This window comes from Prunus persica, chromosome G4 (assembly GCF_000346465.2).
Source record: "Prunus persica cultivar Lovell chromosome G4, Prunus_persica_NCBIv2, whole genome shotgun sequence".
Classification (NCBI taxonomy): domain Eukaryota; kingdom Viridiplantae; phylum Streptophyta; class Magnoliopsida; order Rosales; family Rosaceae; genus Prunus; species Prunus persica.
In genome coordinates, this window is record NC_034012.1 from 22,104,663 (window position 1) to 22,176,751 (window position 72,089).

A 72,089-nucleotide genomic window follows, 5' to 3' on the forward strand; every position below is an offset into this window, starting at 1 on the left:
TCATCTTCTTCATTAACAACTTTGAAAGCAACACTTTTGTTCTTTTTAGGAGCTAGATGTTTGATCTCATAAGTTTGTATGGACCCTATGAGTTGTTGAACTTTCAAGGTGTTCAAGTCACAAATCTCTTCAATAGTCGTGATCTTTGGTGGAAACTGTTGGGGCAAGGATCTCAAAATCTTTTTCACAACCCAATCTTCTGGAATTTTTTCACCTAAACTTGAATATGCATTCACAATGACACAAAGTTTAACATAAAATTCAAAAAAATTTCATTCTCATCCATCATGAGTGTCTCAAACTGTAAAGTGTGCATTTGGAGCTTGGTGCCCCTTACGGTATCTGTTCCTTCATGAGTTACTTGCAAAATATCCCAAGCTTCCTTAGAAGTATCACAACCAGATATATATATATATATATATATCAGAAGAGATAGCAGTAAATAAAGCATTTAATCTTTTTGGTTATTAGTACTGTGTGTGACTTTTGCATTGGTCCATTCCTCTCTAGTTTTGAGGACAGCTTTTTCTTCGTCTCCTTTTTCAATTTTCTTTGTAGGTTCAGAAAATGGATGAACCACTATATGCCATACACATTCATCTAGAGACCAAGGGAATAACTTCATTTTAGCCTTCCAAGCACCATAGTTGTTGCCATCAACATATAGTGGTGTTGGGGTCTTTATCCGTCGGAAGGCTTGTCCGAGCTTGTTGATTCTTGGACCACTATAGAGTGATGAATCAAGCCATTATTGCCCCTTTTTCTTAGTTAGTGAGAACTAGACCCAAAGCATTCGAGGGAGAAGCAAGTCCCTGGAGAGTACTTTGTTCTTCTCCCAGCGGCTGCGTGTTTTGTGCTGATGTTTCCAGCAGCTAGACGAAGAGTTGGAGATGGTGCATTGATGTTGCACAGGCTTGGGATGAGAGTTTGCTTTGGTGAATTAAGATACTACTAGGCTTGGCATGAAAGGCTTGTGGCATATGAGCTAAGAGAAAATGAGTATAAAGAAAGGATTAAGGCTTGAGATTTTGGGTGTTTTTAACAGCTAGATGAAGAGCTTGCGATGTCTGCGTTTTCTTACCAAAAGGGTAATGACTATGGTTTCAACTTAGCTTGAAAGGATGGATGTTTCAGATTTGGGATAGAGCTTTTTGTGAGAGAGAGAGAGAGAGAGAGAGAGAGAGAGAGAGATGGAGATAAATGATGGGTGGGTTGAGTAGATTTCCAGTAGCTTGACGATGGCTTGGTCATGCTCTGGATGGTTGAAGATGACTTGCTAATGTTGATATGAGATTATATGAGCTTAGCATGAGAGCTTGGAGTGTGGGAGCTAAAGGCCCACAAGTTTAGCAAATGAGAATGCTTGTTCTTGGCTTGGTGTTTGATATGCTTGAGTTTGGCTGTGATGCTTGTTGGGATGCTTATAGCAATCAAATGAATGAGGTTTCAAAGAGCTTGGCTGAGGAAAAAAGCTTAAGACTTTGAAGGCTGTGGTGTTTGTGACTACGATTCTAGAGATATTTATGAGTTCTAGAGGTGACTACGATTCTAGAGATATTTATGAGTTCTAGAGGTGGGAGGATGGAAAGAAAAGGTTGAGGCTTGAATGCTATGGTGTTATAGCTTGGAAAGGTATGAGGAGGAAGGAAAAGCTTGGATATGCTTGGTGAGGCTTTATAGAGAACATGGATGATTTCAATGGTGAGAAAGTAGAAGAAATGGTTGTGATAGTTAAGGAATGGTTGCTAGAATGCTTGCAGCAGCCAAATGGAGGAAGGAAGGTGGCCTGTTGGTTGCTGGGGTGCTTGAGCAACCAAGAGATGTTGGTCGATAGTTGCTGGGATGGTTGCAGCAGCCAAAGGATGGAGGTTGATGGCTCAGGAATGATTGTGATGACTACTGGAATGCTTGCAGCAGCTGAAGAAAGGTGAGTTCTCATGGTTGCTGAGAGGCTTGCGGCAACCAAAAGGGATTCGTTTTGCCTGGGCAATGCCTCCCAATTTATAGAAGGTGAAGACTCTCTTTGGTTTCCAATTAGTAAAAGGAAGTGTTGGAGCTAGTCTATTTCCAACAGGTAAAATGGAGCATTGGAACATTCTTATTTCTAACAGGTAAAGCTAGGCATTGGAAAATGACCATTTCCTATGAGTAAAAGGAATTGTTGGAATTGGCTTGTTTCCAACGGGTAATAGGGAGCACTGGGACATTCTTATTTCCAACAGGTAAAACTAGGCATTGGAAGATGACTATTTCCTATGAGTAAAAGGAAGTGCTTGAAAAATATCTCATTTGCTCACCCACATTGGATAACTTCAAATAATAGGCTTGGACTTTGGTGCTCTCAAGTAGCTAGCCCAAAGTCTTTATTATCTAAGAGCTTCCGTGGGCCTTGTGGACCTCCGTAACCTTCCACACCACAATCCCTCGTGCAAGCCCCGTAAACCACATGACTTGGGTTCATATGAGCTTGGTAGGTGATTGGTATAGGAAAAAAGTATTATTGGTTTGGCATGACATGTGCACTATTTCTATATTTATTTAATAAATTAATTTCCAAAATACAGCTTGGATTAACACATGACCATCATTATATGTTATATTGGGCTTTAAATGTATTTGGGCTTCCCGTGACTTTTTTGGGCCTCAACAGGTGGATGTACAACTTAGCCCACGGCATGATCCATCTTAAGGCATGTCAAATCTTGCTGAGTGTGTTCAGCAACCAGCTCTAATGCCAATTGAAATTACATATAGGATGACTGAGAATGCCTAGAGGGGGTGAGTAAGCCAATTTAAAATTATAATCAATAAATAAAAATAAACTTCAGTAACAGGATTGATATGGCTTATTAATCCTGAAACGTGCAAAGCATAAAATAAAGGAACACGTAGAAAATTATTTTACGTGGTAAAACCCCACCTCTGGAGAAAATCCACAGGACTCCTTAGTTCAAAACAAATCCACTATAGAACAATGATTACAAGAAGTACTCACACACTTATCCTAGACACACTCTGGATAATGTTTATCGACTTCTTCGTAACTCAACTTCTATCACAAAATGATCTTTCGACTCTCGTTATGTCGAACGCAATACTGGTCACGATTGCTTCAAGCTTGTCGAAGGAAAACCGCCATTACGGTCTTGGTGCCATCAACCGTATGAGTTACCGAATATGCAAATGAATGCAATATGAATGATAAAAGTATTTGATAAATCTCCAAGTAAACATGGAACACTTGATGACTTATCTCAAAGATATACACAACAACTTTTCTTAGAAATTTTAGATGCAAAGACCAAATATATAAAAGCTGTGTGTGGAAAAGAGATGCACACAATATTTTATATAAACCCCGTTCTCCTCTTTGCAAGAGAAGTGCACACAGCCATGTGTTAATATCTTGCCATTTATTAGATTTGATACACCTAGACTCGTATTTGATTTCGTCAGTTTATGACTCACTCCATTCAATTGTTTATAGAAGGAAACAATATTAATCAATGAAACCAACTGGGTATTAATTAAAACATGCTCTCCACGTCAAAGATGGTGAAAACATAATATTTTAACTTAAAATCACAATAGGGTCCAATTAATAAAGAATCTCAAGAGATAAAATTTAATCTTATTAAAAATAAGATTAACATAAAAGTACTTGAGTGAAAATAACTCCAGCTAGGAATCCTATAATGAATGCATGATTATGTCATGAGTTACCTAAAATCAAGTTTCTCATATCGATCAAGTCATATTTTGAAAATCCGAAAATAAATGTGTTATGCCAAAACTTCCAGTAAAAGATATTTACACATTAATACCCGACCTATGCTAGAGTCTAGGAAATGCCAATATAATTTTCATACTAACAAATTATTTATCTAGAATAACACTAAACACCTTATAATATTATAGATAAACAATCAATACTCTCCAAAACAGATTAATATTATCTGACAGAAATTACAGTACAATCCCACATACCAAATAAGCCCTAACTCTTAAAAGAGCATTTAATGTTCTTCCTAAATTGTAGCCAAACCCATGTGAGACATGAAGGCTAAAAAACTCGAGAGCTTCTATAGTGAGTGGAAAGTTATAAGGGGTGTTTTTGAGGGGTATGTAAGAGCCGTTGGATTTCATCCAACGGTGAGTTTTTAAAAGAGGGTGCATGTAGAATCGTGTTGAAATCTAACCTGTTAGAAACCCAACTTCAGTTGAAGATCTTCCCCTCTTTCCCTCTCTGTGAAAAACTGAAGAACACAATCCCCTCTTTTTGAATGTAAAGCAAACCCACAATTAGAAGGATCCAAATCTCCCAAACCTTATAGTCACTCGATTGTCATTAGCTCCTTGGGAGGCCTGCGATCTATGGTATCCTTGGTATTACAAAGAATGGCTCTTACCTAGCTATTGCCCTGTTTTGATTCTATGGGTCAAGTGAAAACCCCTTCTCTTTTTCATTCAGCTGACAAGATTCCAGATGAAAGCAAAGTAGCATATCTCTTTTTGTAGCTAGACGCCGCAGCAGCAGTTGTTCCTCGATTTTGGTAGAGATGGAGTCTCAAATACCAAAGAGTCTTCTGTAATGTCCACTACATTCTCTCAAGCTGACTGACTTCAGAGCTCCCGATTGATTTTGAGAGGTAAGTTCACTTGCTCGATTGATTTTATTGGGTTTGGTTTATTTTTTGTGAGGGTGGGAAATTCGTCATTTGTGGCATCAATAATGCGTCATTTTTGGAATCAATAATGTGTCATTTCCTTATGAATATTCAATATACTTAGTTGATTGTTTTTGGTGGGGGTGGAAAATTATGAAATGTAGGTAAAAGATCCTAAACTTAGGCTGAATGACATTAGGAGTAAGCATTTGGAGAGGATATTGGATGAAGTTCTGTAATTGGTGGTTTGAATTACATTTGTGTTCTTAGTTGAACATGTTGGTTCTAATGTTATTTTTTCCAGATTATTTCACAAGAGATGACGTAACTATTGTTAAATTTTGCTTGCATTTTGTGTAATCGGAAGTTAGGCTATGCGTATTTTGTGTCAATTTGGGCAATGTTTTGTGTAAGTGGAATGCATTGATATGTTGTGATGCAGTAATGACTGATTAATGAATTAATATTTGCTATGCAGTAATATAGAAGTGGATCAATAATATACGTAGATAAAATGTCTGGGGGCTCAGAGAGTGATGAATGTGCAACAGCTAATGGGAGGGTTTATATTCCTAAAGTAAGAAATGAGGAAACACCAGCAGTTGGGATGAAGTTCGACTCGCTTGACCTCGTTTACAATTTCTATAATAGATATGCATTCTTGGCTGGCTTTGGTATTCGACTTCATTCCAGCTTTTGGGGGAAAAATAAGAAAGAGATTTTGAGGAAAGAATTTGTATGTTGCAAACAAGGTGCATACAGGAGAGATGAAACTCGGGAGAGAAAAAGACAATGGGGAATCAGTAGATGCAATTGCAAAGCTAAGATTGTGGTTGTGAAGACAAATGGGAGCAAGAAGTATACCATCTCTCTTTTTGCAGAGGGACACAATCATAAGATGACACCCTCAGAAAGAATGCATTTATTGAGATCACACCGTCATATTTCAGATTCTACAAAAGTACTCACAAAACAGTTGGGTTCAGTTAATATTCCCATTCATCAGAAGGTAAGTATTTTCGAGGTGCGATCCGGAGGAATGGATAAAATCGGTTTTATCAAAAAAGATATCTACAATCTTGAATGTAGTGTGAATGGGAAGCTGATGAACCACGATGTTGAACTAGTGACCGAGTATTTTATGGCTGAACAGAAAAAAAAATGAGGCTTTTTATTTCAAGATTGAGGGAGATGGCCATGACAAGTTTAGTCAATGTTTTTGGGCAGATGCAACTTCTAGACGGGCTTATGGGTTTTATGGAGATGTTGTTGTATTCGATACCACATTCAACACGAATCGATACGACTTGACATTTGCACCAATGTTGGAAGTTAATAACCATGGTCAGACAATTGTCTTAGCATGCGCATTTTTGAGCAAGGAAACGACTGAGTCGTTTGTTTGGATGTTTGAGGAGTTTAAGAAAGCCATGCCAGGTGGCGAACCTAAAACGATCATTACAGATCAAGATGCGGCAATGGCCATAGCGATTTCAATAGCCTTCCCGACTACATTTCATCGACTTTGCATATGGCATATCACATCAAAGTTCTCTGTTAAGTTACCACATTCTGCTTATAAGGAGTATTGGCGTGAATTTCAGAAAGCCATATGGGATACTGACAATAAGGATGAGTTTGATGCAAAATGGAATATTGTGGTTACAAAGGCTGGTTTGACTGACCATCCATGGCTAAGTTCAATGTTTGATTTAAGGGAATCTTGGGTTCCAGCCTACGCACGACAATTTTTTGCCGCTGGAATGTCAAGCAGCCAAAGAGCAGAAGGTTCTCATGGTTTTTTCAAGCAATACATATCAAGGAGAAATTCGTTGATGGATTTCATAATACGATTTGAGAGGGCACTTTCTCATCAACGTGAAAAAGAGTTAGTTGGTGATCACGTAGATCATTTGAAGTGGCTCAATGTATTCTACCGATGCCAATGAACAAACAAATGGCTACCTTGTACACAAGGACAATGTTTCAAAAGTTTGAGCAAGAACTAATACAAAGTACATCATGTTTCCTAGAGCTCAAAACAGAGGATGCTTCTAAAGTTGTCTTTAACGTGAGCGAAAGGAAAAATTGGGAAACAAGAGTGGCAGAAGTCGTATATGTCAAAGATTCTGATCACGCATCGTGTAGCTGCAAAAGATTTGAATTTGTTGGAATTATTTGCAAGCACATCCTAGCATTGTTCAGAAGGGACCAGATTGAATATATGCCCGATAAATATATTTTGAAGAGGTGGAAGAAAACTGCGAAATCTGGATTGGTGTGAAATGCAAATGGCAACGAAATTAAAGACTGTGCAGATCCTGGTCTTTTAATAAAGCGGTGTACAATGTCTCGACTTGCTTCAGATGTGGTTGAGGATGCATTAATGAGTGAAGAAGGATGTGAGCTACTGTCAGAGACTCTAAAAAGTTTGCAGGTGAAGTTGAAGTTGTTGAAGAATGGACCAAGTAATAACGAAGTTGGAGGGTCCAGCTCTCAAACACAATATATGAAAGACCCTAAGAGAGTGAGGTGCAAAGGAAGGTCGAAAGGAGTAACGGGAGCAAAGGAAAAGGCAATGAAGCGAGGGATTAGACACTGTCGAGAGTGTGGACACATTGGTCATGATAGAAGACAATGCCCAAGAAATTTGAACACACCGTAAGATGCTAACACTATTTATAATAACATCTAAAATTTGAATAGGGAAATTTTTTATGTGCTTGTGTTTGATGTTTATGCAGGACATCACCGTCGAACAATGACGAATCAACTCCAATAGATCGTAATGACCCATTATTCAACGAATTTGACAGGATGCACGGACCAACTGAATGATTTATGTTTCTATTAGACGAAATCTGGTTGTTATGAAGATTAATGATCAGGTGAAGTTTTATAGATTCAGTTTTTGATTATTATTGTTTTTTTGTTCATGTCCACCGATGAGGTCTTGCTATGTCCACTGGTAATTGAAATGAAAATTTGCTTGGTTTCATTCTTGCATGAAATTTGGACACATGTTAATTTTACGTCTTCTCCCTATTTAGAAATTTTCATAGACATTTGATAAAGTATGAAATTTTGAGTTATGTGAAGAAGCAATGACTTTTACCATGTAAAATGGGTAGTTTAGGGTGAATTATGTTTTAACAGAGATTCATTGATTATATCACAGGCTAATGCAGCATTTCCAGCAGCCAGCTGTTGTTTCCATTACCAGTAATGATTTCCAGCAGTACCCACTTTTTCCGACTGGTTATTAGGGGCACGATTTTGTAAACATTTGTAACTGAAGGATACTTGAAGCACTTTGTTGGAACAGAGCGAATAGAAAGCAGCGTGTAAAAAAGAAAAAGTACATTGCAGCTAATTACATTTCGAACGGTTGGAGAATATTAAAGGGTACACTAACTTACATAACTACTCTTAATTCCACACACAAAAGAAAATTTGATTGCAAAACATATTATGTGCTCCCTCTTAGCAATACCACGATCTCCCCAACCAACTGAACAACGGTAGCCACAATCACTCAGTCGTATTGGTCAGCTTTTTCTTAGCAGGTCTCACATGCTTATGGTCACTCATGTCCCTAGTGATATAGACGAAATAAATCTTCAGCAATATTTGGAATTTTATTATATATAAATAAACCATAAACCATTCACTAAACAATGTATAGCACATGTTATGTTACTTATGACTCACGTGTCAGTTTTTTTTTAGAAAAAGTACGCCAGCTCTTTAATGTGAATGGACATGATAATGAGACTTTACTGATTCCCAGCTTGCTGTGATATTCACTGCTTATTGAATAATTTTTCGATATTTGCAAAATATAATGTTAGACAGAAGGAACACATGATGACTTGCAATACATAGTCCCAATAATTATATATGAAGCAAATGAAACTGATATTTGTGTTTTATTGAAATGAAAATGACATTAAGGGAATATACTTCTAATTTGTGCAATACCACGATCACCCTCAACCAACTGAACAGCGGTAGCCGCAATCACTTAGTCGTATCGGTCGGCTTCTTCCGAGCAGCTATGACGTGCTTATGCTCATTCATGTCACCACCATCGTCTAGTATCTCTCTCACAGCATCAGGGGACACATAGTTCCAATCATAACTTGTATGAGTAGTTGCCGCAAATGCTCGAAATTTGTCGAATCCTTCGTTGAATGCCAACTTCAGTTCACTATGGTGCTCTTCGCATCGCATATGGTTCATCAAACAACCTTTAATTTCATCATTCATTACTGTATCCAACTCCTCAGCTTTCAGCTTCCTTTTATGACTCAGCTTCAAGTACTTGTTCTTTTGGGAGAACGCTTTGTTCACTCTAATGTTAAGATCAGCCAAAATTCCCTCGTCTTCAACACATTTCTCGTGCCATGAATTGATCAGTCTGGAATTATAATCCAGCTTGCCAGTGACTGCATGTATTGCCTCTAATGGATCATCGGAGTCCCCCTCACTCCCAAATGATGTTGAAAAAGGAAGGGGTCGGTGAGTACAATGTGGAAATAGAACCTGCGACTCCAATTTGTCATCTTCGATTGTGTTGTTGGCGCCTGAAGAGGTTGACATGCTTAAATAATCCTCTTTGTTTTGGGAGGATGAGGATTGCATATGCAATTTCGTTTGAGAAAGGGAACATAGGTTTATAGACCAACATACCAAAGCTTGTGTGTAGTCAACATATGTACTTTTTTTCAATTTTTAAAAAAAGAGGTGTCAGGTTTTGCTTTTCAAGCATGTCAACCTCACACTCTCCTTACACCACTGATAGTGGTTGAAAGAAACTCAATGGAAGTGACATCTAGTTAGTGAACTCAACCAAACTAGTTAGGATTAAACTTAGATTGTATCAGACCAAAAAATAATTTATACATTGTCAACCAAATATTTTTTGGCAGGAACCCTTTTATTGGTATTACTATCACCCCTTTCATAGAAATTCTCCTTCCACACAAGACTCACTCCTCCACCGAATCTGTCTCCATCTACTTAAACTCTCTCCTCCATAGAAACTCACTCCCCCCATAGAATGGATTTACTAACCAAGCTTGATGTGAGCATAATAAACACCCCTCCAAACAAAGACCGCCTTTGAAACGCAAGTGAGTCACCAGACAAGCAATGTCACATTCCTAGATAGAATGACCATTTTGTTGGAAGTTTTGAGTCTGAAAGAGTTCTTGCTTTTTGGAAGGAGAGGCATCTTCAACTTGGTGATGAAATCCAAAGGGCAAGGGCACGTTTGGAATTTGTTGAAGGCCAAATTGAAGATGACAAAAGGCAGGCCAATCTGGATAGGGCGAAGTTGCAGCGCATGAAGCGTAGACACAAACGACTTCGGAGTGTAGTTGTTCAAAAATACAAGAACTCATCTAATGCAGTGGAGTCAAAGAAGCGTGTGATGCAAGCTGGATTCGACTACTTCCGATCCTATGCAAAACTCGTCGTACCCGGGTTTGATTGGTCATCTATTACCGTTTCCGACGTTAACAAATATACTCAGCAAGGGAAGTAACCATTTTGGTTCTCGTGTTTGAGCAGAGGCAAATCAGTGGAATTGGAATTTTCGTTAAACTCTGCTTCAAACCTATTTTGATGCTTACTACTATGGAAGATTTCAACCTTAATATTTTGATGTCTTTAATTACGATAACACAAGATGCAAAGAGCCCATCTACTTCAGTCATATGTTGCTGCCATGTCCATTTTTTTTTTTTATCACGTATCAGATTTGGACATGGTTGCATCATATGCAATGTTGCCTTTATTTATTATATGTTAGGACAATGTTTATGGAAAAGCATTTGTGTGTGCGTTTGTGACAAGGTTATGGAATTATTATGAAAAAAATGCAGACTGAATATATAATCACTCATATAGACTAGGACAAATATTCACTAATATTTTAAAATTGCTTCACTTGTGTGAGGTTTTTCAGAAAAAGTATGGCATTATTTTATGTGATTGGACATGATAGAAAATATATTACTGATTCCCAATGCGGCGTCATATGGACAACTTATTGAATACCTCTGACGTGTTAAAAACTCTAGGTGCAGTTGCATGTGGACAACTTATTGAATACCTCTGATGTGTTCAAAACTCTAGGTGCAGTTGCATGCGGACAACTTATTGAATACTTCTGAGGTGTTGAAAGCTCTAGGCGTAGTTGCAATGATGGCTTCAAAGCATGTGCAACTATTATATATGTACATTATTATAAGCCACATATTATTTTATATAGGGAAACTAATTCTTGTATTATTACAAATTATATAACGAATATTAAGGAAATATACTTGTTAAAGTGAATTAGGGTTAATAGGAAAGTGAGTTATGTAAAAATAATTTGGATTTTTTAATTGCGAAACGGATGATTTATAGGTTCCCCTAGTTTTATAACGTCACAAGGAGGCCGGAGTAATTTTCGGGGCATTTTTAGGATTTTCCTACTATTTATTACCTATTTTCAAAGATTTTTGCACTAAAAAAGCAAAAATAATTGCCAGAGGACACCTGGCGCGATCTCAGCCCTTCACCTTTCACCACTTGCACAAGTGTACGTCAATCAACATGGCCACATCCTCGCCTTTTACCCTAAATTATTATTTTATTACTTTTCCTTAGAAAATTCATAACTAAATACACAAAAATTAGAGAAATGATCCGAAAATTGCTACGAACTCATTGACACTCCATCTCCCTTGCTGAATTCTCCGATTCATTGTTACGCATTTTAAAAAATTATTCCGAACATTAACGGGAGATGCTTGTTGAAGTAGGTTATTGAAGTTTAAGTTAACAAACATATATACTTAGGGTTAAGAGGAAAGTGAGTTATGTAAGAATAATTTGGATTTTTTCATTGCGAAACGGATGATTTATAGGTTCCCCTAGTTTTATAACGTCACAAGGAGGCCGGAGTAATTTTCGTGGCATTTTTAGGATTTTCCTACTATTTATTACCTATTTTCACAGATTTTGCACTCAAAAAGCCAAAATAATTGCAAGAGGACACCTGGCGCGATCTCAGCCTGTCACCTTTCACCACTTGCACAAGTGTACGTCAGTCAACATGGCCACCTCCTTGCATTTTACCCTAAATTATTATTTTATTACTTTTTCTTGGAAAATTCATAACTAAATACACAAAAATCCCAATAATGTTCCGAAAATTGCTACGAACTTATTGAGATTTCAACTTCCTACTGAATTCCCTGTTTCATGGTTATGCTACATTAGTATTTTATTATTATTTATCCTAAATTAATTGAATTATTATGATATTACTTTTTAGGCTGTCCATTTGTTAATTATATTTACTCCAACTTTTTTATTAATTTTTATTTTCCGTGCGAATAGGCCATTTCTGGTGCTAATCGGTTTCTCTCTTCTTCAATTTGTTAATTTTTTAATTTTTTAGGTTGAAGGGATGTTTTGAAAAATAAAATGGAAATATACAAGTCATCCATTGTACAACATCAGGAAAAAATTATTCAACGTCATTCACTCCATATAAGTTTTTCTTAAGAAACGTGTAACCAAATCAGTTGGGATATGCTAAGTGGGAAAATGTCATTCCCAAGCACTGGTGAAAAGACACCTATTTACTTCATGCATGACCTTTCGTTTACCAAATATGAAGATTGCAGTTGTGCAAAATATCTGTGTCAGTAAAATGTCATTCCTAGCCGTCTATGATGTCAGTAATAAATCCGCTATATAATATATATTATACATTTATATATAAAACGGTTTATGACAGCACAAACACCAGACAAAATAGATTAAAACCCAACATTTAGACAACATTTGTACAACGTAGCCAGCCAACCTAGAACTGAAGAGAAGCAAGTCCACAATGCATAAAAATCGTAAAAACATACTACAACTAATTAAAAGGGTATGGATTCACTCGCACAACATACGCACGCATCACCTTGAACCAAAAAATACTCTCACAGTGCCATTTGCATCGATTGCAACAAGTCCAGAAGGCAGGATTTATCTTTTCTTCACTAGGCCAGCCTTAAATAACAAAATACCATTCATTGTTGTTACAAGCGCTGCAGTGATTGAACTTAATCTTCCCATAGTCAAACATATTTATGATATGTCTTGCAACTATTGGTCCGCTTAATCTTCGTGTCAAAGCATCCCTGGTTCCTTTCATATCAATGTTGTTACGTTGATTTAAAGAACACAAGAATTCTAATGCATCCTCTTTTGACTGACCATTTCCGGACATACCAAGTAGTCCAACTACATATGCCGCTTCCATATGGCCTGCCGTGGCTGCAATGCGCATCCCATACAACGCTTCCACGTTACCCTGCCTGAAAAAAACTTGGAATGCTTCTCTAAATATCGACTCAGGGTTATCGCAAGCCTTGCATTGTTGCAAGAAATGCTGGACCGCAGGTCTGGCACGGTACCAGCTAGGATGGTCTGGGTACTTTGCCATTGAAATGGTGTTCCACACTTGTGGACTGTTTGCCAAAGTATGGAACAATGGGCACACAGATGCCATACGGAAGAGATCTTCTGATGATTGGGTTGCCACGTATAACATCACTTTAAACCAAGCTAACTCCGGGATGAAGGCTTGGGGCATATCCAAATGGAGATGCTTCCTTCTCTTTCCTCCGACTGTAGTGAAATGTTTCGAATTCATTGAAATGTTTTTGGAATGGAACGATTTGAGGAGTGGCAGAGGGGAGAAATGAGAATATTTGGGGTACACGTTTTGTTGTAGCCTCTGTTTATAGTGTTTTGAAAAGGTGTTTTCAGTTGGGGTTTTTCCAAGTTGACCGTTTTTAAAAGAAACTGAACCCAACACCCTAAAACTGAAGACAAAAGAAGGGAAAACGTCATAACATTGCATAGAGAGTCAGACAGTCAAAAAGTCAATTAATAACCTATTTGCATAGCCATTTTTGGGATTTTCCCGCTATCAAATTCATTGATACAAATGTGATGGATTACTGACTAGTGACAGAAGGTCCCATCATATACTTTTTCATTTTCCCACACCCAACTACCCCTAGTAATGTTATTAAAATGGAACCAATAATGATGGATTCTTATCCAACTAGTTGCCTTAATGAAATATAAATAAAATAATAAATTTGAAGCTGTGTCCCCTCAATTTTCAGATTAATATTTGGTAGTGAAATATTATATTGCTTTTCGGGGTAAAAGATGTCACAATTCTGACGGTACAGGTGTCCAGATCGTGACCAACCCACCCACACACAGAAAAGAAGGATATAATTCAATTTGGGCAGAGATGAGAGAGAGCTGAGTGAGAAGTTTAGGGTTATGAGTGAAGGGGTATGACTGAGAACTATGAGTGAGAAGGTATGAGTCCGAAGAGGTTTCAGTGAGAAGATCTGAGTGAGAAGAGGTACAACTGAGAAGATTCAACATGTCTTCGTCTTCATCTCCCGCTCAAACAAAGAGGTGTCAGTATTGTGGAGCTACAATGGTGCTTCGGGTTTCAAAATCAGACAAAAATCGAGGGAAGCCATTTTGGAAGTGTCTAACCTCCTATGTAAGTTTTCATTTCAAGAATATGTATGTGGGTCAAAAAAAACCTATGTCTAACTCTGACAGAATTATTTTGCATATATGATACCTGCAATTAGGGAGCCACCAGTTGCAATGGATTCGAATGGGTTGATGTAACCTCCGCTGAAGCAGAACATCAAGCTGACACGTATGATGCTACAGTGCTGCATATGCTGAAGTCCATTAAGGACTTGGTATTAGTTTTATTAGTCGTATCAATTGTCATATTATTTGTTCTTTTAATGATCAATTAAGTGCACGGTTTCAAAGATTGTGAAAGTTCTCCCAAAAAGACATGTTGCACGCACCACCAATGAGTTTTCAAACCCATTTTGTAATATTTGTTCTTGAAATAGGTGGATTGGCATTGAATTTAAACAAAATCATTTATTTGTTTGAAACCCAACAAAAACTTTCCAAGACTTACTTTAAAAAAAGAAAATCATACGAAGACGATAAAATCACAATACAGGGCCAATACGATGCAATAAGAAGACAATACAATTTTTTTGAAAATTGCATAATTATTTAGTGTATATAGATTGTTTATTTGCGTATACTTAAAGTTTATTGATTGTTTACTGCATATAAATCGCATGATATTGAATGTTTATTGAAGGTTTATTGAGTTTTTACTGCATGTATTTCACATGTTATTGCTCCGATATTGAATGTTTATTGAAAGTTTATTGATTGTTTACATGTTTATTGAAGGTTTATTGATTATTAAATCCATGTATTTCGCATGTTATTGAACCGATATTCAATGTTTATTGATTGTTTACATGTTTATTGATTGTTAACTGCATGTATTTCGCATGTTATTCAACCGATATTGAATGGTTATTGAAGGTTTATTGATTGTTTGCTGCATGTATATCGAATGTTATTGCTCCAATATTGGATGTTTATTGGGGGCACAAGTACCACTCAAGTAAGATTTAAGGGGGGAAACGGACCTTATTATTCCTTTTAGTAGGAAGAACAACTGTTAAGTTTAATTTCCTATTGAATACAACTTCCTTATGGTTGGTGTAATTGGGGACTGATGTATATTGCATGTCTATTGTGTGTATATTGCATGTCTATTGTGTGTATATTGCATATCTATTGTGTGTATATTGTTTGTCTGTTGTGTGTATATTGCTTGTGTGTTGCCTGTGTATTCTCGTTTATTTCCTTCGTAAGCAATAAACAATCAATACACATACAATAAATGTAAGATATACACGCAATAGAGAAGCAATATAGACGCACCAATATACATTACTTTTATGCTACTGAGCTGCCCAAAACCAATAAAAAAAAGAAAATCAACGAATTTATTAACCGATTATAAAGGAGAGAGGGATTCAAACCCGAGGGGCGGTACGGAACCAATAGGGAGTTTTTATAGCATTGCACCTGGAGATATTTTTTCATGTATTTCTATAAAGAGGGCATGGTTGAATAAAACATTGGAGGCGAGGCCATAGCCGCTGATTATGTACCTTATTAAGATGCAACCCATTGCGATTAATGGTGGCTTGCATAAACGATGACATATCACTTTGCAATGATGTAATACACTTAAAAAGCCATCTTCAAATCCCAATTCACATATGCAGTCTTTAAATCCCAATTCAATGCAGTTTGGTTAAGGTTATGTAAATGTCGTGAAGGAGTTAGGCTAATATTACACAGAAGTTTGTTTCATTAAATTAAAAAATACTTTACGGAACCATAGGCACATTCTATGTATGGGAATGACATGTGTCTAACTTCAAAAACTCATCTGCCTATCCATTTAGATTGCCTACGTGCAATAGATTTACAGATCCATTTACTTTTCTCCTCACCAAGCCTCAGCATCTCCATTTCAGTTTCTTCATTTTTCTGTCTATGCTCTGCATCCAACTCCATATACATTTAGGACAATATCAGAATAAACGTAGCGTAATATCACACTAATCAAAATGAAAGCATGCATCCGCTATAATATTTGCCACTATTTTGGTTCTAATTGTTATTGTCCAATAACTTAAACCTCAATTTATGTACAAAAATACACTAAGATTGAGAAAGACGAAGAAGAATAGAGGAGCAGAGGTAGAATTCAAAAAGGACCCGTAGGTCTCTATTGTGTATTTACATGAGTTTGAAATTGGACATTCCCAAAACCTATTTAATCATCATGTACCTAAACCAAGTTCAACCCATATCATGGCATGTAAGCATCTCCCCGTGTTATCTCTGCAGCCAATTTCAACCGAAAAAAGGGCATGTTCTGCGAGGTGCAAGTAGCTAACGGAATCTCAGCGCTCAAAAGCTCAATGTACTTCAACACGAACATGCCACAATCGCCTCTGAAGCAAAACAAGAACTCGATCAATTCAACTAATGACATTCTAACGTAATTGACAATTTAAAGTAATAAAATTAAATAACAAGTTGTGCTTACTGATTAGACTGTTGTGGAACATCCACATGCTCTATTGGCCACGGACACCACCAATCTCGGCTGCAATTGTTTACGTAAACACCTTCTTCATAAAAGTTGATGGTGTTGAGAAGATTTGGAATCGTAATTGAAAGCGGGGTGAGTTCTTCCTTTAAGATCTCATCTGGAATAAGGGAAACCTTTGAATTGTACACATTGATTTCACACAAAACCAGATCAATCATTACAGCCACCCAATGCTTGTACTTCGTCAACATACAAGGGACATACACCTTATATGCGTTCTGCCAATCCATCCCACACGCCAGAACCTTGCCATTTACAACGTTCAGTAAACTGTTTCTAATTTTCCACCCAACCTGCTCTTTTTTTTTTAATTATCCGCAAAGCAAGTACGAATGTGATTCTGTCAAATAGAAAACAATCAATGGTTAAACACCTCCACAAAGCAAGTATGGATAATTTGTAATTATTAACAGCACTTGGTGAAGGCCCATGACATACCATAAAAAATACATCGGTCGTTGTCCAGTCCGATATTTCTACTTCCTCCAACTCTTGTTGTCGCTTCCGGATGAGATACAACCCCAAATCAATGTGCTGCAACATGTTTTTCTTGTCAATCTCATAATCTATGTACATTAAAACAAATGCATAATCAATTAAACTTACATCTCCTTTCAGCCAACCATCAGCTTTGACGAGGGAAGCGAAGAATTCAATATCAGCTTCCACGTTGCCAAATTGCATCACCAAACTATGAATATAAAAAAGTTTTAGAACACAACAATTAAAAAATATATACACTCATGCCTTCTATCTCAAAAAACAAGGGACTTACTTTGGGTTATGGCGCCATTCCCAACAAAGTTTTAGCAATTTCACCAGATCATCATGTGGAATCGCCTTCATTGGGTCTAACGTCTGAAGTCCGGTTGTCTCTGCCAGAGTTTTTGGAACCAATTCACTACCTTCAATGATCTTCCACATAGGAATGATCCTCTTCCTCTTCCGTAATTGGACCCCTTGTTCCACACCTTTACCTTTATCATTCAACCAAACGTTCAACTGAGATAGCACAGCTGTAGGTTGATCCAAATCAATGTCCCCGACAGTAAACTCAACCTTTGTCCCCTCCGTGCTCTCGCCAATGTCATCGCCAAGCAACATAACTTCATTATCTTCTTTCTCACATTGGTTTCTTTGCACTTCCTTTTCCTCACTTATTTGTCTTTTCACTTCCTTGCCCTCCCTTCTTTTTCTTTGCGGATCCTCTCCCTCACTGCTTTTTCTTTGCAGTTCCTCTCCCTTACTGCTTTTTCTTTTCACTTCCTCTCCTTCACTGCTCTTTCTTTGCGCTTCTTCTCCCTTGCTGCTTTTTATTTTCACTTGCTCTCCTTCACTTCTTTTCCTTTGAGCTTCCTCTACCTCACTTGGTTTTCCTTGCACTTCACCCCCTTCAATCCCCTCCTCTTCCTTTTCCTCTCCCTCATTTCTATTACTTGGCCCTTCACCCCCTTCAATCCCTTCATCTTCCTTTTCCTCTCCCTCATTTCTGTTACTTGGCCCTTCATCCCATTGATGTGAGATGACACAACGATTCGTCCTCTCTTTCAGTAAAGCTAGGTCCCTCCTTACTTCCTTCTCAAACTGAGGACCTAAACAGTGGTCCAAAAGTTTTTCCATCCGTATGACCTTTAACTCAAGGACGTCTTTTTCCCGCTTTACTTGAAACAACTCGGACCTCAACAAGCTTACCACCTTGTTCAACTCATCAAGGTCAGCACATGAAGAAGGAATTGACTCTGCCGAGACAACAGCAAGGCGATCCTGTGGCCAACTCCAATATGGTTGTCTCATTTCCTCTTCACTCGGACAAAGCGCCCGCAACTGAACTGACTGTTTCAGAATACAGACAAGAGTCATATTCAATCATTCTACTTCATAATTTCATTGAATCTTATAAATAGTTCTAAGGGCTGCAAACCAAACCTCTTTGCTCTGGAAAAAATAATTGTTCAACTTTCTCATCTCGGGAACAGACGTAGTAGTTCTCCATCGCAAAATACGCGGGACAGCTGTCGGATCAACAACCTTGCAGTAATTCAGGTCCGCCATTCTAGGAATTAATTCATATACCCAAATCTACACAATTTACAGGACAAAAGTCATTATTTAAGTTTTAAAGTCCACAAAACATAATTGACATGAACATTATTACCATGTACCTGGAAAGCATACGTGAAACCTTTAAAACTCCATCCACCCCTTTGCGCTTCACCATGCTTATCCTTCTTGCCCTTCTCATTTCTCCGGCTTGTTCCCGTTACCTTACTTTTCCCCTTCCCTCTTCCCTCTTCATTTTCAGAGCTTTTCACATACTTTGTTGGTGCATAAAATAGACTGTCTTAGGTTTTGTCAAAGGACACCGAACCCCACGGATACCTGTTGAACGCATCCAAGTCCTCTACAAGGGTCAGGTAATTTAGATTGATGTTCAAATGTTTGTCCCTTCCCAAAACCACTAACTCAGCAAAGTAAACAAGAGCTAGCTTGTAGATGTCATCTTCCTCTGTGCACCTCAGAAATGTTTCTTCTAAGGCATTACATGTAATTCCTTCGTCTATAAAATATCTTTTCTGAAGTCTAATTTCATCACTCTCTCCACTGGAAACTTCAGGCACTTCCCCAAAACGAAGCCCTGTGATCAAACAGAAATCCTGACGAGTGAACTGAGCAACGTCACACCCTATTAAGAAACTCATTCCATCCAAGTCTTTCACACCCTGCCCCGCTACTCTACGCAACACAACCCCATGCACAATCTGCCCGCTAAATTGAATCTTATCTATATTCAGAAGATGGCTAAAGCATGATGTCTTGAATTGTTCTAATTGTTCCGCACTCAACTTCGCTCGAATTGCAGCTAGAGATGAATTTGCATGTGAGCAGTTGTTCACCCGTGACGAATATGCCTCTGACTCTGGCCATACCAGCTCCACGTTGGATCCCATTTCCTGAAATACAAGATGAAATAACGTGAACACATATACTACCACGTATTTGCACAATCACATTGGTATTTACACAACTAGTCAACCAGGCACATTACAAATTTTACAAAGTACATGAGCATAGGGATTACTGATCACAATCTTTAACATCATCAAAGCAATATGACAAATTTTGTGCAAATACCTGTTAATGCAATGATTATGTGAATTACAAACAATTTCATGTGTTTTATTTATGGATCCAAACTCTAATCAATGGTTGATGCATGAGTGAGTGTGAGTGCAATCTAGGCAAGTTCTGCACTTCACACACATGACAATTATTGTCATCTCATACATAACACAAAATAAATAAATCAGAAATATAGTGGAAGGAAGCAAAGCAAAGCATCTATTCTGCTATCTGCTTGCTAAGCAATTGCCACATCCTTCTTTCTTTCTAGCTTTTTCTTCAGTCAGCCACAATCGTCATAGATCAACCTTTATTTCAAATGCTTTGCACTTTTATTCATGAGTTTATTATTATCTGTTCTCATTTCTCATAGGCAAATTTAGTAACAAATGAAATAATATTTATTTCAAAAAATATATAAATTCTAGCGCCAGAGAGGTACTCTGCACTCTGCACTGCTTCAAATGTGGAAGGTTTTCAGGGCCTCCTCCAATTCAACACCATTATCTTATTCATATCATTACTAACATGTTATTGACATGTTATTGACATGTGATTCACTTGATTTTCATTCGTTTTTTAACTTATACCCAAGCAAAAATTAACATGCAAGACTAGGACAAAGAAGAGATGCCAAATCCAACAACATTGATGGTACAAATTGGGGAAAACCGTTACTCTAACCCTAAACTCAAATTCCATAAATTACTCATCAAATGCTTTGCACTTATATTCATGAGTTTATTATTATTATCTGTTCTCATGTTTCTCAGGCAAATTTAGTAACAAAGGAAATCATATTTATTTCAAAAAATATATATATTCTAGCGCCAGAGAGATAATCTGCACTATGCACTGCTTCAAATGTGGAAGGTTTTGAGGGCCTCCTCCAATTCAACACCATTATCTTATTCACATCATTATTGACATGTTATTCACTTGTTATTGACTTAATTTTCATTCTTTTTTTAACATATACCCAAGCAAAAATTAACATGCAACTGAAGCACAAAGAAGAGATGCCAAATCCAACAAAATTGATGGTACATATTGGGGAAAACCATTACTCTAACCCTAAACTCAAATTCCATAAATTACTCAGCAAATGCTGGTTATTGAACAATCTCAAGGTGTCTGTGCGGGGTCTTTGTGTTGCTTTGCTCCACAAATGGAACCTACCACTTCCAACGAATACGGCTTCTCTCCTTCCCCTTCCACTGCTTCGCCCCTTCACTGTTTCGGAATCCACACCTTGCCCCTTCTACTCAAAATAAATACTTTTTCAGGGTCTGGAGAACGGAGTGGCTTCAACCGTTGCCTTCAACCGTCGTTAACCGTTGCCTTCAACTGTTTCTCAGAGCTATGGGTTTTAGAGAGATGAGTTGTTTCTGTTCAAACTTCGAACTTGCCTCTTCTTCTTCTTTTTCGGACGTGCTTGCCTCTTCTTCTTTTTCGGACGTGCTGGATATTCAATTCGGGTTTGGGTTCCTCACCTACCCGATTTTAAAACTTTATCTCAATTCTCCCCAACCCTTGGATTGATCTGACGGCTATAAAGTGAACCCCTTATAACTTACCCTTTATAACTTTCCACTCATTATAGTCTGAGCGAAAAAACCCTTGGTGATTTTGGACCCACTCCCACATGGCCAATTTTTGGCTCTGTTGGGTGTTTAATTTCGTACAGCCCAACTCTTTTATTTTGAAGGTAATGCTTCAGGCCCAATTTGCTACGTGTTTCCTTTGAAGGCATGGATTTACCCAAAGTCCATTTTGGCCCAAACAATACCTACATGAAAAACATAGTGAAAATATGCAACTGTAAAAATACGAATACAATCATGTATTATTATGCAAATTATTTTAAAAAAAATATGTCAAGAAATACGGCCATTATAATATTTTAATATTATTTATCTGAAAATTTTAAGTCTTTTTATTCAATATAATAAGTTAATTTTTTATGTACTATTCAAGAATTCGTAAAAACAAACTAGTAAAAGTAAAATACATACATATGTGTATAATATACGTATAACACATTTGATTTGTTTTATTTAATACGCAAATTTAAGTAAGCTGACATATTACCACCTAGTCGTTAAAATTCATTTTTTCTTTTGGGTATTGCCAAAGACGCTCAATGTTTTTGGAGCCCCTTCAGAAGTCAAGCAAAGAGCTGCCTATTAAATAAATGTCCATGATGCTAAAAGTATTGAAGAGCATGCATATCATGCAGCCTGTCAAACAAATCAATGTTCAAGTAATTCTACTACTTCAAGCTTCAACAAAGTCCAAACCAAACTAAGAAAAGTGTATTACATGTTCTTCAATCAGAAAAATCTAAATCCATTTTAGCCTTCATCTTATTCTCAGAAGCTCCATGGTCATTTCAGGTGACAAGCACCCTTCAGTGTCCACCTTCCAGTTGACAGCTCAACCTACCTTCCATCTGTAACTGTAACAACCATATCTACATCCTTCTAGTTGGCTATTTCAAGTGGATTCCACCCTTGAAATAGGGGTGACTACCTTCAGAATTTCTATACTACATGCATTTTATACTCGGAAGGGTTCGATTCCCTCCATTGTAAACGTTAAAAAAAAATAAAAATTTAAAGATGGGGAAAAAAAAGTAGGCGTGGAAGGCAGAGAATACTCACTGCTATGGTTGAACTACCGTTGCAACTCTCAGTCATGTACATAGGGATTTCATGGTAGTTATACAGTTACCAGAAACAAGCATGTTTCTCTAATAACAATATTTAAATTTGCCGCTAGCAAGTATTACAAAACTATTGCACATAATACATGATACATTAGATGTAGATGGGACAGAGAAACCTTGTTCCAACAGCCAGAAGAAATGCGAAAAGCCGTCAGAGGAGTCTCGTCTCCCACATTTTTCAATTGTATCCAAAAGAAAAGACGGTTTTATCTGGTAATATTGACCCTAATACTCACAATGATTACAATTATCACTGTCGCCCATTTCCAGGCGTTGACCATTGAGGCAGCACTCTTCCACCAGCATTCTGATTAGTTTTCATATCCGAAGCATTCACTTCAAAGTCATAGCAATATAAGTCTAGTTCATCATCTATCAATTGGGGGTAATCTGGCTCCGCATAACTATAGGCCTCAATAGTTTTGTTCTGCCTCTTTGGTGCCTTTTTCTTTGACCGATCTGTGCTTTTGGTGAAGTCGTTGTCATCAAAATTTTCATTCCCATTGTTGTTGCCATCTCTTTTCCTCTTCATATCATTACTGTCATTGCTACTGGTGCTGTTTTTATCTGTTTTGTAGTATTCCTTTATGGCAGCTTCAATTGTTTCAAGTATCCGATCTCCATACTTGGCCAACTTACCCCTGAATTGAGCCAAAAATGTTGAGTATATTTTTTGTTAGGTAGGCAGAAAATAATCTTGTTACGGTATAACTTACTTGCCAATGCCATTTATTTCAAGGAGTTCCTCCTTGGTTCTAGGAATTCTGCTGCTCATGTTCTGCAGCGTGGTATTCCTGACTCAAAAAGAACAGCAACTTTTCAGAAGATATCATCTAAAGATCAAAGGACAAGTAGACACTTATAAAGACCCCTCGTTATAAAATTCCAACTCCGAATGATTAGCAACTTTTCCCAAGTAGTTTCCTTCCTCTCCTCCGGAAACAAATTGGTATTAAATAGAGTTATTCTATTAAGTCGCAAACAAAAATAAAAAAGAGTAAGAATCTTACGCAAATATGTGGTATGCCATGACCCCATCATCAGATTCTCTAACGAGATTAGTTCGAAGCATTTTCAAAGAAGTAAATATTTTGGTAGATAGATCCTGTTATGGAATTTAAAAGAAATTAATTAATTGATATAGCTCGATTCAGCCGTCATGGTAGTCAGATATTTCATCAAGCAGAATAGGGTACTGACAAAAGGAATAAATATACATGTACATAAGTGTCTTGCCAACGTACATACATATATATAAAACATATGTATACACGTATCCATGTATCATGTAACAGAGATCTGTTTTTGCTGGCTATAATGAATGATATTGACACATTATCAATTGCATATCAATAGTCCATTCTTTAATAAACAACGGACGTCCATTCCATAATCACACTATATATATATATATATATATATATATATATATATATATATAAAGAACAGATGTCATGCATAGAGAATTTATGTTTATATATAATATACATATATCTACTATCTATGAATATACCAAATTTGCTTTGGATTGAGGTTGTTCAGTGCCAATATGTGGAGGACTCTGCTTCCCAGATGTCAGTGAGCCTTTAGCTGAAATCACTTCAGAGTTTTTCTGTTTAGAAGCTTTTACGGAAGAAGGGAATCTACAATGTATTTAAGATGTCAGTCTCAATAGTGTTGTGTGCATTTTTGTACAGCAGAAAATAAACAAAATTAAAGACTCAGATTGAAATGCACAAGACTATAAACACTTCGGTCAAAAGAAGTGTTTCCCTCTTTGCAGACAACTAGGCTCAAACAAGAAGTATTTCGTAGCATGTGTAATAAGATTAAATAGAAAGAATATATTGACACGATGTTTCCAACATAATCATCTCTCTCTACTGAAACACTACACACAAGCAAGCAAAATTCCATGTATTATTGTGTGGCTGGCAAGAATGTAGCCGCATCAATGAATCAATGATGAATATCAAACCTATATAATATCATGCAACCTTACAAAAGCTTTCTAATAACATAGGATGAAAGCTAGGCTGATAATTAGTGGCTTCAAAATACCAAAGATGGCATGTGTAAAAGTCTTAGCTGACTAATAGATATTTTACAAATTCAGTATTAGTCCCATTAATAACTTACAAGTCGTAATACCATATAATTGACATTAAAACTAACTAAATATGACGCAAACAAGAATAAATTGGTCTTATGTGTTTCGTGAATGAAATGAAACTTACTTTTGTAAGCAGTACAAATTTTTTCAGTTATTTAAGATTAGCCAACACAAAAACTTAATCAAATAAGTTGTGCCCATGAAAGACATTTAGATAAGCCAGATCCTATCCAAGATGTTATTCATAGTTGTAAAAGACCTAATTATTCTACACAAGCAGGCATGTTCATCGCAGTCGTAGGGCCTATGGCAAACCTGACTAGAACCTAGCAACCAAAACACCACATAGAACACATCCAATGTCCCATCAGCTGCAAAGTGTATAATGATATTAGTATTGAAAAAACTACAAAACCTTCCCCAATATTGCATGCACCTCTACGAAATTGACCAACTTATGATATATAACCAACACTTGAGAAGGGTAAAAATTTAGTAAAAATGAAAGCAAAGAACGTGTCCTAACAGTTTTGCACTACACAGTTTAGGGGAGACCACTCAAGCTGAACAGGGAATGGGCCTTCTGAATAAGGTGGATCTACCACTAGGCTGTTCCTATTTGATAGTAATAGTATTGGACACTCCTGCACATGCATGGTTGATGGAGATTAAAAAAATTCCTTAACGATCTAATACAAAAATCCTTCACATATTAATACAATACTCACATGGAACAAGTAAACAGAATAGTGACAATACAACAGAAAGACGTATGTCCAAAAAGCCAAACCTTATTAGAATTGTCTTCCTGCCAGAGAAAAGTTCACACGCTTTCAATTCATTAACCTGAAAACAAATGAAAAATGACACATGTAATTTCTATAAATAAAAAGGAAAAACAGATGATGACAGCAAGTGGCAGTTTCTTGCATTTCGTTCTCTTTTCAAGCACGATCATCTTTAATGAAAAACTCAGCTTGAGTGATTTGAAGGAATCAGAGGTACCTTTAGTATTGATGATACAGATCCATAAACATCACTTTTCTTGACTTCCTCAGAAAGAAGGTCCTCGGTAACAAGATGACGTAATACACGTGAAGCTTCACCCTTGGCTAGATGTTTTCCCACTCCATGCAAGCTCACAGTCTGATGCCTGTGTTTCTTGACCTAACATTACAAACATAACATCAAAGAAGATAATGACAAAAAGTAGAAACGACAGTGCATGTCTTAAAGTTGAAGCATACAAATTGGCTAAAGGAGCCCCTGTAGACTTCAAGAATATGAGATGACGAAAACTGCTGCCCTGTTAACTTCACCAGTTCAACCTAAGCACAACATGCAGCAAACGTGACTACCCTTACAATGCAAGGATTGCAAAATTTTACAAGGAAATGATAGTCATAATATAAACTTTGACAAACATCTCCCAAAAATTATAAAAGTTTCAAACCAGTTGCTTTGCGATCCCTGTGACATCCTTCTCCACGAAACTTTTAATCTTCAAACAATTATCACATGTCTTTTTGCACGTTGTACAATCAAATTTTTCTCCAAGATGAATAAGCTGTAGAATTCGTCGGCAATCAACATCATTTTCACAATAACTGACCTGAGAAAGTTCAAGTCAATTAATTTAGTACATATTTGTTAAAGAACAAGAAATATATAATAATAGAAACCTCAAAAACTACACATGAAGCCTTAATCAAGTACCATGCGCAAAAGATTTTCAGTATTTGTTTCCAATACTCTCCCAGAATTAGCTGTATTGGTACGATTGTATCCAGATGCCAATGGGCTTTGCTCTATAACTCCTTGGCTAATCATATGTTTAACTCGAATCTGCAAAAGAATTGTAGAGACAGACAAGCAGAGACAAATGAAAAAGAATGAAAGAACACATTAATCTCTACTGTTTTAGCATGATCAAACTGTTGAATGCAAACTCTTCCTTTTTTTTCTTTCTGTTTTTTCATTTATTGCTTGACATATTGACTCAGCACCCCAAACAAGTCTTGAACTGGCCACATCACCCTCCCCCACATAACCATGGGGACAGGACATTATGAGAGGACATGTCATTTGACCTAGAGGCCATTCGGGTTCCAATGCATGCCCATTGTTCAAATACAGAACTGACAAGAACCAAGTAGACATTAGTTTTACTACTGCAACTTACATAGTCACTGTAACTGTAATACAACACACAAGATGAACGCTGACCATCTCTACCAGCTCGACCACACTCCTGAAACATAGTGACACAATGAGCTAAAAGAAATCAGTAATCTAAGCTTTCATGCATAAAACATTACAAAGAAATAAGCTCTCAGAACCATTAAGCTAAATTCCAAAATTTCACAGTTTCACGTCTAGATTTTGCAATCTTAAAGAAGCAATTTAATACAATCTGATACCTGATGGTAGCCTTCGATAGACTTCGGGAGAGAGTGATGAATTACAAAGCGTACATCTGGCTTGTTGATACCTGAATTCCAATTCCAATGTTGGTAATAGTGACCTTAATTAATCCAGACAGAAATCAGCAAAAATTTATGTACCCATTCCAAATGCCACTGTAGCACAGATAATGTTGATTTCATCTTTACTCCACTGCTTCTGGACAAAGGCACGCTGAGCAGGATCCATACTACCATGGTAAAATGCTGCTTTATGTCCACATTCCTGAACAGGTACACTCTCAAATGAAACTTAATTCTTAGAGAAATAAATCACAACATAATTTGTTTTTTTTTTAAATACTCATGATGATAACATTTCTTTTTATCTTTAGCACACAACATGCATGCAATAAGTTTTCCTATGAATTAAGAACTTTTTAAAATATTATGCATCGCCTTTTACATCAGGAATATCAAACATACATTTTTTAATGTTATTAATTAAGCAAATGACCAGTCTCCATGTCAAACTTGGAAAAATTGTTTGTATAATGAAAAAGGAAAAAGAAAATCTCTCCTCAAGAAAAAGAGGACAGTAAGGAACACAATTCCAAAATGCTATTCATGCCAAAGAGGAGCTGATTTAACTTTAATTGTTGAACTTTCCCAGACATCAAGGATTCTTAGACTATGTCCCCAAGTTTTCTGTACAGAACATAAATTTCTTAGACTATGGCCCGCTCCTCAAGCAATACAGATTTCTGTACAGAAATTTGGCCAGAACACCAAGTTGCTGAACAGAAAAATAAGCCCAAATTTTTCTCTGCAAAAGTTGCTAAAAGTTACATAAACAGAATGGATGCAAGAAATTGTATGGGCGGTTACATGCAAATCATAGAAGCCTGAAGTTTCTAACCAAGCTTTCATATATAAACTTGAGTTGCTAAACCCATAACGACAAAAGAAAGGTATATCTCCATGTCCCTTTGGCAACACGCATTTTAAACATCATTTTAGCAAAATAAGCAGAGAAAGTGAAAAAATATGTATATCAAAAGTCATAGATTACACAATTAACAAACAGTAGCTAAATTTTCATGAAGCTTAAAGCAATAACTGAATAAGCAACAATAAAGACTTTCTAGTATAAAATAAAGAAACAAAAAATAATAAGATAACAAGACTTCCATTCAACTACAAAGAGATCACGAAAAAATCAAACCTGCAATCTCTCAGCAACTTTTTCACAGTCCATTCTTGAGAGACAATAAATTATTCCACTTTCATCATGATGATTTTCTTTAATGAACTTATCGATGTCATCTAGACACTTCTTAGTCTTGGGAATGACAGAATACCTGTGACGAACAGAATGAATCATCATTTCAACTTTGTATGACAGTTTGGGAAAATTTATGACTTCAACATAGATCAAGAGTTTATCTTTGTCCAACACTTGCCATAAATTTGGGCGATTAAAACTTTGCCGGAAAACAATGCAGTTAACAAGACCAAGAGCTTGCACAACATCCTCTTTTACACTAGCAGTTGCAGTAGCTGTTAAAGCTAACACTGGAGTATTTGGGAACTTCTGTTTCAAGATACCAAGAGCCTGGACATTTTAAAGAATAGCTTGACATTAAATAGAAAACAATCAAGAAGAAAAATTCAATCATCACGAACTTGAAATTTTAATAAAGCCCCTACCTGATAATCTGGTCTGAAATCATGCCCCCACTGACTCACACAATGAGCTTCATCAATAACGATCCTAGCAAGCAACTGACGAGCATTTAAATTCTCCAACTGCCGTAAAAGAACATCACTTCTGCAGAAAAATAAAAATAAAAAAAAGATTGGTATCTTAAAAAGTTATGCAGGATTAATTACTTACTTAAACTATCTTTTAAAAAAAAAAGGTAATTACTGAAACTATGACATTCATTTCAATATGCAATTGCAACAGACAATATAATAAGGCTGGGAACAAATAACTGGATGGCCCAATTCGTTATTGCCATAAGTATTAACAGTAATAGAGTTGGGTCATAAAGGGGAGAGGGACAAATAATTCAAAACTCAAGGTTGGCAAATAATGAACTAGTTTTAAGGTTGACTTGCACACATACTATGTGCATAGAAAATTGTGAATTTGTGACTGAAATTATAGAAAATATAATTACTGAGAGGTAAGAATCACCTGAACTAACCAGTAAATATCACATTCACTGTGGACAAGAAGTAACAATCGTAATTTTTTAAAAGATAGTTGGGTAGGTGAATTACCTTTGTGCTCAAGATTTCCTTCCAAATTATAGGATGGCTGAGTTCGCAGAGTAGGTGAGGTCAAGTGGATTTGAATTTTCGATTTTGAAGAAACTTAGGAGAAGAGGAGATTGAGGAGCCTGCAGCTCTATTGACAGTTTTGGAGAATTTTCAGCTGTTAACATAGGCCAGATGGGAGGAAGCGGAAACTGGATTCATCAGGTCTTCTCTTGTAAGAGTTTGAAATTTTCTGTCTAATAAGCAATCGCTGCCTGTGTTCCAGCCTGTTAAAATGATTTGGAAATCTAATGTTCCTATTAAGGTTCATGTTTTGGGTTGGATCATAGCTTATGGAAGAGTAAGTACTTGCAATTTGGTACAAAGAAGAAGATTCAATGTTTGTATTTCTCCTCACAGCTGCATTTGTGCAAAAAAGAGGCAGAATCTGGAACTCAATTGTTTTTACATTGTCCATAATTTCATATGCATTGCAGCTGTGGTGGCGGTTAGTCAAGGAGGCAAGGGTTAATTGGTTTCAAACATGCTTTGTGAAAAGTATGTCTTTTGGTGGCGGAAGGAATGCAAGAATTCATGGAATTGCACTGTGTTAGCTGTCTTTTGGGTAATTTGGTTGGAGAGAATTAAAAGAAAATTCGAGAACTATAGTGGAGATATAGAAGAGAATTCTAGGGAAAGAGTCAGGCTTTGGGCATCCTTATGGGCTTCTGTTTCTCCAGCTTTTAGGGATCTTTCACTTTCTGTAATTTTTTTAGATTGGGGAGCTGCTGTACGATAGTTTTTAGAGTTCCTTTAAAATGTAGGTGTATTTTGTATTTGCTTGTTAGAACTGTATCATTTTGATGGCGGACTTCTGGTTCACTAAGTGTTGTATAGAGATTGTAGTCCTTTAATAAAATTGTCTCTCATAACTTTTTTTTATATTGTTAAACAAATTATGAGAGAGATAAACATTTTATTAATCTATGAAATACTAAGACTTCTAAAGAACTCCTAGTCTTTTGGTGAGTGCTGAATATAATACCAGAAAATCCCTGATTCACTCGAAAACCAATTCTAATATTCTACAGTGTGCTATGATAGGCATTCAACTTGAATTTTCAATCAAATCTTTCTTATAGGACATGATGATTTTCTTGAGAAAAGAGGCAGTTAAAAACATGGACGTTTAGTCCATCAAACAATTAAAGACACAACCTAAACAAGAAAGCTCAAAAACCGCTCAACGAAGCACTCCCCATGAATCAAGGAGAATTTTTCAATTGAACTGAAAAACATAAACATAAACACAGGCTCTATAGACCAGAAGAAATTTAGCTAAAGAAATGCCCATGATAATAACACCAATAATAATAATTCTATCAAACCTGCGAATTGCATAAGTATGATTTCCATTCTTGCACTCTTTTGATTAAAAGCTCAAGGAGGAATATCAACATCACAAAATATATCTGTTTAGCAGGACAGTCAGCATGTCATAAAACTCTCCCATAGAAGGTTTATCAAGAGCCTATTCTGGATTACCATAAGTTATCAATGACTCCATCATTTTAGTGCCAAGAAACTAAATGCTACTTCACACTGCCCTTATTAGCATACAACAACTTACTTACTTCAGTTGTATGATTATAATTATCATGTTCGACATACCTAAAGTGTTGCTGTTGAAGTAGCAGAGGACATACAAATAAAGTGTTTGCAAGTATTAGATAACAAAAACTCACTTCGCAACTTTCTCTGGGGTGACATATAAGAGCTTGTATTTACAATATTCAGAATTAAGCTCTCTAAAGATTTCCTGTTGTTCAGTCCACTCCATATTGGCACTTAGGTAAGCAGCAGGAATGTTTGCCTAGGGTATGCCAAAAGAGAGGACATAAGTACACACTGTTGGATAGCAGGAAGTAAAATAATCTAAACGAACTAAAGGCTGGAAAAAAAGAAAAAAAAATAACATTACCTGCAATAAATGCATTATTTGATCTTGAATAAGTGACACAAGGGGAGAAATTACCAATGTTACTCCTGGACAAATTAGGGCAGGGAGCTGCAAGATACAGAAACCAAAGTAAACCCTATAAACTGTTTAATGTCTGTCTAGTTTCCTACAAAAAGGGAACCAACTCTGTAGGAAACAAATAAAGAAGATGCAAGTACTTGGCCTATATATTGTGGGAAAGGTAGAAAAGCTCAAGAGCTTGTGGCCAAGAAACTGAACCGATAAACTAAGCATGCCCACACAGTCAAACTAATTACAAACTTAAGATGACCAAACCATAGAACTGCTCCTAGTGAACGGTATATGTGGTAGGCCTTAAAATGAAAGGAACATAATTGGTAACGGCTTTGAAAAAAATTCTTTTACCTGATATGTCAAGCTCTTACCCCCTCCAGTTGGCATTAAAACAAAAACATCATAGCCACTCATCGTAGCATTAATGACCTCTCTTTGGTTGAGGCGAAAAGAGTGATTTCCAAACACTTTCTTGTTATTGGCCTGAAAGTGATAGCAGTGAAACAACAATTACGAATTACAATGACAGGTAATGCCAATATGAAATATGAGAATGATTTAGATGAGCACCTCCAGCTTTTTGGTCCATGGGAAATTATTACTACTCCACTTGTTGTCATTAGAACCTTCAATGTAGTTAACTTCAACAAACTTTGGGATGTATGGTTCCCTCTCGACAGGACAAGATGAGAAACCAAACCCATCCACAGAAGAGAATGAAACTGATGATGAATTACATCTTTCATAATCTCCTGGAACATTATGTGATTGAACCTGTGAATCAAATATCATGGTATCAGTCCTGAATGCAGCTGCTTGAGGTGTTTCATATTGGAAAGGCCTGGGAGTTGCTGTGGATGCAGAAAAATGTGACTTCCGTCTTTCCTCATCCAATGAGTTGTTACAAAGATGTCTCTCGAGCTGCTGAATCTTCTTATTAAGCTGTAACCTAACAATTGGAATACACTGTTTTCCTTCATCTATTTGTAAAATATAAAAAAATTATAATGAATGTGAAACAACAAAACAACAAAAATATTCTGAAGCTTTGTGAGCTCTATATGACTTGTAGAGAGTCTAGAGACCCATAATTTTTTTTTTCTCCATCCCATTATTTTCCTTCACTGGTGTCTTTTTACGTACAATTCCCTCTGTATATCTAGCTTGACTCTCACAAAGAAATTCAAATAACAATGAAAGTGTGTAGTATACAAACCTGTCTTGGCGAAGCTTCTCTATTCGCGTTGGACTGAGATCATTAACATCGTCAAGCAGTTCATTGGATATGGTAATTAGCGTGTCCTTCATTTCCTGCAAATGACTTGCAGCTTCTGGGCAAAGTCCTATCTGTATTAGATTCAGGAATTAGGCATATCAAGCTGACCACAGAATTAGATAGAACCACAAAAAGAAAAATTCGAATGATAAACATACCTTCAACCCGTGAATGCAGTTTGAGCACAAATCTGGAGGCAAACTAGTCACCTCTTGTCTTGCAATGCTATCTTTATCTATAGATGGAGTAATGGGTGGAAGCTTGGAGATCAATGGTTGAGGTGTGCAGTTTGATTGGTACTGTTCCACTATCTGGTCAACATCAATATTCTGAAACCAGAGTAAATGCATGAGATAGATGAGTGCAAAGAAATCAGCACTTGCATAAATCAAGACACCATAAAATAAGACTTCAAGCAAATAGAAACATTAACACCTCATTCACCAACATCCACACAAGTAGGCTAAATGATATTGAACAAGTAACATGGATTCACTAGATGTACTTTAAGTCAATATCCAAAATAATGCATAATTAAAGGTGTAAGAACGACATACTGGTTCGAAACTTTTCATACTGATTTTTACAATAGTAGCCATTTTCAGCAGATATTTACAAAAACAGCCAACTTAATACACAACAATTAAACCACAATGATTTAAAATAGTTAAATGAAATTTATGAATTACCTCAAGTATTTCATCATCATCATCGATGTCATTAACCAAAACTTTTGCAGAGTGTTTTATTTGGCTGGTATGGACACTATTGTTGCTAAATGATCCTCCTGGAACCCGAGAATCAAAATTGTTGACCATTGATGCTCTGACCTGACTTTGCCCCCCAAAAAAATTTCCCACATCTGCAACATTAACATTACTCGACGGAAAACGATTACCCAAACAGGTTGCAGCTTCACTGTTCCTGGAATTGGTTCCATTAATGTATTGATGTGTTTGCATATGTGTGTGACTCTTATCAATGTCACATGAGCTTGGCGTAGCAGTTCTTCCAACATCACGACAATACCTGGAACTAGCATCCTTAACTAGAACAGTCTTTCCAGGTTTTGTGTAGTTCCTATGAGAAATCTGAAGATTGGAAAGGGCATGCCAAGCCTGCCGAAATTATCCCAACCAGAAGAAAAAAACTCAGGGTAAGGTGGTAACAAGAGTTTGTTAATACCAAAAAGATAACACAGTATAAGGAATGGAACTTAGAATTTTTAGAAAAAAATATATAAAGAAACACCTAAGAACCAAGTTAAAATGAAAATGGGATTACTCCTCATCCAACATGTTTACCTTTTGAACTTGTGCACTTGGTAATCTTCCAATATTCTGAATTCGACAAGCCATTGAGCTAAAAAGCATGAATAGAACCACTCTTAGAAAATCAAAGTCCAACTGAACTCTGGAGATGTATCAAGTTAAATGCCTTGAGATAATAGTACATTAATTATATAAGCATCCATGTGTATTGCAAGTAATCAATATTTCTAAGAGAAAAATCCACAAGCTCAAGGAATACCAAAAACGAGGGGAATCCAGAGTCATGAATTAGTAAAATCGAGGAAAGCAGAAGAGTGGGGACTAACTCAAAATTAGCTGAAATAAACAACAAATCCTGTAATTAACTGAAACGCATTAGTTTTTTTAATTTATTATTATACCCCAACCAAATACCACAATCACCAAGTAAAAAAATTGTTGTGCAGTTGTCACCAAATAACAAGTAATGCTGAATGTGATAACAGTAAAAAAAAAAAAAAAAACCTCATAGCCGTTGCCTCTTGCGCATGAGGTTTTTGTGTTGGTAAGGAGAAAAGGAAATTTGAGCTCAAAACATTAGGGCTTGAGAAATTATCAAGTGCTTTGACATGTTCCAACAAACTAACTTTAAACGGCGTCTGGGCAGAGTTGGAACCTTGACCCAATTCGGTACGACTGCATAGCACATACCCACAAACCAAAACCCACTCAGAATAATCAAAAAAAGGAATATAATGGCAAAGTAAATGGCTATTGTCTTGCTACTGTTACTCTTGCCTCATATGTGATTCCCTCCTATGCATTTGTTTTGGTCAACATATTTGCATCTTCAGGCGCAAAGCAGCGTCTTCATACAAAAATCTTTTATGCAAAAACCTCCTCAATCATTCATCTGAATTAAAGGAATGTTCTTCACACAAAAAATAAAAAATAAAAAAATTCAAGCGTAAGGAAAAATGTAGCAGATTTATGATGACAATTGAAGTTAGTGGAAGTGTTAATAAGAAGAAAGTTCATACCTTGAATTGCAATGAATCAAAGACGCCCTGATTACATGGATGAGTAAGAGTGCGATGTCAAATGGAACCCTAGAAATGATTCAAACAGGTCACCCTGATTTTGGGCGCGGGCGTGTGTTTGTGAAGGGAGGAAGAGGAAGGGGTTGAGAGAGAGTGAGCGCGGTTCAAAATAAAGCGCGGTGTGAGAGTAGCGGGATATTTTTTGCTTTTTTTTCAAGCCTTTTTTTTTTGGGGTAAAATGTGGGAACAAAGGGAGCCCTAGAGCATTTCCAGCAGTTTGTCTCTTGTCATGACAAGGGAGCCCTAAGGCAGCTACTATTCACATGAATAGTAGCTGTCCTAACCCCCCAGAAAAGTGTGTTTCTAGCAGTTACCTTTTGCCATGGCAAATACTTTTTATTTTTTTATTTTTTTCACAACTTTTTTTACTTAAATAATTAATTTGGATAATATTTTCGGATAAGATTTTTGGGTTTCTACATGTCAATACTATTCATATCGGATAATATTTTTGGATAAGATTTTATTTTATTAGTTGTATTGGTTGGTATTTATAAAAGAAAAAAAAAGTATGAGGATTTGGTGTTAAAAGTGAAGAGTATTGGTTGGTATTTAAACTGGCGGACCCATAATTTTTTTAGCAGAGGTGCAATATTGATTAAGTATGAAAAATGGTTTTTCGAAATAATCATTTTCTCAAGATAATTTTTGGCAGCTTTTATTCTTTACACATCAAATAAGAAAACTTGATTTTATGAGATTTTAATATGAAGTATATATTGACTTAATGAGCCATCATTTTTAGCCTAAATTGTATTTTGCACTAAAACCGATTTTTCATATTTTGATTTGGTGGGAATTTGATTTTCTAGTATTTTTATTTGAATCCAAATGGGGGGTACTTCCTTATTTACATTGTAAACTTAATTAAATGAAGTAATATAAAAATAAATGAAAGTAATAAAAGGACAAAGACATTTACTTAAATGTTGAAAATGGAAATAAGGTATAGAGAAAAAACAAATTCTGTAATTTTTTGGTTTTTTTTTTCATTTTTTAATTGCACAAAAATTGGATGCCGTTGGATTGCTGGAAAAAGTCTGATCAGAGAGCCCAGCGCTCGCCACGTGGAAGCTAGCCGTTGGGGGATTGTAGCGGGCGCGTCATTGTGACGTTAGCTCGCTGACGTCATCTCCAAAACGCGGGCTGGCGCTCGAGCTAGCCCAGTTCGCTGGGTCCCACTCCTTGTCCGGGCTACTTTTTGTTGCTGGAAACAGCATTTTGGGCTCCCTCCCCCCCCCCCCCCCCTTTCAGGCCTCCCCATGGTCCCCTTGCTGGAAATGCTCTTAGGGATGGGTGCAGTCCGGTCTGATTTGATTTTTATCTCATGCTGGAACATGTATCGGTACAATTCAATCGGTGTGATTCAGTCCAATTTTGGGGAAAAAAATTTATGAAACTGACCGGTCCGATCTAAACTAATTTTGATGTGATTTACGATTTTTACAATTTTGGACTGGATTTTTTTATATATATGTTTTACTAATTAGTTTTTTTTTTTTTTTTTTTTACAAATTCCAACAATTTTTTTTTTTTAGACTTACAAATTCACAAATGATCCAATTTCATGCAAAGAGAGATAATTGGGCCTACAAAATAGAGGTGCTTTGAAGTTGGGCTTGGGGAAATATTCATGCTGCTTAAATAATTTTTTAAAAAATAAAAAATAAAACACACCCGGTCCAGTTCAGTATCGGTTTGTTGACTTCTAGTCAACATAGTTTTTTCCCCTTTTTTCTGTCCGATGCAACTTGGTGTTTTGGTTTTCCGGTCTCGATGCCCACCCCTCTTGGTATCCTATACAAGTATGAAACTCAAAAACTGTGATTTTTCTTAAGAACAAGGAGTTCTCAAATTCATTTTTTAAGGTTCAAAAATTTGTTTGCAAGGTTTAAAATATTGGAAGTTTTGGAAATATCGATGTCAGTAAAAATTGAATAAAAACCACAGAAATTATAAAAAAGGCTTGGAAATTTTAATTCAAACTTTAGAGGATGTTTATTTAGTCAATTAACTATTGTTTTATCACCCAACAAAAAAAAAAAGGAAGGAAATGCATTGCATGGTGGGTTTGATTGATTTAAGTTGATTATATAGCGAGCTGACAAACATTGTGCGAGTGTAGAAAATATGTAGTAATTAATGAAAGAAGATTAAACACACCATATTCATTTATTTATAATGATTTACTACAATATTGTACACTATTAGATATATGCCCTATAAGCCAATATAAAATTGATAATTCTAAGAAAATAATATATAATAATCAAATGGGCAAGAACGTTGCTTTAGATACATACGTACATAAAGTAACAAGTTCATGGATTAAGATATAAATGGAAAGTGGTCCAAAAAAGTTAGATGCACGAGGCCTTTCCATACATATAAATATCGTATCCTAAAATGTTCCTGGTAATAGGATCACCAATTGGATAATGGTGACCCGCAAAGACTGATACATATTATGTCTGCTCAATTAGGAGGATGATTAGTCGCAAGTCATTCGTGTAGAGACACTGAGACAGATGTGTAGGTGCTCTATAGAAGATGGAGTCCACTGAACATGATCAACTCTAGAATTCTTGTATGGAAGTCTTACTCACAAGTGTCAAATAAAGAATTCTAAGTTGTGATAATACAAATTAATCCTTAGACTTGAGACATCACAGTTGTCTTGTGTATATGTTGTTTCTCTTTGAGAGCACTATACGGTCTTATCAAAATGATGTGACTTAAAGGTGTTCCTTAGGATTCTCAGCGTGTACGCAGAGACAAGTGAATGTACAACAAGGAATCTCTGCTCTTAGTAAGAAGAGAGAATATTCTAAAGATATGATTCGTGAATCTTTAGCCAAAGTATTGGATGGAAATTGAAACAAGAACATTTGCAATTTCATCAAATTGAATCATATAATCTAGAGATGTCATATTAGGGATTTTGACACAAGTTTACCATATCCCAAGAATATGACATAGAGTATTGAATTCGAGAATGATCGAATTGCATTGTAATCACAAACTAACTAGGTTCTCTAAATGAATTCTTTTTAGCTTGGGTAGCCATGACATACTGCTAGGTGTCATTCATGGCTTGTGGAAGCCCTGTAAGGACTAATTATAATTAGCCTTCGCCAATAGGGAGAATTATATGGAGGGATACAATTCACACTTGATTCAGAGTGAATCATTCATACCCACTACCTCGCTAATTAGAACCTATAAGATCGAATTATGAAGAGAATGAATGATTTTGTGACTTGGTCAAAGTCAATGTGAAAGTCAAAAGTCAAAGTCAAAAGTCAAAGGTTAAAGGTCAAACGGTTGACCCGACACTTGACACGGTCAACTAAGGATGACTGGGACCAACACTCGTTAGACAAGTGAGTGATTGAATTAGTCAAGTCACTAGAGTAATTAAATTGATAGATTAATTTAATTATTCAATTAAAGTTATGAAACTTTAATTAGAGGTCCCATATGACTTGGAAATTCAAAAGGGCTTTGACCATATGGACTTAGACACATATATGACACATTATAGGATTAATGTGTTGGACCAAGATAGCAAAACAAAAAAGGGAGGGGGGAAGAGAAGAATGTGGCTACACTAGGGTTTGAGGGCATTTTTGTCACTCTTGTGACATTTTTGATCTATAAGTGTGTAGCTATGGAATCCTATCATCCTAGGGTTTTTTAAGTTGTGAAATTGGAAGAGAGAAAACATCAAGCTCTCTCTCCCTAACCCCTTCAATCTATTACATCAAGTGAGGGTGCTAGTACCACTCTTCACTTGTTGTGTACCCATTCTCTCATCCCATTCAATCCTTGGTGAAGAGCTTTAGGGAGGTGCATATATTTGTACCTATTTGGAGAGCTATAAGGTGGAGAATCAACATCAAAGGCAGAGCCAACAATAAAGGGACCACTCCCTCTACTTGAACACCATTATTGGTTTCAAGATTCGCTCTAAGGATATGAACATCTTATCTTTCTCTCAAACATGATTTAAAAAGTCCTTGGTGCACACTTTCATAGACTTATAAAGATTGAGACCAAATGAGACTTGCATGAATCCCTAATTTACTTAATGCTTCCGCTCTAACTTTGATTTCATATTAGATATAGCTTGCTAGGTGATTTATACTCTCAAAGTTTGGTTATAGAGTTTTTAGAAATCTCTACACAACACCGTTCCCACAATATTCCCTTCAAGTTGCCAGCTCTATAAAATCTGACTTCTCAAAAATTACGGTTGTGTCACTACACTTGCGTAGATCATAACTTCTTCGTTAAAACTCCGATTTGAACATGTCGCATGTCTACGAACTCGTATCATTGAGCTCTACGCAACGGTGCCTCTCAATTTCCCAAATTTTTTTTCCGAACAAAAAGTTACTACGATGCCCCTACACCCAAGGGCAAAAATATAATTTCATAATAAATAATCAATTGAACAGTGATTTTTGGGACAGGATGTTACACGTAGGTACCCATCCATTTGTTTATAAATATTTACCTCCATATGCAACCTAATCAACCACACCGATGGAACCTAACAATTGAAGGGCGCATCATACATTTGATTGGGGATGCTCTCATCCTAGTTGCAATCCATCTCCACCTCCTGTAACAATCAAGAAATGCATTGAGCAAGTGTTCCTAGAGTCCGACTTCACTCAAAGTTCAGAAATCCGATGCCATAAGCTATATCCAAAGCCCAACACCAACATCATCAAAGGGAAATTTGTAGTTTGTAAGCGTGATAATGACACAATTCATTTAACGCCGGAAGAGTATAAAGAAAAAAATGAAAGGGAGTTATGGTGATGACTTCAATGAACGGTTCAAATTATTCTGAGCTTACGCAAAAGTAGTAGCTCCAAGGGCTATAGATTGGGCTGATGTAGATGATGTGACCGCATTGCAACTAACCAAATAAGTCATATTGTTGCATTTGTTTTTAATATAAGTCGTGTGGTACTTGTTTTTACTTCCAAGTCTATGGAATAAAATGTTGTCGTACTTCTTTTTATTTTTAAGTGAAATTATTTTTTGTTTTGGAATTTAGATTTTTTTTAGGTTAAAATATTCATAAAATTAAATCACAAATATTGAAACAAAAATTAATGACAAAAAAAATTAGGGATGAACTATTTTTAAACAATTTAATAAAGTTGCGGACTCACATTATGAGTCTGTGCAATAAATGAATAGTTGTATTTTGGAGGGTGAAATTTTGAGTTTAGCCCCAACATGGTTGGAGATGGTCTTAGAAGAGGAAAAAAGTTGCTCAAAATAACGTATTGCCCTAACACAGAAAATCGAGTACTTTATCTCTATTAAAATCAACAGCAGAAAGTCTCCAAAGACCACATGTCCGAGTATCTTGTATGAGTACTTCAATAAAATAAAAAAAATTATATTTTGAGAGAACCACAAACTGGGGATCTTTCCAAAGGAGACACTAACCCCCACTCAAGCCTTGTGCATCAACAGAGTGTATACTAGACATGCCCAACCCCTTTTTCAAAAGCTCCAATCTCTTCTCTTTATTTTTCGTTTCTAGCAAGACCACCACCTCAGGGGAATGGAGCTTAACTTGCTCCACAAGAGTAGGAACTATTAAAGATCCCCCAATCCCATTACAGTTTCAGGCTAGTGTTTTCATGGCGACCGTGAAAACCCCTCAAGACTGATCTCCTTCGCCTCAGTATGCATGATCATGCTACATTCTCCCAATTTTCTATGTACACCCCTTCTAGTAAAATCCTCACCATCGTCATTTGCACTTCTCTTTCGGTTGTTATTCCTCCATTGTTTTGCTCAATAAGTGGTCCTAGATTAAAGAGGTCAGAGTGTTGCATAACATCATTCTCAACCTCATTCTCTACCTCTGCTAGTGGGGCCACAATGTTCAAGTCAATTTCTGCACCATCTTCCATGGATAGTTGCACATCCATTCTATTTCTTTATTAATGATTGTCCTTCTGCTGATCATGTTAACATATATAGACCATTATCTTATATATTTATTCAATCATCAGTGTAATAAGGCTTATAGAAATGCAGAGAGATTGAGTAGAAGAAAGAGGAGAGAATTTCAGAGAGAGAGAGATTAGAGAAGAAGCTAGCTAAGAATGTATTAGCTCAGCTCCAATATGTCATGCATATATTGTGCTATGACAAAACCGTTAGGAATAGAATATTCCTTATTACATCATTCAATCCTAGCCACTCATTTAACTACCCTATGAGATAAAGACAAGTGGCACTAGACTATTACATTTTCTGTTGCATACTTGGACTGTGATCCAAAGCTGCCTTTTAAACTAAGAATAGAAACTTCTTTGTTCTAATTACATTTCAGCAATCACACTTATAAACCAACACTCCCTTCTAAGTGTTGTGCTGAAATGACTCCTAGAGCTTTCCTCAGATATTCAAAACGATCTATTGCCAAAGGCTTGGTAAAAATGTCAGCAAGTTGCTCTTCAGTTTTGCAGTATAGTAGATCAATCTCACCATCTTGAAGTGCATCTCGAATGAAATGAAACCTTCGATTGATATGTCTGGTTTTATGATGATGAACTGGATTCTTCGATATAGCAATAGCTGAAGTATTATCACATAGCAATTTAGTTGGTTCTACTTGCTCTTTCCCAAAATCTGATAATACAAACCTCAGCCAAATAGCTTGTGCAGTAGCTTCTGCTGCTCTCATATACTCAGACTCTGCAGTTGAAAGAGCAACACTGCTTTGCTTGATTGAAGCCTAAGAAAACACACCTGATCCCAAATTAAATGCATAGCCAGATGTGCTTCTCATGTCATCCTCACTGCCACTCCAATCACTATCACAGTAACCTATTAACACTGCCCCTTTTCCTTTTTCGTACGCAATTCCATAATTCATAGTACCTTGAATGTATCTCAGCACCCTCTTTGCGGTTCCCATGTGCTTCTTGGTTGGATTATGCATGAATCTAGCCAAGAGGCTTGCTGCAAACATGATATCTGGTCTGGTTGCAGTCAGGTAGAGCAGACTTCCCACCATTTGCCTATACAAAGTTTCATTTGCTAGATCACTTCCATCCATTTTTTACAATTTTTCATTCACAGCCAGTGGTGTTGCAACAGGCTTGCAATCCTTGAGTCCAAACTTGTCCAGCAAGGTCTTTGCATACTTCTTCTGGTGTAAGAAGATGCAGGTATCAGTTTGTAGAACTCCAAGGCCAAGGAAGTGATGAAGCAATCCTAGGTCAGTCATCTCATATTGCCTCATCATCTCATTCTTGAATTCAGCCATCATTTCTTTTGAACTCCCTGTGTAGATAATATCATCTACATATAGTGACACAATGAGAATACCACTTGTAGACATCTTTGTGTACAAAGTAGCTTCACTTGGACTCCTATAAAAACCAGCTTTAGTAAAGTAGGAATCTATCTCTTTATACCAAGCTCTTGGAGCTTGTTTCAAACCATATAAGGCCTTTTTGAGCCTATACACCTTATCTTCACTTCCTTGTATCACAAAACCAGATGGTTGATCCACATACACTTTTTCTTTTAGCACTCCATTAAGAAATGCCGACTTTACATCCAACTGAAATAGCCTCCAATTTCTCTATGCAGCCAAAGCCACCAAGGTTCTCACAGTATCAAGTCTTGCCACTGGTGCGAAGGTCTCATTGAAGTCTATTCCAGGCTTCTGAGAATATCCCTTTGCCACCGGCCGTGCCTTGTTCTTCTGCACAGATCCATCCAAGTTCAGTTTTGTCTTATAGACCTATTAACACCAATAATTGTTTTGTCAGATGGTCTATTCACAAGTTCCCAAGTGTTATTTTTGTTTATCATCAGAATTTCATCTTCCATAGCTTTCTTCCAGGAACCATCCTTTGCTGCTTCTTCAAAACTCTCTGGTTCTATGATGCACATATTGCATTTCTCATAGATTTCTGCAATGCTTTTGTACTTGCGAGGTGTGTGATCAAAATCCTGGGAGCTTGGCATTCTTTCTTGATCACTGGATTCAGTATTAATACCAAATATTTCACCTTCTTCACCTTGTACTTCAGGATTACTGTTGTTTTCTTCTTGTCCTTGCTTACTTGCAGGTATTTCAGCAATTGGAATCTTCACACTTCTTTCTTTCTGTGTATTCCAATCCCAACATGCATCTTCATTGAACACAACATCCCTAGACACAATTATCTTTTCAGTTTCAAGACTATAAAGTGTATACCCCTTTTCACAGCTTCCATAGCCTAAGAAAATACACCTCTTGCTTGTCAAATCCAGCTTCTGCCTTTGTTGACTTGGAATATGAGCATAGCACAATGAACCAAACACTTTCAGATGCTTAACTCCAGGCTTTCTTCCACTATAAGCTTCAAATGGTGTTCTCTTATTCAAAGCTTTGGTTGGACACCTATTCAAAATATACACTGATGTATTAACTGCTTCAGCCCAAAAATCAAGAGGGATCTTCTTCTCAAGTAACAAACACTTTGCCATTTCCACAATAGTTCTGTTCTTTCTCTCTGCTACACCATTTTGCTGTGGTGTATATGGAGTTGTTAGCTGCCTTTCTATGCCTATATCTGCACAGAACCTATCAAATTCCACTGAGGTGTATTCTCCTCCTCGATCACTTCTAAGCTTCTTTAATTTATAGCCACTCTGCAGTTCCACAGTAGCTTTGAATCTCTTGAATACACTCAGTGTCTCAGACTTTTGTCTTAAGAAATAAACCTAACACATTCTTGTGTTATCATCTATGAAAGTGAGAAAGTATCGATTTCCAGCTTTTGTAGTTGTTTGCATTGGACCACAGATATCACTGTGTACACTACTACAAAAAGTGAAAAAGACGACCAGAAAACAACGACGGTCTCAGTGAAAACCGTCGTGGTTTTTAAAACGACGACGGTTCTAAAAACACCGTCGTGTAATACCACCTTAGACAACTAAAAAGGGAGATTCAAATGGCTGTTCAAAAACAACGACGTACTTAATTAAACAACCGACGTCTATTTGAAACAGATTTCCGCAGTGTAAAATCAAAGCGAACAAAGAACGGCAGAAGTTATGAATCGACCGACGTAGAAAGTAAAGACGACGATTTCAATAAAAGCCGCCGTTTTAACTTATAAAATAACACGACGAGGTTTTCGTATAAGACGCTGTCTAATTACAAACAAATCCACGGCTGTAAAATACAAAATATCGCCGTATTAAATTAATTTACAACGACGACAAATATAAATATATCGACGTCATTATTGTATAGTTCTACGACGTTCTCTTTAAATCGTACTATAAAATCTAACGTCGTATTTATGCATTTTATACGTCGTACCTTTAATTTAAACCGTCGTCTTAATAAGAATTTTTGTTAACAATTTTTTTCTTTGATTTTCTTATCCTACGTCGGTAGATATACTTAATGACAAGAATTGAAATAACCACGACGGTTTATATAAAAAACCGCCGACATAATCAGATTTTTCTGAGATCCCAAGGGTTACGAAATCTTACCAGATGGAACTCTGTTCCACATCATAATCTTAACAGATGACACAGATTTGAAATCAGAGAGACAATTTTTTGGAAGTTGATGATGTGTGTGCGTTTGTTTATCTACAAATATTATACCTAACGTCGTTGCAAATTTGCAATCAGAGAAACAATTTCCAACGACGGTTATATTATACCTAACGACGTTTAAAACAAAAATCAACGTCCCTAAACAAATATATTACGTCGTCTTAGTCTTACTTAAGACGACGAAAAACGACGACAGTAATACAAAAACAGTCGTTGTTTTTATATTCTTATTTTATTTAAATTCCAGAACATTAATTTCCTTCATTTTAAATTTCCTCCGGAAAAAAAACTCTATTTATAACGCACTGTAATTGAAAAATAAACTGAAAGTTCAAGGGAAAAAAAATTCTATTCATAATTTAAAAATTAAAATCCACGTCGGTTATATTAAATATAACGACGTTAAATGAAATGAGTCCACGTCTAACTAAAAATATTGCGTCGTGTTAGTTAAAAACGACGTAGTTAAATGTCACCGCCGTATTTTTTTTTTGAAATGGTTTTATATGTAAGCAACTTTTCGACTTACACATGCACTGTTTCCAAACCCGATTAAAAATCTCAATCTCCCAGAGAAACCTTTTCGTCTTTTTTCCTTGTCAGAGCATTGTCAGAGTTTCTCATCGTCTTCCTCTCGTCTTCTTCGTCGTCTCTGAATTTAAACATCGATCATCTTCCTCTTGCTTTCATTGCACGCAAAAGGTAAGCTTTCATTTTCACTATTTTGGTTACTGTTTTGCATGCTCATACGTTTTTTGTTTGAAAAATCTTTTTACCTTTTTTCTGGCCAAAATCATTTTACTTCTTTCCAAGTTTGATAAAATATACAGACAAAGAGGGAAAGTTTCCAACTTTGAAGACAACTACCTCAACTAAATAAGACGACGGTAGACCACGACGGTTCGTCAGTTGTTCTAGCGTCGTCTGAAAATTGACAAAGTTGTTTTTAATATAATAGTCTTTTTTTATATGCTTGTTTAATTGCAGGTTTGATTTCTCTGAACAATGGTTTTTGTTTTTCCCTTATTTGATAAAATATAAAGAAAAAGAAACTAGGGTTGGTATCTAATATAGACGAAAAATATCTTATTGTTTTACGTCGTGTGAATGTTAATACCACGACGGTGTATTACTATTGACGTCGTATGAACATAAATACCACGACGTTATATAAATAATAGTTTTACCACGACGGTGTATTACTATTGACGTCGTGTGAACATATTTACCACGACGTTATATAAATAATGGTTTTAAACATTTATTACGTCTGAGATTATTTCATTGCGTCGTCTAAAATCATATCATACGTCGTATTTTTTTAATACCGTCGTTTGTGTTCTTAATGTTTTCCTGAAATATTTTCACTTGCAGTTTTGTCTGTTAAAATGGTTTCTCAACAACAAACTAAGGATTCTGGCTCCAAGAAGCTTGGAGTGGTAGCTCCCCAAGACAAGTCTTCGAAGGAGATGAAGTCTTCGAAGAAGATGAAGTTTGCTTCATCATCTGCTGAGACAGAACCAACCAGCCAGACAACAATCTCTGATGATTCAAAGACTGGTCGAGGTATGAGCACAATGCCTCGTGTTGTGAAGAGAAAGCTTCAGAAACTGAGGCCAATTGTTGAGTACAATAAAAGGGGGAAAGGTGTTGGCCAAGCACATATTGAGATGCAGTCGTATATTGGTGTCTTGGCACGCTCCAGGATCCCACTTGTGGACAAGAAATGGTCCCAAATCCCAAAGGATATAAAGGAGCAGATTTGGGAAGCAGTTGACATGGCTTTTGTCGTAGGCCAAGGGGGCAAGACCTCTGTTTTTATCTTCTGCTGCCAAAAAATGGAAGGATTTCAAGTCTACACTAACGAGGCATTATATCCTTCCATACACCAATGACAGGGAGAAATTAAGCCAACCCCCTGAAACATATAAATTCATAGAGAAAGCACAATGGGATGCCTTTGTAGCTTCAAGGCTATCCAAAGATTTTCAGTCTGTGCATTCTCAACATTCACAGATTAGGGAGAAACTCGAGTACAATCATCGATTGTCTCGAAAAGGATATGCTGGATTGGAGGATCAATTGGAGGAAACCATGCCTGGGGTAGAAATTGATCGATCTACCTTATGGAAGAGAGCTAGACAGGACAAACATGGTAACATCCCTGATCCAAAGGTGGCAGAGAAGGCAAAATTAATTGTAAGCCTACTCACTCTGTTTTAAATTTTTATTAAACTGTGAATTATTCTTATTACGTCGTATGTTATATTTTTCGTCGTGTGAATGATATTACCACGTCGAAAAGTTTTTAAAAACGTCGTTAACGGTCTAAATAGGAATCACTACTCTGTTTTCTGTTATTATAGCATACGACGTCGGTGGTTCATTCTCGCGTCGTGTGAATGATATTACCACGTCGAAACTTTTGTAAAAACGTCGTTAACGGTCTAAAAACGTCGTTTTATATGTTATTGCGTCGTGTGAAATTATATAATACGTCGTTTGTACATAAATAACCGTCGTGTGTTTTTTTGTTTATCTTTGTTTTAGGATGAATTGCAGAAACAAGTCTCGGAAGGCAAAGTCAGAGTAGATGGCAGCAATGATGTGCTGACCATGGCTTTGGGCCCCGAGCATCCAGGCAGGGTGAGGGGAGTTGGTGCTGGTGTTTCCCCAAGGCAATATTTCAATTTGCCCAAACCACAGAGGGTGAGCTTTGACGACCGTTTGAAGGAGAGTTTAAGAGTTCTCCTTCAAGAAGAGACTAAAAAGATTGAGGCTAAGGCAAGGGAAGAGGCCTTAAGGATGGAGGCTAGGACAAAACAATTGGTAGAGGCTGAGAGGGAGCATTTCCTGAGTCAGCTTTCCCAATTAATTCCCAATTTTGATCCAAGCATGCTTAAACCAAGAATTAGCCAAAGCCCCAAAAATCCAATGTCTGACAAAGCTAGCTGCTCTGGAGGTGATGTGAGATCCCTACATTTGGAGGATGATACTGCCAAAATGGGGAAACATCAGCCAGATGAAGAGAAGGAAGAAGAAAAGAGAGATGAAGAGAAGGAAGAAGAAAAAAGATATGAAGAGAAGGAAGAAGAAAAAAGAGATGAAGAGAAGGAAGAAGAAAAGGAGAAAGAAGATGAAGAAAAGCATGACGACAAGGTATGTTAACATAACTTTGCCTTTTGTTTACAACTTAGACGGCGGAATTTTTTTAAGACGTAATAAAATATTTAAACGACGGTTTTTTGACGGCGGAATTTTTTTAAGACGTAATAAAATATTTAAACGACGGTTTTTTCACCGTCGTTTAAATGACAATTTTTTCACCGTCGTTTAAATACTTTTAAAACGACGTTTTATTCCTTAAACCGTCGTCTTTATTGAATTACCACGTCATTTTTTTTATTTCTTTAAACAGGTTATTGAAGTTGGTGCTTATTCAAAAATGGAGGCGCCATCTTCTTTAAAAACCCTTTGTCGTTTTGTGGAAACGACACTCCTGCCTGAGGATAAGACAGTCCAATTTACAATTGATAAGGAGGTGTTTGGTGGTGAGCGCGATACCTTCCTCCTGCCTGAAGATATTACACAATTTGCAGGCATGGAAGAAATTGGAGCTACTGTATTGGCTGTATATATGAGGTTTGTACTTCTAAAATAATAACTCGTTGGTTTATATATTGCGTCGTCTTAACTAACTAACCACGTCGTCTTAACTAACAACCGTCGTGATAAATATATTATAACGTCCTCATCTATTTCAGTACGTCGTTTGAAATATTATAATACATCGTTTTTTTTATACATAACCGTCGTGTTTTGTGTGCTGACTTGTTTATATTATTTTATTTGTTTAGGTACTTACACGATGTTTTGAAAAAAGCCAATATGTGCAGTATGGTTGGCTTTATCGACCCTGCTACAGTTAGTGCCAACTCTGGCACAATAACTGCAAGATCACGACTGGTAGCAGCTCGACTTCAGAAGACAGACGGTGAACAGATTTTCATGATGCCTTACAATCCAGGGTTAGTCTCCTTAGGATTTTGTTTTTATGATTTTCAATAAATGACAGCTTATAAACTAACCACGTCGGTGTTTTATTTTATTTAGTCGTTTGAAACTACTAACCACGTCGGTATTTATTTATCGTCGTGATAAATATATAATGTCGTCGTTAGCTACTTTACTTCGTCGTGTGAAATACTATAATACGTCGTTTTTGTAAATAACCGTCGTTTTTATATAAATTTTGTGCAGCCGTCATTGGATCTTGCTGATTGTAAGTGCAAAGAAGGAGACCGTCTATTTTCTGGATCCTCTGCCAGGTCATCGTGTGGTCGACGAAGAGGCGAAAAACATCGTGAACAGTGCTTTAAAAATATATAATACCCACATAGCCCGAGCAGGACGTAAAAATGTAATTTGGAAAACTCTCTCAGGCACACCAAAGCAACCCAGCAATGTCGAATGCGGGTATTATGTAATGCGCTTCATGAGGGACATCATCATGGATCCTTCCTTGGGGTTTGAGAATAAGGTAAGAAGAAATTACCTTCATACATTTCACGTCGTTTTTTGTATTATCAACGACGGTCGTGTAAAATTAACGTCGTTGAATGGATATACTACGTCGGTTATGAAAAATATCGTCGTCTGTGATTGAATTTCTTTTTATTTATAAACCCTAATAGTCATTGTTTATGCAGTATGCCAAGGGAAACCAGGAAGCTTCATACCCCCAAGAAGCCATTGATGAAGTCCGGAATGAATGGGCAGAGTTTGTTTTCCAAATTATTAAACAGGGCAATTATTGAACACTTGATATTTATGTATAATGTACCAATTTTCTCTATAATATGTAATGTAAAAATTTGTTGAGGTTTTCTTAAATTAAAAAAAAAACAAACATACAAATTGCTTAACCGACGTGTAATACTTTTCCAACGACCTAATAAAGTCAATAACCGTCGTATTTTGTTGTTGCGTGTTTTAAACAAATACGACGTAAAAAAATAGTTAGACGACGTTCTTTGAACAATTGAGTCGTTAATGGTTTACAATATCTTCAATTTCTTAAGGGTTCAGGGTATAATCGACGACGTTTATGTAACGACTGCGGTTAAGTCGTAAAATATATATTTTACGTCGTATAGTTAAATAGCCGCCATGGTTTCTCATTTTAACGACGTCATTTTAACGACTTAGTAGTCTATTACAATTTACAACGTCTACAATTTATTAACCACGACGTGGTTTCTTGTTGTGGTAAGAATATTTTATTATTTTTATATCAAAATATTCAAAATAAATATAAAATAAATCAGAAAATTGAAAAGTCAACTCCTATGAAGTCATTGATATATTTTCTTCCACATAAACCTTGAAAAAATTCATTTTGAATAATAAAAATTTAAAATGACCATCCAAAACAAAATTGTTTTGATGAGTCATAAAATCACTTCTAGTTTTATGGTTTAGGGTTTAGAGTCTAGGGTTTAGAGATTAGGGTTGTTATTTATTGGGGTTTATTTTTAAAGTATAATTTTTGGGTAGTCTAGGGTATATGTTAGGCTTTAAAACCATAAAACCTTTTATAAACTTAATTTTTTAAATTGTATAATTTAGTTTTATGGGTTTAGGGTATTAATTTTTAACGACGGTGTTTGGGTCGTGGAATACATATTTTACGTCGTACAGTAAAACATACGACATGGTTTACGCTTTAAACGACGTCATTTTAATATGTAAGTCGGTTTATATAATTTACAACGTTTTTAATTTCTTAACACCGACGTGGTTTCTCATTTTAACGACGTCATTTTAACGACTTAGTAGTCTATTACAATTTACAACGTCTACAATTTATTTAACACCGACGTGGTTTGTTGTATGGTAAGAATATTTTATTATTTTTATATCAAAATATTCAAAATAAATATAAAATAAATCAGAAAATTGAAAAGTCAACTCCTATGAAGTCATTGATATATTTTCTTCCACATAAACCTTGAAAAAATTCATTTTGAATAACAAAAATTTAAAATGACCATCCCAAAACAAAATTGTTTTGATGAGTCATAAAATCACTTCTAGTTTTATGGTTTAGGGTTTAGAATCTAGGGTTTAGAGATTAGTGTTGTTATTTATTGGGGTTTATTTTTAAAGTATAATTTTTGGGTAGTCCTAGGGTATATGTTAGGCTTTAAAACCATAAAACCTTTTATAAACTTAATTTTTTAAATTGTATAATTTAGTTTTATGGGTTTAGGGTATTAATTTTTAACGACGGTGTTTGGGTCGTGGAATACATATTTTACGTCGTACAGTAAAACATACGACATGGTTTACGCTTTAAACGACGTCATTTTAATATGTAAGTCGGTTTATATAATTTACAACGTTTTTAATTTCTTAACACCGACGTGGTTTCTCATTTTAACGACGTCATTTTAACGACTTAGTAGTCTATTACAATTTACAACGTCTACAATTTATTTAACACCGACGTGGTTTGTTGTATGGTAAGAATATTTTATTATTTTTATATCAAAATATTCAAAATAAATATAAAATAAATCAGAAAATTGAAAAGTCAACTCCTATGAAGTCATTGATATATTTTCTTCCACATAAACCTTGAAAAAATTCATTTTGAATAACAAAAATTTAAAATGACCATCCAAAACAAAATTGTTTTGATGAGTCATAAAATCACTTCTAGTTTTATGGTTTAGGGTTTAGAGTCTAGGGTTTAGAGATTAGTGTTGTTATTTATTGGGGTTTATTTTTAAAGTATAATTTTTGGGTAGTCTATGTTATATGTTAGGCTTTAAAACCATAAAACCTTTTATAAACTTAATTTTTTAAATTGTATAATTTAATTTTATGGGTTTAGTGTATTAATTTTTAACGACGGTGGTTGGGTCGTGGAATACATATTTTACGTCGTACAGTAAAACATACGACATGGTTTACGCTTTAAACGACGTTATTTTAATATGTAAGTCGGTTTATATAATTTACAACGTCTTTAATTTCTTAACACCGACGTGGTTTTTCAGTCGTCGTTATATAAAAAATTCAAAATAAATTTAAAATTAATCCGAAAAATGAACGGCCTTACGTTCTTAATCCGAAAAATGAAGTTTCCGTCGTGGAATATTAAATTTACGTCGGTACTTGTAGAACTTTCGCCTTGGTTTTTCTTTCGACGTTTTATAACGCGCGCGCTCTAAAAATTTTCGCGCGACCTAAATTTTTTTAGATTTGGCTCTTAGTCTTATACTTCGATCCCTGAAACCTAAAATTTCAGATTTCACGCGACATAACATTTCGCTCTCTCACTTCTGCTCTAATTAAAAGTTGCACTCTCCAGGCTCGTCGAATCTGTGAGCTCGTCCAACCTGTAAGTACAAACCCTATCTTCCCCTTGTAAATTCATTGAATGATATTAGGTTGTTTTGTTAAAGGGTTTTAGGTATATGCTTTGCGATCTGTTAATAATGTGCTTATAGGTATGGGTTCATGGATTTTCTGTTTAATGGGTTCATGACAAGATCAAATAAAGGTGTACTTTTGCTGGAAATCAACACAAAAAGACACAGATCACCAACTTCCAAATGATTTCCAGCAAAAGGACACCTTTATTTGATCTTGTCATTTTCCGCTCTGGAGAAGGTGCAAAGTGCACCAATGCTTATAGGTATGGGTTCATGGATTTTCTGTTTAATGGGTTCATGGATTACATTATCTGTTATGTTGAATTGGGAATGGATTTAATTTTGTCGTATCTTTTAATCACCCTATGTTATGTTGAATTGGGAATGGATTTATTGTTTTCATGCTTGGTTTCATGTATATGTTGGTTTCTTGCTTGGTTTCATATATATGTTGTGTTCTTAATGGGTTTTGTGTTCTTGAAAATAAACTGAGACACGACGAATTTTAAGGCGTACGACGACGATTACACGACGGTTTTTTTAAACTACCGTCGTTGTATTACTTATACACGACGGTTTTTTCATAAACCGTCGTTTGTATTACTTATAATAGACGACGTCTGTTGAAAATCCGTCGTCTATATATGCCAAATACGTCTGTTTTTGATTAAAACCCGTCGTCTCTGTTGTTTATTACTTGCGATTAGATCATTGTATAATCTGCTATAGTGATGGTCATTGCTTGTATTTTCACATCAAGACTGCTTATCCAAAATTTAGAAAGAGAACAAAGTGGCTGCAGGATAAGCACAATAGCACTTTCATTCAATGGCTACGCTTCAAGGTATATGTTGTTGAATAACATATTTCTCTTTTAATTTTCTTCTTATTTATATGTTAGGATGAATTAAGATATGATTAATTTGCAGGTTCAAAGTGAACTTGAGGAAGACAATCATGGCGTATCAGAAAATTTAAGGTGGCTAGCAGCTGGTCCAAACATGTCAGTGCCATTATATAGGAGCTATCTTATTAAAGGTATTAAATTCAATATCAAGGCACAAGATGATGTGCGGACAACTCAAAATAGTGGAGTTTATTTACTTGCACATACCATGCAAGTTGCTAGTGCCAAGGATAAAAACCCAATTCTCTCAAATATGGGTTTCTATGGTGTCATTCAAGAAATTTGGGACCTTGACTACCAAAAGTTTACAATCCCAGTCTTTAGGTGTGATTGGATAGATAGTTCTGGTCTTGTAGTCGACGAACTTGGATTTACCCTTGTAGATTTGAGTAAAATTGGACATAGGAATGACCAATTTGTTTTGGCTTCTCAAGTCAAACAAATATTTTTTGTTGACGACCCGATGCATCGTGGTTGGTCGGTAGTGTTATCAATGCCTAGTAGAGAATATAATGATGTTATTGGTGATGAAGTATTAGGTGATGTGATAATTGAGTGTGAGCCATTTACTAGAGGGATGCCAAATGTTGACACATTTGATAAACTGGTAGGTGAGTTAGGCGGTCAAAATATTCGAGATGGGTGTGAAGATATATGGATTGAATGATGCTTATGTAATTGGCAGTGTATGACATTAATTTTGTAATATATTGTAATGTGATTTCTTCACTTTCTACGTTCAAATAAAACACGACGTTATTGTGAATCAGTTATTCAGCATATTTACCGACGTCTTAAAGCAACGTAACAATGAAGAACCACGACGCTATTGTGAAGCAATTATTCAGGATATCACGTCGGTGAAGGATAAAGAACCGCCATGTAATTCAAAATAACACGACTCCAATCCCATAATACCGACGTCTAAAAAACGAGATATATAATCTGAACGTTAAAAAATACGACGTCATCATACATTTTCCACGTCGCAAGTTCTTTTATAAACGAAGAGGAACGAAATTAATTCCGACGGAAATTCATTATAACCGCAGTCTAATAACAATTAAACGACGTTATTTGTAATACGGCTCCCATCATAATCTACGCCGTCTATATGTTCTGTAATACGGCTCTCATTTATTTGGAACCGACGTTGTTTTGAAGTTCAACATCGTCTATATTAATAAGTGCGTCGTGAGTAATGAATACATATAAATATTATGAAGTGCGTCGTGAGTAATGAATACATATAAATACAACGTCGACTATATAAATGTATACGTCGTAAATAATGACACTGACAACTATTTCCACGTCATCTTTTTTAGAAAAATCGAAGTGGAAAATTTATTTCACGACGGTTTTTTGTAAATAAGAGACGTTGTAGATTTCAATAACGTCGTCTTCTCATGTATTTAAAGACGTCATATTTTTTCTTGTCGTGTAAATTGTATTTAACGGCGTAGTATTTTAGTTGTCGTCGTTGTATGTATATCTTGCGGCCTTGTTCTTTTAATATGTGTCATATTTTTCTTTTTTAACGACGGTGATTTTTTTGAGTTGGTCGTCTATTCTCATCCTCGACTATTTTCTAGAACTTTAGCAGACTAAACACGTCTGTTTTTATTGTTTTCCGACGTTGTTGTATTTAACAACGTCTAATATTTATCGTCGTTGTTTGTTTCTGAAAATAGGACGTATAAATTTTTTAATACGACTCTCATATATTTGTAACTGACGTTGTTTAGTTTTTCAACGTCTACTATAGAAACACATACGTCGTAAATAATGACACTGACAACTATTTCCACGTCATCTTTTATCGAAAAATCGAAGTGGAAAATTAATTGTACGACGGTTGTGTTTATATGTGCGACGTAGTAGGTATCAATAACGTCGTCTTCTAATGTATTTAAAGACGTCATATTTTTTATTGTCGTGAAAATTATATTTAACGTCGGCGTATTTTTATTGTCGTCGTTGTATGTCTATCTTGCGGCCTTGTTCTCTTAATATGTGTCATATTTTCCCTTTTTAACGACGGTTGTTTTAGAGAATTGGTCGTCTATTATCATCCTCGATTGCTTTTTTTAGATCTTTTTGCAGTACAAAGACGTCGTTTTGTATTTTTTGATGACGTTGTATAGTTTAACAACGACGGTTATTTAGCGTCGTGGTTTATGAGGGAAAAGATGACGGTGGATTCCACGACCATTGAAAAACCAAATACACGACGGTGATTTACCGTCGTCTTTTTGCTTTTTTGTAGTAGTGGTACCAGCTCTAGAGGAGTTGATGCTCTAGTAGTAGCTTTCTTTGGAAATGACTCTCTGCACTGTTTGCCTAGAATACAACCCTCACATATTCTGCAACAGCTGTAATTTCTGGCAATCCCACAACCATTTCTTGCTCTTGTAGTAATTTCAGACTACTCAGGTTTAGATGCCCCAGTCTTCTATGCCATATTGCAGTAGAGTGACAAACACTTGCCTTGTAGGCAAGATGTATTTCAGCCTGCAATTTCATTGTAAAACTTCGATTTCCTCTCATTTGTATCCTTGCAATCAAATTGGAATAAGAACTGTCATTGTAAATCTCCACCTTGTGATCTCCAAACACAAAGTAATAACCATGCTCTATCATCTGGCCCACACTGAGTAAGTTTTCTTTCAAACCAAGTACAAGCATAACTTCTTTGATGTATTTCTTGCCCATTTTGGTTTCAACCACAAGACTGCCCTTACCAGTAACTTCAACAAGCTGTCTAGTTCCCATTTCAACTTTTGCAGACACATTTCTGTCAATGTCAACAAGTAGATCCTCCCTTCCTGTCATATGATTGCTACATCCATTGTCCAAGTACCATACCTCATCACCTCCTTTTATACTAGCATCAGTTTTATTGCTAGCATAAAACATAGTTGGAGTAGCATCTACTTGGTCAACATAATTGACTTGCTGTGTTGGTTTCTTAGTGTAACAATCTTTGGCTATGTGCCCAAATTTGTCACAGTTGAAACACTTTGGTTTGCCCTTGAATCGACACTCTCCAAAGTGTAATTTACCACAGTGCTTGCAAGGATTTTTAGCACCATAATTTGTTTTGTTATCCCACTTCTTGCCTTTTGTTTTCCAACTCTTATTTTGCTTAGAATTTTGATCACCAGCTTTAACTGATTTGGCATCTACACTGAGACTAGCAAATGCCTTCTCAGTTTTGTTTTCAGAATGTCTGTCCAGCCTTAATTCAAAACTCTTCAATGAGGCTACTACCTCCTGTACTTCAATTACATTCAGATCTCTCGAATGCTCAATAACCGAGCAGATAGAATCAAAGGCAGATGGCAAACTAATAAGCAATTTTTGAACAACCCTTTCCCTAGGCAATTCCTCCCCATAACTTCGCATTTGATTTATCAAATCAAACAGTTTAGTGATGTAAGCAGTTAATGATTCATCATCCTTCATCCTTGTATATTCAAATTCTCTTCTAAGACTTTGTAATTTAACACTTCTTACCTGCTTATCTCCATGGTATTCTTGCTGCAGGATATTCCAGGCACCTTTTGATGTCTCCTCATGAGAGATTCGTGGGAATATCTCATCTGAAACTGCTCCTTGAATCAATCCCAGAGCCTTAGCATCCTTCATGAGTATCATAGCAAACGAGTCTGTTCCAATACCACTTGATTCTTCTTTTTCCTTTTTCTTAGCATCAGATTCATCTGACTTCTTCAGATCTGTACTATCAAATCCTTCTATCACCAAATCCCACAGTCCATGAGATTTGAAGATGGTCTTCATCCGTATACTCCAGAAATCGTAGTTCTCACCATTGAAAACTGGTGCTCTCAATTCACCACCACTTGACCCAGCCATGTTAGACTCAGATCTCCAAAACTCACACTTAGCTGCAAAACTTCGATTCCTCACAGCTCTAAACGCCCATTGTTATTTGATCAAACCTGGCTCTGAGGCCATGTTAACATATATAGACCATTATCTTATATATTTATTCAATCATCAGTGTAATAAGGCTTATAGAAATGCAGAGAGATTGAGTAGAAGAAAAAGGAGAGAATTTCAGAGAGAGAGAGATTAGAGAAGAAGCTAGCTAAGAATGTATTAGCTCAGCTCCAATATGTCATGCATATATTGTGCTCTGACAAAACCGTTAGGAATAGAATATTCCTTATTACATCATTCAATCTTAGCCACTCATTTAACTACCCTATGAGATAAAGACAAGTGGCACTAGACTATTACATTTTTTGTTGCATACTTGGACTGTGATCCAAAGCTGCCTTTTAAACTAAGAATAGAAACTTCTTTGTTCTAATTACATTTCAGCAATCACACTTACAAACCAACATAGCCAACCACTTCAGAGGAAAGAATTTGAATGGAAGTGCGCATCTCTCCACCTGCTCCAAATAGACCAACATCATAAGCAATCTCCCGTATTTTCCTCATCCCTCCTCCTCTTCCTCCCTTTACTTTCTTATCTTCTCCGCAAGACTTTCACCAATCTTTCTCACAGAGCTCGCATGTGTCCTCGGCTGGCATGGAGTTGTTTCAGTGTCCTCTACATCCTTCGTCTGGTTGCCAATTAGGCTAGGATAATGTCTCCCTTCTCTACCATTGCTTATTTTGTCAATACGCCAAGACTCGGGTTCTACACTCTTTGCACCAACACAGTGCCAATTTTCACGACTTGCAGATTGCCCTTCCCTCCTAGGTAACTAGTGATGCCCATAGTTAGTTCTACCCCCGACTATCAGTTTGAGAGTGCGATCTCCGCACTACTAATTGCAGCTTTCTTCCCCTCAAATCCTCCATTGCCTCCAATATATAGTGGATGATCTTTACTATGTAATAAATGTTTATGCTTTTTTTTTGGAAAATAACAAATTAAGGTATTACTATCTAGTGTAAGCTGCTTCTTTTGTTGTTCACTAATTTCTAAATTAAGATATTCTATCATAAAATTATTTTTATTTATCTAAGTCTACCTCTTTCAAATTTGATTGCTAATTGATTTTCTAAAAATTCTTTAGCTCTTTGTTCTCTTTCATATTGTCTGACTATGTTCTAATAATTCTCTCTGGATAGTTTTTACTTCTTCACTAAACAATGGGTCACCTATAATGCTATTCTAAAATCTTTATCTACCTTTTAGATATCTAATATGTTTTTCATGTCTTTCAAATATCTTTTAATACCACTTTTAGTAGGGTGATATGGACAATATAAACATGTTAAATATATTCCTGGTCTACAAGGGCATGGAGGAGGATTCATATAATTTTATTTGCACCTACCTTTTTCTTTTAGTATGGCTAAATAGTTCTGGAATGCATCTTCTCACTATGTAATAATTTCTATATGGTAATGTACTCTTCCTATATTATTATAAAGGCTTAATTACTGTTTCACCCCTGGAACAAGCGTTCGGTCTTATTTTACCCTTAGAAATTGAAAATTTCTTACTTAACACCCATAATCTCTAAAAATTGTTGAAATTTTCTCACTTTATGACTTCTGTCCATTTTCGTCCACAAAATTGTTAAATGTGCTTACGTGGCATGAGTATTTTAGTAAATTTAGCTATTAAACACTTTTAAATCCAAAATACAAATAAAAAAAAAATTTTAATTTTTAATTTTTTTTAGGGTTATCCTAACAAACCCCCTCTTCCCTTTTTTCCTTCCCATCAACTCACCAACCTCTATCTTTCTTCTCTTCCATTTCCGGTCACCTCATTCCCAAAAGCACCTAGCACAGCCCCGCCACCCACTTCCCTATTCTCTATGTCCTCTCTCTCTCTCTCTCTCTCTCTCTCTCTCCTTGCACACATAGAACATTGAACCTAGCCACACCAGCCCCATGTCACATTCGAGCCCTAGCATCATCACAACCCAACCTCATGCTTCCATCTTCTCAAACTCTTTGGCTCCTCTCTCTCTCGTTCTATGATTCCTTCTTCGATTCGCCCATCCCCCTTCGATTTCACTGGTCGATGGACCATGGTGGGTCGATTGGCAGATTGGTTGGTTGGGTTTGATGGTGGTGGCTCGATTAGGTATGGGTAAGGTTGCCGGAGGGTTCGATTGGATGGTGGTGATCTGATTTGGTATGGGTGGGCTTGTTGGCTAGTCCAATTGGATGGTGGTAGTTGGATTTTGTGTGAGTTGTGGTGTTGCTGGTGTGGATGTGGTTTTACTGGGTGGATATGACAATGAGGTTTGGTGGTGGTTCTAACAGTGGCGGTGGTGGTAATCTAACTAGGTGTTGGGTTTGATGGTGGAGATTATGGCTAGTTTGGCTGTGAAGGTGGTGAGGGGTTTGATTGAATCCCTAAAAAATGTTTTCAGATTTAAAACCCTAAAAAAATTAAAATATGGTTTTTTTGTATTTAATTTGTATTTTAAAATTTTTAATAGCCAAAATTATTAAAATGCCCCTGCCACATCACCACACTTAACGGTTTTGTGGACAAAAATGGACGGAGGTGATAAAGTGAGAAAATTTCAGCCATTTTTAGAGATTCTGGGGGTTAAGTGAGAAAACTTCAGTTTCAGAGGGTAAAGTGAGACCGAGCGCCGCTCTAAGGGATGAAACAGTAATTAAGCTCCAAGTGATACTTGACCCAAATTCAGCTTTGAAATCTGAGCCGAACCCTGTGTGTGTCCGACACATGGCAGGTATCGGGCACACTTGACCAAATTGCCTTTCTAACTAAGTCTCATAATTCTTTTTCAAGATTTCCTTCTGCCCGAAATTCGGTAGAATATCCCCTATATATTGCTCGTTTTCCAATAATTTTCCTTCTATAAATATATCATTAACATTGGAAAAACAATTCCCAATCGTTCAGCATGCATCAGACGAACAACTTTGAATGGCCTCAGGCCTCCATAAATCAAATAAAACATTCCACCCTTTAAATCTGAACTCAACCCTTAGAATAATGTGAATACTTAATGAATTTCCAATAAACTCAATTGAACAAATTTTCGACACTTGATCTTGTGACTGCACCTAGTAACTCTAGATTGCCTACGTACCCTTACAAGGGATCAAGTCATACGTAGTTCTTTAAGCAAAACTTATAAGTAATTCGAATCCATCCGCTGAAACTCAATTAAGGGCTATTGATGTTAGAACAATCTTTCATTTATCTGAAGTGCATAATAAATATATATATATAGACACATATATATAATTAATAAATTACTTATCAGTAGGAAAACGATAAAATTAATAAAATAGCATTGACCACGTGAAACCTTAATGTCAATACCCACAATTTAAAATAAAATATGCTTCCCTCTTTCACATGTAAAAACAAATTCATCACTTAAGAGAATAGATATGATTTGTAGAAAATCCGAAAAACTTGGAAACCTTCAACTCTTGTCTCATAAAATCAGAAAATAGGTATTAAAACTTCTACTCAAAAATATCAAGATGAAATCATCAGTTTTAGTTTAAACCTCTTAAAACAAAAATACTCTCCACCTAGGCATACCCCCATTTGTGATCCGTTAATTCCACCAATTTTCGGTCAATTCCAATAATGTACCGTCAATTCCATGATTTCCGATTTTTTTCCTACATTATACCGTCAATCCCTTGTGTCACATAATGTGACACATCCTCGCAGGCCTTGGTAACACAAAGTCAACCCAAGCCGCATTCCTCACAGAACTCGGGGGACATGTAGTCAGCCCGAGAACGCACATCCTCGCTCCACACGATTCAGACATCCCTGAAACTGGTGGGGCATTTTCATAAAGGACAAACTGTTTCAAAGGCAAGTGGGGAGTACTCCCGTGGTGGGTTTGAAAACCATATTCCGAAACTTATCATAAACTTTCCCTTATTCCAAAAATTCATTTTCCAACTCTTATATCAACTTTTCAAAAATCAGTTCTCAACTACATTTAATATATATACCACATTCTATTTAGAACTAGTGTCCATGATTCATCATTTTCAAGTCATTGAGTATATATATTAAATTTAAACATATAATAAGACATTTAATTAATTTCTCGTCCACACCAATATCTAGTTAATAAGTTATTCCCAACTTTATACACTTACCCATAGAAAGTAAAAACGATTACCTAATAACTCATAAACATATGAATAATCCAATATCACCCAGTCATATACTTTAATAATACTCATAATAATAATAAATAAATAAATAGCAAGATAATCTTCGAATATCAGAATAACACCCAAGAATATCATAAACTCATAATCCAAATATAATCAAAATAGTTCACAAACAGTCAAGCCTCGTTTACACAGTCGTTCTAGCACTTCTCAAAGGGTAAAACTACCTCGGAAGACTCACAGTCAACCGAGGGTTAAGCTGTCCAAACATGGAGAGTCTTCCGAATTTGGAAAGTTTGACCACTCGGTTGATCAAGAATCACTACAAGAAAAAACACAATTGGCGACAAACACCGTTGGTCGCCATTATTTGTATGGGTTAAACTGAATTGTGGTAAACTTTCAAACTCAGTAGGTTTTGCCACTGCAGCTTGCTCAGTTGGGTTTGCCACTTCAGATTGCTCGTTACTATTTTCCAGATCTTGATTAGGGTTTGCAACAGGAGCAACTGCACGAGCTAACTGTACGTGCGCTTCATCCAACTGTGCTTGTATGTTGCGCACCTGCAAAGTTTCAAAGAAAAATCATATATATACTCATCGGTTAATTGAATATATCTAGTTTTCCACAAGTTCAAGGTCAAATGGTTTTAATTAACCTGTTGTTGGAGATGTAAAATATAGGAAATACAGCCATATATGGGATCGATATCCCTGGCATGAGCTTCAACTGCCATCGTCCATGACGTAACGGAGCGCTCACTCATTGGAAGCTGAGATAGAATCTTTGACATTTTGTTTGCGCCAAAGACATTGCAGATGGAGGAGAAATCCGTAACAGCCTCTTCATGCATGAAATACGGTGCAAAAATGCATCCTTTCTTACATTTTTTTTTTCAAGAACTTGCAAGCTCCACAAGGATTAAGCGTCCGAGAAAACATCTGGAGAATTAGTGAGAGAGAAAGAAATTGAGGGAGAGATTGCAGAGAAGGCAGAGAAGCAAAAGGAGAGATATTATTGGGGTTGTGGAAGGAGACCCGGGGGTTTGTCAGGCAGTGCTGTCAAATATGAAGATAAAGAAATAAACCATGAAAACACTAATTTAAAAAAGAATAAAAATAAAAAAAGCATTGCTCCTGACATTTGTATCCCAACCCAATCAAATGTTGCCACCTATCATGCATTTTGACTTCTCCTTTCCTATTCCCTTCTGTCATCTGCCCTTAAATGCTCCTTTTTTTTTTTTTTGGGTCTAAAACCTTCAATCCTCCCGAGCCCCCATGATTGACCTCCCTTCAATTCTCACTTGCAATTAGGGCTCGTTAATGGGTCGGGTCGGGCTAGTTCGGCCTAAATTTAATGGGTTTGGGCCGGGCTTTAAAGAGGAAAAAGATAATATCGGACCGGGCCGGGTCGGGTTTTTTTAGAAAATTCAAAGCTCAAGCCCGACCCATGAGCCGGGCTTGAGAAAGCCCATCGGGCCAGGCCGGGCTAAGCCTAACGGGCCAGGCCTAAACGGGCCCTACTTCATTAAAAAAAATCATAAACTTAATCATAAGGGCATTTTAGTCCAAATTTGAGATTAAACTCACTTAATTCCAATATTTTCACATTAAACTAAATTCATAAAACACCCAATGAAGTCACACAACTTATAAGATTTTCCACAAAAATAATAAAACCAAGTATTATTTTTGAGGTTATTACATAATTAGATCATAATACGTTTTTAAAAATAATAAGTATCAAAAAAATATTTTTTTAAAGGATGGTATGAATAAATATGCAAATATTTGGTGATGTGTTCAAGAAAAGCATGATTATATTTGGTGGTACGATTATGTTTCGTGATATGATTATATTTGGTGATGTGATATGTTGTTCATCTTATATATATATATAATTGTTGAATTTAGTAGTTGTTGTTCTTGTTTCTTTAGTACCTTCAGTAGTTCCTATACCTGTCATGTTCCTTGGATTATTTACAAGCGGTATCTGAAAACATATCTTGGGGGCGCCCTAAAGCGCTCATAGTATCATTATGAATATACAAACCAAAACTATGAAAGCCTAAAGAATAAACAAACCATGGATAAATCCAAGCAAATCCTTCTTAAATCCAAGCAACTTTACATCATGTTTGATCCGATCGAAATAGGATTGGGATTTTCAGGATAAGGAATAAACAAAGATTGGTATATTATATATACTATTCATATTATACCGGTTTACAATGGGAATCAGAATTGATCGATATATTTCTCGAAACAAACGAAAAGGAAACGAAAGACGAAACATAAATCGTGGATCAACTAAGCCCTTTATCATAAATGATCCGCTTGCCCCGAAATGACCTGACCCAATAGGGAAATCCCAATTCATTGGGCCTTGAGAATTCTAATTTGTTTCAATTCTGAGAATAGACATAGAAATGCAGCATTTTGTAATGGGAATAATTAACACAAATTAATGTGCTAATCATCCAATTATAAACTAGGAATGAGCGAAGAAAAGTAAATGAAATGAAACAAATTATATATGAGATTTAAGTGATATAATCCTAAACTTAAACTCTTATTTATACATAATTATATATGTATGCGGGCCTAACGAACCGAGCTTTTGTGGACGGGCCGGGTTGGGCTTTCTTGGGCTTCATCGGGGCGGGCCTATGGGCCGTGTAACAACCCGATCATAAATTAATTTTTAATTATTAATTTATTATGAGAAAAGACTATTTTACTTCGGGAATATTTTATTGGGTCAAAAGTTGACTTTTCGTTCAAGAAGGAATTTGGGAATTTCAATTGTACTGTTGCGTAGAGCACATCGAGATGAGTCCGTAGACACGTAGTGGGCTCAAATCGGAGTTGTAACGAAGAAGTTCTGATCAAAAGAAGTTCAGTGGCACAATCGTAAATTTTTCGAAGTTCAGAATTTTTAAACCCAGGTTTCTTCTTCCTCTCGCGAATGTTTCGAACAGTCATTTTCAGACAGCCATTTCTCCTCCGTCTGGCCACCAAATAGAGTGCCACAACTTGCAAACTCTTCGCCTCTCTCTCCTCTTCCCATAAATACCCATATCCAGCCTTGATTCTAAGCGAATCAACCAGAAAATCGAGCCAAAGGTGAGCTCAAAAACGGGCAGCTTTGAACCCAGAAATTTCGTGGTCTTTTCCGGCCATCTCCGGCCACCACCAGCCACCCAATCACTTCCAAAACACTTCCCTACCTTCTCTTTGTAGTTTCCTTCAAATACTCGACCCAATTTCAAGTAGAAATTGTCAAATCCCAAACTAGAACTTTTTAGGTTTTTCAAGAGACATAAAGCTTTTATCGAGGGCTTTAAAGTTGGAATTGATCGTCGAGCCAAGGTATAAAGTTACTCCCCTTGATGTGCTTAATCCGAAGGTGTAATTATTGGCTGGCGGTTTAGAGTTTTCCGATCGCCGGAAAATTGCTTAATGCACCCGCGGGCGGTGGCAGCGCATCACCAGGGTGTCAATGTTGGGTTTTTATCCTAGAATGTTTCCCACGTCGTTCCGAGCACGACGGTAAGCTCGGATTCCAATTTGGATACCGTTTGAGCCTTGAACGGATTTAATGGATTTTGCATATTGTGCAATTTCCAGGTTCAATAGGTTCAGACCATTGGATCAAATCCAAATTCACGTATGTCGTACCTTGTATCTCCAAGATCGTATAGGATTTGACGGATCGTGAATCGGAGTCCCGGATACTCCGAAATCGTGAACCCTAGGGTTAAATAACCGTAATCATCCGATCGTGATAAATCCGACCGTCCGATTCGAACCAGACTTGTAGGACATGGTTATTTAAATGTGAGGAACTTATAGGAACTCTTGGATTGGTAATTGGAAGTCATGGACCCCACGGGGTCCCAGATTGACCAATATGGAAGTTTATCACTTAGTGAGTCTCGGGTCTTTTCAGACAGCTCTAACCATTCGAAATGCTTAAGTGGGCATAAGAATGACTTTAAAGTTAGTGCACGCACTTCTAGGAGTCGGGGGTCAGTGTTTTAATTAAATACTTATACCGAGTATTTTTATTAATTAAATATTCATGGTGGTTTAATCAGGCACCGGGGCCAGGCAGACCCGTAGGAGAGACCTTTAAGAGGTCCAGCTAGCTCGGACCAGGAGTGAGTGGACTTTTTATTTTATAAATAATTTTTGCCATTCAATTTCATATTTGATCTTGAATAAGTTTGATTCAAATATTAGTGTTTCCAATATTTGATATGTGCTTTTAAATATTTTAATTTATATGCTGTCGAGTGGGATATCCTTTAAGGATATAGGAAAAGGAAATTCTAGCTAAATATCAGATAAATGGCAGCATAGTTTTAGATTTAATAGAAATTCAGTTATTCATCAGATCTTTCAGAAATTTTATATTTTCTTCAGCCACCTTAGGTACCCAGATATAAAGATGTTGCCTTCGGAATAAATGTTGCCTTTGGAATAAAATTGTTGCCTTCGGTATAGTCAGCGCGCTTGACAGTTGCCCCACGAGTTTCAGGGACGCCTGGACCGTGGGAGCGAGAATGCGGATCAGGTTGACTAAGGTCTCCTGAATCCTGCGAGATTGCGGCTCGGGTCGACCTTGTATTACCGAGACCTGCGAGTACGTGTCACAAATTGTGACATGAGAAATTGATGGATGTCAGGAATTGACGGCATACTAGGAATTGACGGATATCAGGAATTGACGGAAATAAAGGGGTACACCTAGGTGGTAGTTTTAAATTGATTTCAATGCTTTTAAGAGAGTTTTATTTACCATGAGTATGATTGGCATATACATATATAAATATATGAATGCATTGATTTCAGTACGAGTATAATGAAGAGGATAATTTAGTTTTGCATAACTGTTTTTACAGTGGGGTTAGTATGTTCAAATGCTATTTTCTAAACCTTTATTTTTGTCCACTCATATTTTTGAATGTTTTGCACCCCCAGGCAATAGACGTACACCAGAGCGCCACCACCGGGCAGATTCCACGCTCCGCTCCACTCTCCCTCTTATATAGAATTTTCTTTTGAAATCAAATTGTTCTGTTGTATATTCCTGAATTAGTTGCTCTGATGACTTGCCCTAGGACTTTCTGTGTGGCCTGAGGCCGTTTAGTTTATCAGAATTGTTTGGATCTTAAATTGGAAGCATGCTGGCAGTTGAGATATTTATATATATGCGTTGACAGGTCGAAGTTTTGGGAAATGATCAAATTACAGGAAAAGCTCTGTCGAATTTTCGGCAGAAGTCGAACTTGTAATAAACTTGAATTTTAACTAGAAGGGCAATTTAGTCATTATGTTCGGCACTCACCAAGTCTCGGACACACATAAGGTTTGGCTCGAATTTCAAAGTGGAATTTGAGTCGGGTCCTGTCAGGCCGGGCCGGGATTCAGACACCCAAGCCCAAGCCTAGCCCGGCCCAAGGCGGGCCTGGCCATCTCAAACCCATAACGGGCCGGGCCAGGCTTTTTTCAAAGGGCCGGGCGGGACCCCATCAGCCCATGAGCCCGCGGGCCAAATGATGAGGCCTACCTGCAATCCATTTTTTCGTTTTCTGGTCTGAACTTTTAGTCTTCTACTCCCTTTTAAATCTCAATGGATAAAATAATTGAGAATGTGGAGAGCCAAGAAAATGAAACCAAGCAAAAACTTGAATAATTAACCATCAAAACAAAAACAAAAAACAAAAACAAAAACAAAACAAAAAACTTAAAAAACCCATTAGATGAGGAAGATAACTATGATTTTGAGCGAATGGCTATGTGAAATGGGAAATCTTACAAAAACCTTGGGTTTTTACGACCCAAATTTGTCTTCATTGACATTTTCACAAATTTTACTTAAAGATTTTTGGGAGAGTATTTGGAGGAGAGGAAATGAGAGATGAGTTGATAAGGTAGAAGAGCTTGATGGAGAGAGAGAGAGAGAGGAGGAGGAGCTGGATTGAAGGTTCATATAGTGGCTGAATTTGATTTGGTTTTTCTCCTCTTGGATAAAGACACAAATTTTATGTGTACAACGATTTATAAAAATTTACAGGTGTAGTAACTTCTTTAATTTTTTGTTTCAAAGCAAAGTTTAAATTTAAAACACTGACCCCCCAAAAAAAGCAGTTTAAAACCGGTCTCCACTAATTATTTTGTTTTTATATATATATATTTTCTGTTTTGTGTTTTGCACGTCTTTCTCTCTCTCCTCTCACTTATCGTTAGGGCTGGCAATGGGTCGGGTCGTGTCGGGTTCGTGTCGTGTCGGGATAATAAACGTGTCAAGAATGCTCAACCCGAACCCAACCCATTTAATAAACGTGTCGTGTCGGGTTCGGGTCGTCTTTTATCGTGCGGGTTTCGAGTCGTGTAACGGGTTCATAAAGAATAACATGCATGTTACAAAACTCACAACCGAAAAAATTTTAATTAAAAAAAACAGAGAGAGTAGAGAAAATATAAGGAAAAGAAAGAAAAAAAAAAGATAGAGAGAGGAGAGAAGAGAGAAGCTAAAGAAAGAAAAAAATAGAGAGAGAGAGAGAGAGAGAGAGAGAGAGGAGAGAGGAGAGAAGATTGAAGGAAAGTAAGAAAGAAAAAAGAGAGATGAGAGAAAACTGAAGAGAAGGAAAAAAAACAGAGAGAAGAGGAAAGGAAAAGAGAGGAAAAAAAAAAAAAAGGAGAGGAGAGAAGATTGAAGGAAAGTAAGAAAGAAAAAAGAGAGATGAGAGAAAACTGAAGAGAAGGAAAAAAAACAGAGAGAAGAGGAAAGGAAAAGAGAGGAAAAAAAAAAAGAGGAGAAGAAAGAAGAAAAAGAAAAAAAAAAAAAAAAAAGGAAAAGAGGGGAAAAAAAAAAAAAGAGGAGAAGGAAGAAGAAAAAAAACAACAACCGAAGGAGCAAGTTTGAAGGAAAGTAAGAAAGAAAAAAGAGAGGTGAGAGAAATCTGAGGAGAGGGAAAAAAAACCTAGAGAGGGGGATCTGAAAAGAGTGGAAAAAAAAAAAAAGAGGGTGTTTATTGTTGCAGAGTTACGATGAGTATTGGAAAAAACAGCATGTGAGAAGAGGCGGGGTAAAAAAGGAGAGAGACGGGTTGACGGGTTGTACACGGGTTGACACGACCCGTTTAATAAACGGGTTAGATAGGTATTATAACGGGTTAGCGGGTTGACCCGAAACCCACCCGTTTATTAAACGGGTCAGAACGGGTTGACCCGAAATTGACCCGTTTTTTTATCGTGCGGGTTGAACCCGCTAATTTCTCGTGCGGGTTTCGAGTCGTGTATCGGGTCGTATCCGAAATTGCCACCCCTACTTATCGTTCCCTCTATAACCAGCCCCCTCTTCCTCTTCCTCTCCTCACTTCTTTTCTTCCTTTTCTTTATTCGTTCTTTGGTTCCATATCATATATGGCTGGTAAGAATTTGTTTCGATTTTTCTTTTAAAGAAGTTTTTGCCATTTTATTTATATCATAAATCTGGGATATTTATACCATTTAAAATCTACTACTATTACTGTTAATAGTTTTTTCTTATATTTTTCTTTTTATCCATACCATTGTTGGCTCACTTAGATCTGGATTTTTGTGTGTTTTGAAGGTGATTATCTGCTACTTAGGTCTGGAGTTTTTTTCTTTGTTTGTGTGCTCTTGAAATTGAAGGCTCAAAGCATGAGCTAAGGTTGAAGGTGTGATTTATTATTATTATTTTTTTAACTCTTTAGTTGCATTGAAATATTGTCTCCTACAATTTTAATTTGATTATATTTTTTTTTGCGTGTATGTGAAGGTTTGATGAAGACGCATAACTTTTATTTAGGTTTGATTTTTCTGATGGGTTGTTCATACAAAATACACAACCGTTTAAAGTTGGTGGCGGTGGTGCTCGGAGAGAGAGAGAGAGAAAAGGTGGTTTAGGTTTTTTTTGGCAATTAATTTTTTTTTTCATAAATAAATACTTTGGGCACGAATGAATAATTGGTGTGCATGTATAAAAGTGAAATCGGATGCAGCAGTCAATGTGTCAGAACAACCACTTCCGTGCTCAAAAGTATTGAGCATAGGACACGAAAAAAGTAATTTGTGCTTAATGAACAATGAAACTCCTATACAGGAAATCGACCAACTTGTTGTGGTTGCACCGTGGCTGTTAACAAAGAGCACAAATAATTGTGACTTTTACATTAAAGAGCACAAATAATATTGGTGCCTAAAGTCTGATATTATAGTCATTGGCGGACCCAATACATGCTTACTGTGGGCAGCTGCCCACATTTAAGTGGTTTCTTCACCCATCTAGCCAAACACTTTGTCTATAAAAATTAGACACTTGGCTAATATTTTGCATGCAAAATCCCCACTCAGCACTCTAAATAAGTAAAGTCTTCAAGGTTTTAGCCCAAAACCTCTTCTATATTGAAAATATCACTACTACAAAAAAGCAAAAAGACGACGGTAAATCACCGTCGTGTATTCGGTTTTTCAATGGTCGTGGAATCCACCGTCATCTTTTCCCTCATAAACCACGACGCTAAATCACCGTCGTTGTTAAAATATACAACGTCATCAACAAATACAAAACGACGTCTTTGTACTGCAAAAAGATCTAAAAAAGCAGTCAAGGATGAGAATAGACGACCAACTCTCTAAAAAAAACGTCGTTAAAAAGGAAAAATATGACACATATTAACAGAACAAGGCCGCAAGATAGACATACAACGACGAAAAATAAAATAAGACGCCGTTAAATATCATTTTCACGACAATAAAAAATATGACGTCTTTAAATACATTAAAAGACGACGTTATTGACACCTACTACGTCGCCTATAAAAAACAGCCGTCGTAAAATAAATTTTCCACTTCGATTTTTCTATAAAAGATGACGTGGAAATAGTTGTCAGTGTCATTACTTACGACGTATGTATTTATAGAGTAGACGTTGAACGACGAAACAACGTCGGTTACAAATATATGAGAGTCGTATTACAAAATTTATACGTCCTATTTTCAGAAACAAACAACGACGATAAATATTAGACGTTGTTAAATAAAACAACGTCGAAAACGAATAAAAACAGACGTGTTTACTCTGCTAAAGTTCTAAAAAATAGTCGAGGATGAGAATAGACGACCAACTCAAACAAATCACCGTCGTTAAAAAGGAAAAATATGACACATATTAAAAGAACAAGGCCGCAAGATAGACATACAACGACGACAACTAAAACACTACGCCGTTAAATATAATTTTCACGACAAGAAAAAATATGACGTCTTTAAATGCATGAGAAGACAACGTTATTGAAATCTACAACGTCTCTTATTTACAAACAACCGTCGTGAAATAAATTTTTCACTTCGATTTTTCTAAAAAAGATGACGTGGAAATAGTTGTCAGTGTCATTATTTACGACGTATGTATTTATATAGTTGACGTTGAAATTCGAAACAACGTCGGTGGCATGTATATAGTCGACGTTGTATTTATATGTATTCATTACTCACGACGCACTTATTAATATAGACGACGTTGAACTTCTAAACAACGTCGGTTCCAAATAAATGAGAGCCGTATTACAGAACATATAGACGGCGTTGATTATGATGAGAGCCGTATTACAAATAACGTCGTTTAATTGATATTAGACGGCGGTTATGATGAATTACCGTCGGAATTCATTTCGTTCCTCTTCGTTTATAAAAGAACTTGCGACGTGGAAAATGTATGATGACGTCGTATTTTTAACGTTCAGATTATATATCTCGTTTTATAGACGTCGGTATTATGGGATTGGAGTCGTGTTATTTTAAATTACATGGCGGTTCTTAATCCTTCCCCGACGTGATATCCTGAATAATTGCTTCACAATAGCGTCGTGGTTCTTCATTGTTACGTTGCTTTAAAACGTCGGTAAATATGCTGAATAACTGGTTCACAATAACGTCGTGTTTTATTTGAACGTAGAAAGTGAAGAAATCACATTACAATATATTACAAAATTAATGTCATACACTGCCAATTACATAAGCATCATTCAATCCATATATCTTCACACCCATCTCGAATATTTTGACCGCCTAACTCACCCACCAGTTCATCAAATGTGTCAACATTTGGCATCCCTCTAGTAAATGGCTCACACTCAATTATCACATCACCTAAGACTTCATCACCAATAACATCATTATATTCTCTATTAGGCATTGATAACACTACCGACCAACCACGATGCATCGGGTCGTCAACAAAAAATATTTGTTTGACTTGAGAAGCCAAAACAAATTGGTCACTCCTCTGAGTCTGCCTGGATGCTCGGGGCCCAAAGCCATGGTCAGCACATCATTGCTGCCAGAAACATTGACTTTGCCTTCCGAGACTTGTTTTTGCAAATCATCCTAAAACAAAGATATATAAAAAAGTAAGAACAAAAACACACGACGGTTATTTATATACAAACGACGTATTATATAATTTCACACGACGCAATAACATATAAATCGACGTTATTATAATTTATCACGACGGTAGTTATACCGACGTGGTTAGTTTTTTAAAACGACGAAATTAATAAACCACCGACGTCTGATGCTTTATTTACAGACAACAGAGGGATGATTCAATATTCACACTTTTAACGACGTTGTTTAAAATATTTCGACGTAGTAATTTAATACAGACGACGCGAAAATGAACCACCGACATCTTATGCTATAATTACAGAAAACAGAGTTGTGATTCCTGATTTAGACCTTTAACGACGTTTTTTAAAATATGTCGACGTGGTAATATCATTCACACGACGCAAAATATAACATAAGACGTAATAAGAATTATTCACAGTTTAATAAAAATTTAAAACAGAGTGAGTAGGCTTACAATTAATTTTGCTTTCTCTGCCACCTTT

General features: G+C 36.4%; 3 protein-coding genes across 5 annotated transcripts; 1 reads left to right on the forward strand and 2 right to left on the reverse strand.

Moving 5' to 3' along the window:
* Nucleotides 5,990–6,616, forward strand: LOC109948716 (protein FAR1-RELATED SEQUENCE 5-like). The gene has a single exon (XM_020562418.1). The coding sequence runs from the start codon at nt 5,990–5,992 to the stop codon at nt 6,614–6,616; it is 627 nt and encodes a 208-aa protein (XP_020418007.1).
* On the reverse strand, nt 19,119–22,367 carry LOC109948717. Its single transcript, XM_020562420.1, has 3 exons — nt 22,342–22,367; nt 19,839–19,908; nt 19,119–19,727 (listed from the first exon to the last, which is right to left on the reverse strand). The coding sequence occupies exons 1-3, from the start codon at nt 22,365–22,367 to the stop codon at nt 19,119–19,121; spliced, it is 705 nt and encodes a 234-aa protein (XP_020418009.1).
* Nucleotides 22,626–35,289, reverse strand: LOC18780604 (ATP-dependent DNA helicase Q-like 4A). Of its 3 annotated transcripts, none has more exons than XM_020563271.1 (26): nt 35,006–35,289; nt 34,764–34,896; nt 34,491–34,661; nt 34,020–34,077; nt 33,405–33,833; nt 32,874–33,044; nt 32,656–32,786; nt 32,010–32,388; nt 31,791–31,922; nt 31,386–31,472; nt 31,150–31,277; nt 28,850–28,970; nt 28,603–28,754; nt 28,365–28,500; nt 27,302–27,425; nt 27,158–27,228; nt 26,920–26,988; nt 26,454–26,582; nt 26,191–26,349; nt 25,985–26,065; nt 25,743–25,904; nt 25,528–25,583; nt 24,138–24,267; nt 23,635–23,729; nt 23,341–23,418; nt 22,626–23,265 (listed from the first exon to the last, which is right to left on the reverse strand). In XM_020563271.1, exons 2-26 carry the CDS (start codon nt 34,787–34,789, stop codon nt 22,875–22,877), a joined length of 3,666 nt encoding a protein of 1,221 aa, XP_020418860.1. In that variant the 5' UTR covers nt 34,790–34,896; nt 35,006–35,289; the 3' UTR covers nt 22,626–22,874. The 3 variants fall into 3 exon arrangements, with proteins under 3 accessions (XP_020418860.1, XP_020418858.1, XP_020418859.1); XM_020563269.1 differs by having other exon boundaries at nt 34,758–34,896; XM_020563270.1 differs by having other exon boundaries at nt 34,758–35,289.

Excerpts from the sequence above, each read along its gene's own strand:
- LOC109948716 (XM_020562418.1), top strand. The coding sequence starts at position 5,990 with ATGTTGGAAGTTAATAACCATGGTCAGACAATTGTCTTAGCATGCGCA.
- LOC18780604 (XM_020563269.1), bottom strand. The coding sequence starts at position 34,789 with ATGCATAGGAGGGAATCACATATGAGGCAAGA. Across the intron at positions 26,989-27,157 it reads CTATCGAAGGCTACCATCAG|GAGTGTGGTCGAGCTGGTAG; the intron begins GTATCAGATTGT and ends ACTATGTTTCAG. Across the intron at positions 24,268-25,527 it reads AGGAAGACAATTCTAATAAG|ATTCCCTTCTTCCGTAAAAG; the intron begins GTTTGGCTTTTT and ends AATACATTGTAG.
- LOC109948717 (XM_020562420.1), bottom strand. The coding sequence starts at position 22,367 with ATGGTTGTTACAGTTACAGATGGAAG. Across the intron at positions 19,909-22,341 it reads GTTACAGTTACAGATGGAAG|GTATTTGCACAAAATTTGTC; the intron begins GTAGGTTGAGCT and ends TTGCATTAACAG. Across the intron at positions 19,728-19,838 it reads TCAGTAATCCCTATGCTCAT|GAAATGGGATCCAACGTGGA; the intron begins GTACTTTGTAAA and ends CTTGTATTTCAG.